This window comes from Procambarus clarkii, chromosome 5 (assembly GCF_040958095.1).
Source record: "Procambarus clarkii isolate CNS0578487 chromosome 5, FALCON_Pclarkii_2.0, whole genome shotgun sequence".
Lineage (NCBI taxonomy): Eukaryota > Metazoa > Arthropoda > Malacostraca > Decapoda > Cambaridae > Procambarus > Procambarus clarkii.
The window spans coordinates 37,814,705-37,867,204 of NC_091154.1; the positions used below are offsets into that span (position 1 = coordinate 37,814,705).

A 52,500-nucleotide genomic window follows, 5' to 3' on the forward strand; every position below is an offset into this window, starting at 1 on the left:
ACTACCATCTCTTTCCCCTGTTATCTCTAATTTCCCCTGTTATCTCTAATTCCCTCCCCTGCTATCTCTTCCTCCCCCCCCCCTGCTATCTCTTCCCCCCCCTGCTATCTCTTCCCCCCCCCCCCCATGCTATTTCTAATTCCCTCCCTACTATCTCTTCGCACTGTTATCTCTTCACACTGCTATCTCGCCCCCTGCTATCTCTTCCCCCTGCTATCTCGCCCCCTGCTATCTCGCCCATGGCACAAGCCACAACTACGTGAGCCTCATAAATTTCCACTCTGAACTGTGTATATATTACCGTACCATTTATCTTGGTGCGTTTCGTCGCGGTTTGTCACCACACTTCACCATTCCTTCCCTCACAATCACGTCATAATGATTGTGATCATTATGATCTCCGCCATCTGATCTCTCGGCCCACAATCACCTGCTGTGGGATTTGATCCCCCATCCTGTCGCTGTGGGAGAGGCCTCAGTCAGCTGCTGTGGGAGAGATTTCAGTCAGCTGCTGTGGGAGGGATTTCAGTCAGCTGCTGTGGGAGAGACCTTAGTCAGCTGCTGTGGGAGAGACCTTAGTCAGCTGCTGTGGGAGAGGCCTCAGTCAGCTGCTGTGGGAGAGACCTCAGTCAGCTGCTGTGGGAGAGACCTCAATCAGCTGCTGTGAGAGAGACCTCAGTCAGCTGCTGTGAGAGAGACCTCAGTCAGCTGCTGTGAGAGAGACCTCAGTCAGCTGCTGTGAGAGAGACCTCAGTCAGCTGCTGTGGGAGAGACCTCAATCAGCTGCTGTGAGAGAGACCTCAGTCAGCTGCTGTGAGAGAGACCTCAGTCAGCTGCTGTGAGAGAGACCTCAGTCAGCTGCTGTGAGAGAGACCTCAGTCAGCTGCTGTAGGAGAGACCCCAGCCAGCTGCTGTGGGAGAGACCTCAATCAGCTGCTGTGGGAGAGACCTTAGTCAGCTGCTGTGGGAGAGACCTTAGTCAGCTGCTGTGGGAGAGGCCTCAGTCAGCTGCTGTGGGAGAGACCTCAGTCAGCTGCTGTGGGAGAGACCTCAATCAGCTGCTGTGAGAGAGACCTCAGTCAGCTGCTGTGAGAGAGACCTCAGTCAGCTGCTGTGAGAGAGACCTCAGTCAGCTGCTGTGAGAGAGACCTCAGTCAGCTGCTGTAGGAGAGACCCCAGCCAGCTGCTGTGGGAGAGACCCCAGTGAGCTGCTGTGGGATAATAACAACTTAAGTATTCATCCTAAATATTTCATAGTAACTTGTGTGTCCATCCTAAGTATTCGGTAGTAACTTGAGTGTAAAATATGAATGTATGTATGTTAAATGTATATGTATACTTGATTATAGAGTCATCGAATTACAATTTAGTAAACGACCAATAGTTCGTTAACTATCACTATTTAATGTTATTTAACACTTAACATTATCACCATCACGAGAGATTTAACTCTCTATACTTGTTCTTGCTCATCGTTAATCTTTCGTTTAAACATTTAGCTCTGACACATAGCTTTGCAACACTGCCTAAACATCCCACGAGTTATAACTCACATGGTTCGCGTCACGGGGGAGGACAAAGCAATGTTGTCGTGTCGTGAGCTCTCACTACTGATGCGGCTTTAAAAATAATAACCAATCCATGTGCCATCAAGACTGACCACGGGAAAGCCTCTATACCAACCTTTCCGGGAACTGCAAAGGTCAAATATCCTCCAGAGTCTCAGACTGCCGTCAGGAGCCGCAAGTATCCGTCTGACTCGCTGCTTCGAAGCACCGATACAGTTGATTGCAGTTCCTTGCTTCGGTATGAGAACTGTCTAACATGATGCTTAAAATGAAGAAGCAAAAAGATGGGAGAAATCCAACTATTATTGTTGGATTGAAAGATGTTTTAAACACAATAATAAATTTCGTGGGTTATAAAGGACATCTGGTACTCCATTATCTGTCTATGAGGTCAAGTTTCAATTTTTTTTAGGGCATTGGGATTTAAATGGACATCCATAAAGTAGTGTGTTACATCAAGGTTTGGTTTGGTGCTGTGCTTAAGGCTTATCATCGTTTAGAAGGGTTATTACTACACTGATACTCGCTAACAGACCAACCAGCATGTATACTTCAGGCCACAACCATGTTCACGACAAAATTAAACTCTCAGTGTACATACACCCACAGTGTGGAGTGTATGTCCATCTCTCTGTATGTATACTCCCTTCTTGATCTCTACAGTAACCCTGCTGGACGATCTGATGTTGGAGGACGACAATAATATAATCTCCTCAACAAGAATACAAATGATATGCTCAAGTACAGGAAACTATCAAGAGATACCACGGTAATTACGATAAGTTACAAGGCACTTGCAGTCTCTTGACTGAAATGCTGTAACATATATTATAGACCCATTTTGAGGCTGGTGTAATTTGCCCACATTTATTCTGACAAGTGCTTAAACTACTGGGAACGCTTAAAGCTTCTCTAATTGCATTATTTGGAGCGAGAGCATGACTGATGTATCACGATCTGCGCTTAGAATGTCCTTGATAGACTGGCTTCAAATCTGTACCTTGAAATATCTCCCCATGAGAGTTACAGTTGCAGTGGAATATGCCTATAATATTTGAACTAAGAGAAACTCTATGGGAATAGAATGTCCAAAGCTAGCTGATCGGTCTATCACCATGGAGCCATATAGATAGATTTGGAAGTTTATAGCCATGGAGATAGATCTGGCAGTCTAATGTCAGACAATAAAAAGGCATTTAGAAACAAAAAATAAGGGCACTTTCAAAACAATTTCAACAATCTATGTGAAACCGGTGCTCGAATATGCAGCATCAGCATGGAATCCACAATCCTTGAAAGACAAAATGTAACCTAAAAAGTTCAACAGCTTAAGTGGATTCCCAACAAGACTTCAGTAGACGAAGCTGCGATGACCTCATCGGAACTCAATCTTACAACTATCACTAAGAGAAGAAACAGTCGGTACATGATCACTACATACAAAATACTGAGGGGGTATATACTAATTACCAAGGATAGTGTTTAAACTGGGAGGAAAATAGGTCAAAAAGACATAATTTGAAGTCGGAAACGCAAGAGAGTTACGAAACATAGGGAAATATTTGGATTTTCTATGGGTGGTCATCAAGTTAATTGAACTGAAAGAAGAAGTTGTAGAAACCATCTCTATCCATAAATTCAAGGTTAAATGCGACAAAGAAAACATAATGCGCCAGTTACTACAGAAGAAGTAGATGGACTTCAAGTCTCCTAAGTCCACTAATTGTACCACTACCAACAAAACCACAACCAATACCACCATTACTAATTTCACCACCACTACCATACACCACTACTACTACTACCTACCACCCCCACCTACCACCACCACTACCACTATCAATACTAAGTACCATTAACACTATTACCGTATACTGAGAGGTATATACTAATTAACAAAGACAGTGTCTAAGCTGAGACACCGCTTCTTCCACCGTCACTACCACTGTACACAAACACTACCATCTACCAGCACCACCACTACCCACTTCCATTTACCACCCCCCCTCCAACTATCAAGTATCATCATAACTACCACTACCACTATCACCACAACTGCAGCCACCACCACAACCTCCTCTATTACTACCAGCACCACCTTCCACCACCACTACCACCTACCACCACCACCACCACCACCAATCCCGCCTTCCACCATCTTATTAAGACACATAACTCCCCTGCAACCACGCGTTCCAAAGCTGTATACAAGAGGAAACTCCCTAACCAGATACCCACGATGCACTTAAGCTGGCTCAAGAAGCCTAAATTTCTCATAATTGTCCAGGCTTTTGTCTTGAAATGCTTCAAGCCCAACATTAACAACCAAAGCACAAGATGAGAAGGTCATTTTCTGCCAAACCGGTTTATCAAGCAGAGCCTAACTTTCACTTCGAAAAATTAACGTCTCGTTTAATATTATACAACAATTTATTTAAGACACAAAAATACTTTTATAAGATTCACATAAATAATTAGTTAAGATCAGTAATTCCAGATTCATCCTCAGGAGCACTTGGGTGTATATATGAAGGCCAGATGTGACATATGGGTGTATGGGGAGGTCAGATGTGACACACAGGTGTACATGGGGAAGTCAGATGTGACACATAGGTGTACATGGGAAGGGCAGATGTGACACATAGGTGTACATGGGAAGGTCAGATATGACACACAAATGTACATGGGGAGGTCAGATGTGACACATAGGTGTACATGGGGAGGTCAGATATGACACACAGGTGTACATGGGGAGGTCAGATGTGACACATAGGTGTACATGGGAAGGTCAGATGTGACGCATAGATGTACATGGGGAGGTCAGATATGACACACAGGTGAACATGGGGAGGTCAGATGTGACACATAGGTGTACATGGGGAGGTCAGATGTGACGCATAGATGTACATGGGGAGGTCAGATGTGACACAGGTGTACATGTAAAGGTCAGATGTGACACATAGGTGTACATGGAGAGGTCAGATGTGACACATAGGTGTACGTGGGAGTACCAGAAGAGTGACACATGACTGTACATGTAAGACTAGAGGTGGCACATATGTGTACACGCGAAGACCATAAGATACACATAAATGTACGTGGGGTTACCAATGATGATACACAAATGTACATGGGCTAACCAAAGAAGACACGACAACAGTAATGTACAAAACTACACCAAAAGGGTGAACTAGTGCAGGAAAATACACCGCAGATGTGCAGACGGACAGAGAAAGTAAAGATCAAGGTCACAGTGAACTACGAGAGGTCTGGGACAAGGAGCTGACCAAGCAGAACAAGGCTTCCCCTCCGGCGTGGAGGGAATTCCAAGCCTCTGTGGTACACTACACCCACCGATACCTCCTGGTGGGTAGGGGGTACGATACCCTCTCCGTACATCTATAGTGATGCCCCCACTCCTGGCGCCCTCCTTGGGGTACCTCAGAAAAAAATCTTGCCCTACTCCTCCTCCTACTCCTCCTTGTTCCACACACAATTGCACCTGAACAAGTGCTGTGTCAATCGTCTTTACACAGTTCCAAAATACCTCGAAAGATCTGCAAACATAAACTAAATGTATAGAAAAGAAGTTGTCTATAGTTTGCTCAATGCTCAACCTGTATTCTTATCACAATGTATAATAATATTATTGGCTTAGTCTAAGTTGGTGAGACGAAAGTGGTCATTATTGCCAGCTAAATGGTGGAGACTTAGGAGCTTAAGACTGTATCAAAACCTCCAACAAACACGACGGAAGATTCATCTCCCGGAGAGACTGTCCAGACGTCCAATATTGCTGCAATACAAAAATTTGTCATGTAAAGAAAGAAGTGAAGAGAAGAAGGATGATATAGAAGAGAAGAAAACGGATGATATTGAAGAGAAGAAAACGGATGATAAAGACAGGGAGAAGGAAAATGGAAGAGGATAAAGAGAGGAAGAAACAAATAGAAGAGGGATAAAAATAGTGGGAAAATGATAGAAACTGGTCGCTGACAAAGGGTAAGGGAGTAAGTATTAGAGACTAAAAAAAAATGAACTGTATATCTGACGAGGCAAATATACTTCGAAATGGAACCTGATATAAGCACATACTTTTCTTGGGTGAATGAAATTCATTATATTTGTTACGAGAAGATTTTAAAACATAATTTTTTATTTTAAAACATAAATTTTAACACATTTTAAAACATAAATCCGATATATTTTATGGTTTTCATTACACAATTCCTGGGAAATGTTTGGCCAAAACTGCTGATGGAATGTGTACATTCTATGTGATCTGAGTCGCTGAGGGCAGAGGACATGTACATTAGATAGACGCCCAACCCACACATCTAACAATAAATGAAAATACAGTCTCCGTGGTGTAGTGGTAAGACACTCGCCTGGCGTTCCGCGAGCGCTATGTCATGGGTTCGTATCCTGGCCGGGGAGGATTTACTGGGCGCAATTCCTTAACTGTAGCCTCTGTTTAACGCAACAGTAAAATGTGTACTTGGATGAAAAAACGATTCTTCGCGGCGGGGATCGTATTCCAGGGACCTGCCCGAAACGCTACGCGTACTAGTGGCTGTACAAGAATGTAACAACTCTTGTATATATCTCAAATGACGACGTTTCAGTCCCCTCCTGGACCGCAACGTCATGTGTCTAATTTTTCAGCCACATTATTGTGAGTTACTCTCTACATCTTCGTGCTGTGTGAACTGGGGAAGTTATCTTGCGTTAACAGTCTTAAGACTGTGCACAGGGGGTAACGGAGGTCGATCGTTAGTTCTGACAACGTCAAAGTGCGTGCATTTTTTTGTTTATAAATGTCCATGTACTTCAATATAGAAAACACCATGAAGAAATTAGTCAAGGTGACAAAATAAATTACAGAGAGATCGTAGATACCCCGGCTTCTACGGTCCATATTCTACCTTCTACATGAGCGTCTCTACGCACAGTCTTCCACCTAAACAACCTCATCTATGCCACAATACCTTTAAATGAGTATTTCTCACCAACTCTCATACTCGCTTCCCACCTGTCTGCTCCTACTCGCATTCCCCTCCACTCAGCAGCATCAGCGGCATCACCAACGACAGCAGAAGCAGCAGAAACACAAGTAGGAACAACTCCATTAGCAGCAGTAACAGCAGGATCAACCCCACTAGCAGAAGCCTTTTATTTTTTTTTTACCTCACTCTATAATATAATTATCAACTACTAATCCTCTATCACTTTCCCTCCGCCACTTATCGCACTCTGCTCCCACTCCCCTCTTTTTTGTGTGTGTGGGTCTTTTCAGCCAAAGACCTCAAAGGTCATACCATAGAAGAAGACACCACAGTAAATCCCTCTCATCTCTCCTACCTCCTCCTCCTCCTCCTCTTCCCTCTAGCCTATTTCACCTCCCCCCCCTCTCCATACCCTCCACCTCCCCCTCATCAAACTGGTTGCCGGGGTAACAAGGTATGCCATCTGTCTGTTGCACGGGTACTGACATTGGTCAAGGTTATGAAGGGTTTAAGTGGGGGTTGAAGGGGGGAGACACGAAGGGGGGGAAGAGAATAAAGGGTTATATAGTGAGAATGCGGTACTGGTTTGGGTGAGAAGAGGGGAAAAGCAATAGGGAATAGAGTCAGGAAGCGAAGGGTGGGGGGGGGGAAAGATAGAGATAGAGGGAATAAGGGTAGACTAGAAGGAATATGGGAGGCGAGAACAGACAGACCAGATCACTGGTATAATCACTGTGGTCTTCAAGGCTATAGACATCACAGCATTCAGCACCATCTCCATTATCTTCACTGTCATATTCATCACCATCATTACTACGATTATCATTATCCATCCATCCATCTCCGTCATCGTCACTATCATCACCATCATCCCCACCATCGTTGAAGTATGAGTCACCAACGCCTCTCTGCATTGATGTGTGACATAAGGAACCCGCTCAAGACTTACATTTCAGGCTTCCTCCGCTATCCTTTGAGGGGCAGCGGAGTGGGTGATGGGGAGGAAGGGGTATTAGTAATGGAGAGCACAAGGAAGGGGGAATGAGGTGGGAGATGGGGGGTTGATAAGATCTATATACAGACCGAGAAGTGTACCCATTTTCTTTTCACTGTACATACACTGAGAGGTATAGTCATCTCCTCGGTGCATATACACTGAGACTTTATTTGAGTCCTGGACAATTTTCAGGACAAATGTATACTTGCAAGGTTGACCAGCAAGTTCTTGTGGCGGCATTAATAAACGTACAACAACAGATTTAAGAGAGAGCTTGATAGACCTTAAACCGAACACCGAATCAAACCTTTTCACAGGTTCTTCACAACGTTTCGAGAGCTGAAATATCATTATTCTGATTAGCCAGGAAGTTCAGTCAGAAGAAAAACCTTGTACAAAACAGTATATATATATATATATATATATATATATATATATATATATATATATATATATATATATATATATATATATATATATATATATATATATATATATATATATATATATATATACATATATATATGTCAGGTGAAACATAGGGGTAACTGCAGAAGGCTTATTGGCCCATACGAGGCAGCTCCTATCTAAACACAAAGATTAATCCAGTGTAATTGGCCTATTATGTTGGACATTGTCTTCTGTGTTGGCATCGATATGTTCTTGTCTTGTCCTTACATATATATATATATATATATATATATATATATATATATATATATATATATACATATATATATATATATATATATATATATATATATATATATATATATATATATATATATATTTATATATATATAGATATATCAATGAGACAGTGAGGGATGTTTCGCATGAGATCGCGACAGAAACGCGAGAGATCCCTCACTGTCTCATTGCCTGGAGAGGATGGGTTGTTGTTATAGATTCAGCTACTCAGAACAAGTTCCAAGTAGCACGGGCTATGGTGAGCCCATAACTTACCTGGCAAAGGAGCGGGGCAAGTAGCACAGACTATGGTGAGCCCGTAGTGGACTTACCTGGCACAGGAGCGGTACTGATTGGAGAGGATGGAATATCTGGTTGGTTAAATACCCCGGAATTCCCACCTCTTTAGGGCTCTGAAGTATGGTGTAGTGGATACAAGTGCGTACCTGCCATCTTGATGGCCAGTGTTCGAGTCCCCTGGTGGGTGTGTCTAAAGTTATATACACACACACACACACACACACACACACACACACACACACACACACACACACACACACACACAGTGTAGGGGCCTCGTAGCCTGGTGGATAGCGCGCAGGACTCGTAATTCTGTGGCGCGGGTTCGATTCCCGCACGAGGCAGAAACAAATGGGCAAAGTTTCTTTCACCCTAAGTGCCCCTGTTACCTAGCAGTAAATAGGTACCTTGGAGTTAGTCAGCTGTCACGGGCTGCTTCCTGGGGTGTGTGTGTGTGATGTGCAAAAAAAAAAATTAGTTAGTAAACAGTTGATTGAAAGTTGAGAGGCGGGCCGACAGAGCAAAGCTCAACCCCTGCAAAACACAACTAGTAAACACACACACACACACACACACACACACACACACACACACACACACACACACACACACACACACACACACACACACACACACAGATATATATATATATATATATATATATATATATATATATATATATATATATATATGTATATATATATATATATATATATACATATATATATATATATATATATATATATATATATATATATATATATATATATATATATATATATATATATATATATATATATATATATATATATATATATATATATATATATATATACAATTTCAAATAATTTCCGTACGCAATTTATCATGATCTAAATCCATCATTTTCTTCTGCACTAAAATAATGAAATAGAGCACAAAACAACGGGTCAAAATTAGATATTTTGATTCCGAACAGTAGGTATACTAGTTTGGAACTAGGTTTGTAGATTTATGAGGCTGATTACCGGGGTAACATAAGGGATTTGGAGTCACTGCCTTGTTTCAAGTGGTGATATAAATAGGAGCTGCCTTGCATGGGTCAATAAGCATTCTGCAATTAATTATATTGTTATAATCATACATTATTATAAGAAAATAGCATAAGATTAAGGTGAATAGCACAAGAATAACCTTACATAACCTCTTCACAAGTTTTTCACAAGACAAAAATGCAAAATGTATATTCATACATGAAGAATATTAACGAAAGTATTAGAAATGAGATACACAACTTGGTATTATTGTGAGGAATCCAGTAAAATTGATGTATTTCTTGACGTAATTCCAGTTCGTTATACTAATAGTTATCCCTTTTAATCCAACTTTCTTATATGTCGACAAAACAATCACTGAATATTTAAAAATAACTCAGTAAACTTAATGTCAACAAATTCTTAAACCCAATCAAGATAACAAAAAGCTGACCTACAATTTTGTCCACATCTCATGGAATTCGTTTATCATAATATTATAAACGATTTCACCCCAAATGATAATTTCCCAATGTCTTGCAACTCATGTTGTGCTATCCAGCGCTTGGCATCAAATTTGCTAGGTAGATAATAACCCAATTTGCATCTACGGCCGCCTATTACACCTCCTCTGCTACACAGGCATTTCCTCCCAATATTAGAAATTGCTGGTTTCAGAAATCTGACTTGGGCGTCATCGCGTCGAGTCAGAGAGTGCAAGGAAAAAGAAAGACAGATCTGTGGTTGAGAGAAAGAGAGAGAGAGAGAGAGAGAGAGAGAGAGAGAGAGAGAGAGAGAGAGAGAGAGAGAGAGAGAGAGAGAGAGAGAGAGAGAGAGAGAGAGAGAGAGACAGACAGAGAGAGAGAGAGAGAGAGACAGAGAGAGAGAGAGAGAGAGAGAGACAGAGAGAGAGAGAGACAGAGAGAGAGAGAGAGAGAGAGAGAGAGAGAGAGAGAGAGAGAGAGAGAGAGAGAGAGAGAGAGAGAGAGAGAGAGAGAGAGAGACAGACAGACAGAGAGAGAGAGAGAGAGAGACAGAGAGAGAGAGAGAGAGAGAGAGACAGAGAGAGAGAGAGAGAGAGAGAGACAGAGAGAGAGAGAGACAGAGAGAGAGAGAGAGAGAGAGAGAGAGAGAGAGAGAGAGAGAGAGAGAGAGAGAGAGAGAGAGAGAGAGAGAGAGAGAGAGAGAGAGAGAGAGAGAGAGGAGAGAATGATAGCGACCACAGTCTAAAAAGACAACGCAACACAAAATAGAGAAAGGGAAATAGAACTTGAAAGATTGAGAGACACACCTCATCCAATTCTGTTTACTCTAATGGCAACAAGAAAGATCAGGCCACAGTGTGATGGCAGAATAATAGTGATCCACACTTACCGGTGATCAATGACGAGATCAACTCGTCAATACTCCCAAACTCTCACCCTTACGGCCGAAGCTGTAATTTGCCACAGATAATCATTTTCTCGTTAATAACACATTTTTATGAAACGACACAGATAGTTACCCTGTCAACAAATATCTGAAACAAAATACAATAGGTATGTATGATTTTTATATTATTTTAGGCATAACAATCTTTTTATGAATTAAATGAAAACGCTTAAGACCAGTATAAATGTACAGTATTGAATGTACATGTATATGTACATACAAATACATATAAATTGTATGTACATTCATATTGTATGTACATATAAATGTACTACGGCCTAACACATGTATGGGTTCGAGACCCATACAGTCGAGGTGAATGAAAAATTGATACAATATTTGTATAGTTTTCTGTATATAAATTTAATGACCTACAAAGACGACGCAAGCTCAAAAATTATTTGTAGAATGAACAATTGCACTCGGAGATTTCAACGATGACCAAGTAGTAATCTTAACCGGATTATTTATTAAGGGGGAAAAGTTGTGAATGGTATTTATAGAAGAAGAACAATACAGGTTGTCAGTTTACATCATGGTAAATATTTACTTCATCTTCTACATTTTTGCACATCAGTTTAGTGACCATCATTAAAAGGTAACTACTTAAGTCGCACCTTTTCTCCACAGTTAACTGTAGCGGTCTTAACTTGACTATAGTTAACAGTTAACTTGACCTCACGTCATGTGGTTATTCAAGAATTCACCTATCGAAGCATATCGCTCGGCAAAGATGTCGGCTGTAGTTGAGGTAATGTGATATATTAAGAGGCATTGATTGATTGAAATAAATTTGTTCTGCCACTTAAACCACGAGAATGAGAGTACAGAAATAAATAAACGAGATAATTACATATATTATAAGACAAAGAGAGAGAGAGAGAGAGAGAGAGAGAGAGAGAGAGAGAGAGAGAGAGAGAGAGAGAGAGAGAGAGAGAGAGAGAGAGAGAGAGAGAGAGAGAGAGAGAGAGAGAGGGAGGGAGGGAGGGAGAGAAACCTTGAGTGTGTGTGTGTGGCAGCTTCCTCTCACCAAGAAGAGCCAAGGCTTACCGGATCATCCTGCAGAAAAACAGGTGATTTACAACTCAAGAGCATAACTCGCCCTCGTAAATGTCCTCCTGACCTGACCTCTTCTCCTGAAGTTAATGATAGTTTGCTTGTGTTGCTTAATGTTTTTAAATGCCGGTTTGCGTTGCCTTGTGAATTCTGTTGCCTGTGTTGCTTTATGCTTAGCGTTGACGGGTGTTTCTAAGCGGTATCTTATGACGATTGTATGCTGACTATAGTGAAAACGCAAATTAATCTATGCGTAAACATTTATTTAAAATATTACAGGGTTCATAAAGAATGTGAAAACAAATGATACCTAAAAATTAAAGTTTTACATAGCGAGTCTTCTAGGGAATTGTAACAAATTTAAATGTATGAAAATCTATATATATGTAATAAATTCATCTAAATATAATAGACAAAATTCATCGAAAAAATTATAAGTAACAGAACACACAAGACTGCCATCAACTATGGTTTCTCACACGAACACATCATAAACGCAAGTGTACCTCGCTGTAGTGTACCACAAGGTACCTTATCTCAGGGTACTGTATCTCAGGGTAGTGTTCCTCAAGGTACTGTACCCCAGGGTAGTGTTCCTCAAGGTACTGTACCTCAGGGCAGTGTTCCTCAAGGTACTGTATCCCAGGGTACTGTACCCCAGGGTAGTGTTCCTCAAGGTACTGTATCCCAGGGTACTGTATCTCAGGGCAGTGTTCCTCAAGGTACTGTATCCCAGGGTACTGTACCTCAGAGCAGTGTTCCTCAAGGTACTGTATCTCAGGGTAGTTTTCCCAAAGGTACTGTACCCCAGGGTAGTTTACCTCAGGGTACTGCACCTCAAGGTATTGTATCTCAGGGTAATGTACTCCAAGGTACTGTACCTCAGAGTACTGTACCCAAGGATAGTTTACCTCAGGATAAAGTATCTAAAGGTACTGTACCTCAGGGTAGTGTACCCCAGGGTAGTACTATTCCCTAGGGTAGAGTACCCTATGTATACTTTACGAAGGCATCAAATATAAATCCTATTCCCCCCTTCCCCATCCAAGTCAAGGCACGAATACCATAGCGTTTAAGTCATACGCTATGTACACGTGGAGGTAAGATTCTTAGCATTATAAGTTATTACCGTATGTCATTATATGACATACTGTATTATTATATGCCATACGACAGATGTTACGAGTACTTCCTGCTAGATAATTAGCTTCTCTCGTCTAAGTCTCTCATTACCAGATCCTAAGGGTGTTTAACATCTCAAAACTCACAAATGAGATCTTTCATGGAAAACTGAACTTAGCCTTATTTTCCACTGAGAAAGAAAGGGTAGATGGTTTGGTTTGAGTTTTGATTATTGCTTCCTGAGGTTTGCATCTATGCTCCAGAACTAGCTCTCTGGAGCAAGCATACAACGCGCGAGAGCATTAAAAATTACATTTTTACTGTATTAAATTTGTTTTTAATTATTGTTAACCCATTACAATTTTATTTTTTAACATACTAAATCAAAGCAAGCCAAGTAAACAGTTTTTCTTAATGTATAAGAAGCCAATTTAGTTATTTTCACAAATATTTGAAAGGAAGGAGACAGGGAAATAGAGAATAAACAACACAATAAAATAAAACAGGAAGGATGAGAAGGAGAGATAAGAACACACTCTTCTCACCCTCTCCTCTTTAAGTATTAGCAAGACAAATGTCCTCACTTCTTTCTGGCATGAGAGCATCAAATTACGTATCCGGACGTCCAGATAACAGGATCATTTCAGTCGTAGATATTTACTGCTCAGATAAGGCGGATACCTCAGCTGTTATCCAATGCCTCCTGTATGAGATATTCGTCGCTTCTAGTTGTCGGTGTATTAACGAGGTGGAGTATGTGTGTGTGTGTGTGTATTTTACTATTTACTATTTGTGTCTGCAGAATTGAGCTATTGCCTATACGATCCGATTACGATACGATACGATTGCCTCAAAGAAGGCAACACAAGACATTCAGAGAAAAACTTGCCATTTAATTCTGAATACGTATGAGTGTTCACTTCTCCTATCACCCACTTTTTTTTTACACTTTATTATGCAAGGTTATACAGTTACATATATGACTGTTTACCAAAAACTTAACATTAAGAGAACATAAGAGGAAGCTTGTTTCCTAGAGGCTGTAGATTTCTTCGAACTCCTCCGACGCTGGGCAGGAACCGAGGACGCAGCGGGCATTACCCCTTTGGACCGCGACACTGAGGCGCTGAAAGAAAAAACTTGCTGCTCTAGGCTCTTGGATTCCGCCTTTCTAACCAATCTATTTCTTTCTCTTGTATATCTACTACATATATTTCTCTCTAACACACATCCCCATTAAGCAGCCCGTAGCAGCTATCTACCTCCCAGGTACCTATTTACTGCTAGGTGAATAGAGGCATCAGGGTGAACAGAACTCTGCCCATTTGATTCCACCTCGACCGGGAATCGAACCTGGATCCTTAGGACTACGAACGATCTTTGTATGAGAGGACGGGCTGCACCAGACAGCCCGTACTCGCAAGAAAAGATCCAAGCTCGTTAATCCAGCCGCCAAACCCCCTGTGTTTTTAATGAAAAGTGGTTTACACACGACTCGACACTGACGACTCCCGAACACTTCCGAAACAAGTGCTTCGTTCACGTTCCCTGTTCGAACCACAATTCTATAAATGCTTCACCCGCGTACTTCAAATACAAATAATCACCAACTGAACCTAAACACCTAACCTAACCTAACTCACGCCTAATAGAATTTTTATGTATAATAATATTAATTTATATATGAGAACAAACCCAATTTTAATACACAGTATGTTAAAATTGATGAATGCGTCTGGGGAGGATGGCCGCTGCTTGAAACAGCCTAGTGTGAGGACGGGTTTGCAGCATAGCCCGTGCTGCTTGGAACTTTTTGTTCCGAGTAGCTGAATCTAAAACAGCAAAGGGTAGGACGACGGATTTGCTTCATGCAGGTCGGCGTAGAATCCCCGACTGTCCAAGGCGTTGGGCACCATTCCATTCCCTCCCGTCTTAGCCGAAATCCTTATCCTGACCACTTCCAAGTGCTATATAGTCGTAATAGCTTGGTTCTTCCCCCAGATAATTTCCTCCCGATAGCCAACAAATCTCTCCATAACCACTTCCTAAAGTCACGGATTGCGTTATGACGTCAAAGGTCATGGCTCAACTGCAGGCCAGGTGTTTAATTGGCTGAGATAAACGCTCGTAAAGGGATTCTCTTTGTCCAGGGTAGGTCATCACGGGTCAACGCTCGAAAGATATACTGGCTCTGTTAGGGCGCCTGCTTGCTCCTGAGTCCGTGGGTGGTAGGCTAGAGTTGATATTCTCTTAACATACGTATTTACAATTGGTATTAAAACCAATCAAATTTACAAAATATATGTTTTCATTTCCTAAATATCGTATAGGCATTCTGTTCTGTTCTTTGAGGATTTTTGGGAAGTCCGTTACAGAACGGGGACATTAGTTTCATGTTCGTATGTAAATTACTCTTTTTTTTCATCTGAATTTATTTGTAACTAGCTGTACCCGGCCATGCGTTGCTGTGGCTCAGCAATGCATGCTTGTTGCTGAGCCACAGCGACGTGCAACTCCCCTGTCCCCTTGTCCTCCCCACTATTCTACACTGCCCCCGTCCCCACGTCCTCCCAACCAGCCCCCACTCCCCCGTCTCCCTTGTCCTCCCCCACCATTTCCCTCTCCCCCGTCCCCTCGTCCTCCCCACCATTTCCCACTCCCGTCTCCTCGTTATCCCCCACCATTCCCCCCCTTCCTCGTTCTCCCCCACCATTTCCCCCCCCCCCCCCACCCTCCCTCGTCCGATGTGTTCCCAAATGATCTGATGTTCCCATCACTGAAAAATAAGAACAGTTAAAAAAAACGAAATGAAAAACAACGATAAAATAAAAAATAAACTATACTCAAGAGATGAACGGTATGGTAAACAACACAGCTCAATTCCAACACAATGTCACATAAAATAATTCAATCAAAATGAAAATAAATCGAAATCTATGAAAATTTATTTTATCAATGCAATCGGAAACATTGAAATGGAATCATAACATATTTAGTATAGCATGTGTTGCTTTTACGTGCAACAAATGGTGCTGTTTTTCCAAAAAAGAATGTTTTTACCTGTCACAAGTGTGGCATCTATATAGTAGGTATATAAAAACACGTTACTAATGAGGACAAATATCACAAGATAATAGATGTAATCTTTATTTTTCTATACGTGCAAACGTTTAAAGTTGTTAAACAATATTTATATATTCTAATAAGTCCAAGACTTATTCGCCATATCTCCAAGACTTATCTTTGTCAAAAGATATAAAAGACCTGACAACCACCTTCCCGAAGACGAAAATAATATGTAAACAAAAGAGTTGAGGACTCAGAGTTGCCTGACTCGCGGCTCATATTAGCAATATGAATCGATTCCACGATGCTAATGCAGCCCGTCCTCCAAACAAAGACCCAAAAGTGAACAAATCCACAAGGGCCGTGACGAGGATTCGAACCTGCGTCCGGGAGCATCCCAGACACTGCCTTAATCGACTGAGCTACGACAGGATAAAAGGGTTGAAACCGATTTCAGTTTCGGTTTCAACCCAAAAGTGATTCCATGCACCCACCAAACCCCCTGTTTATGAATGAAAAACGGTTTACACACGACTCACAACTGTTGACGTTCGAACACTTCCGCAGTCACATCTCAGGCTGCTCATCATGAAGATAACGCTCAGAAGGGTGCACCATAATATCCGGAAGCTCTGACACGAAGGTACGCACACGAGGAACCCAAATAGTATTTGGGCAAAGGGGAAGCGGCGCCACCCGTTCCCACATGACGGGCGGCCGGGGAGTAGTAAAAAAAAAAGCAGTCAGATCCTCAATCGGGACGACACCCTTCGGACGGGCAATCATACCCCCTGGAACGGGTCAGCTGCACGGGGGCCGGCAACACAGCTGGGGGTAACCCAGTGGGTGGCACCACAGGAGGTGACAGGTCAGGAGGCTACACCACAGGGGCCCCCTCTGGAACATCCACAGGGCCGGGCACCGGCCCTGTGACACCATTACTAGCCAGTGTGGCACCGCTACTAGCCAGTGTGGCACCACTACTAGCCAGTGTGGCACCACTACTAGCCAGTGTGGCACCACTACTAGCCAGTGTGGCACCACTACTAGCCGGTGTGGCACCGTTACTAGCCAGTGTGGCACCGTTACTAGCCAGTGTTGCACCGTTACTAGCCAGTGTGGCACCGTTACTAGCCGGTGTGGCACCGTTACTAGCCAGTGTGGCACCACTACTAGCCAGTGTGGCACCACTACTAGCCAGTGTGGCACCACTACTAGCCAGTGTGGCACCACTACTAGCCAGTGTGGCACCACTACTAGCCAGTGTGGCACCACTACTAGCCAGTGTGGCACCGTTACTAGCCAGTGTGACACCACTACTATCCAGTGTGGCACCATTACTAGCCAGTGTGGCACCACTACTAGCCAGTGTGGCACCACTACTAGCCAGTGTGGCACCACTACTAGCCAGTGTGGCACCACTACTAGCCAGTGTGGCACCACTACTAGCCAGTGTGGCACCGCTAATAGCCAGTGTTTTTTATCAACTTCAATAACCATTTGTCAGACCAAAACGAACTGTATCATTCAAGAGGTAAAGGAATAAATTAGATTATTACGCGTGTGTGTGTGTGTGTGTGTGTGTGTGTGTGTGTGTGTGTGTGTGTGTGTGTGTGTGTGTGTGTGTGTGTGTGTGTGTGTGTGTGTGTGTGTGTGTGTGTGTGTGTGTGTGCAGAAACCCCCATCTCTGTATTTTTTATTAGCCGGGCGCTCTTCTCTATTAACTTAGACAACAGAAATATCTCTCACTCTATCTTAAGTGTTACAACTTGTGAATCTTAAGTCGAGTTAATCGTCCATGGCGCGGGCGGATCATGTTTTATGCAAACATTTTCAGTTCCGGCTGGTGAGAAGAATCTCGAAAGATAGAGATGGAAAGAGAGACGACCTCCTTGGAGTATTCTTCATATAATAGCAAAGATGCGTTGTTTCTTCAGGAGGATAACTCTTGCCATACCTCCCATTCGCAGTAGCCAGGTGGTCTTTCCATTTTATTGCAAGAAAATGACCCACAGGTATCGTCTTGAATAAGATCGTTGCAATAGCACACCAGCAAAGTTCATGTTCTTAAGTCTGCCGAAGAAAAAAATAACTAAAGTTTTCGAATTTTGGTCCTTGGAAAATCTTCAGCAAATAAAACTTGCCTTATCGCCTCTTAAGACCCAGTCGCAAGTCATGCAATAAGTCACACGCTATATATTTTCTGAGCAGCCCAAGATACCAGCGGAAGAGTTCACGACCGATGCTTTCACAGAGAGTGAAGAGTTCAGCATGACCTGCCATCAGCATGACCTGCCATCACAGACAAGACATCAACATGGACAGCATCGTGAGTACCAGTGTTAGAATCCACGTTAACACAACATCGAGTGCCAGTGTGTATTCTCTTATTTCAATATTATTTCCTAAACTCACAACTGTAATCAACACAATTAGTGAAGAGTTAAACGCAGGAGACTGAGCAGAGAGGACATGATCACAACATACAAGGCACAGAGAGGAAGGGACAAGACAGACAAGGAGTGAGCGTTCTAAATTGTAGGAAAAGTAGGACAAGAGGACATAGGAGGAAGCTGGAAATGCAAATCAGTCGAAGAAATGTATGAAAAAACCAGTTCCCTTTACAAGTGGTCAACAAGGGGAATGCACTGAAAGAAAAAGTCGCAAAAGCCACCTTCACCTAGAACTTTAAAGTCAGGTTCAGCAAGGAATTTTAAAATCAGGAAAGTTTAATGATATCAAAACAGGTACATGGAAGCTAGTAGGCGGGGTATGAAGAGCTGGATCTTGCGTCCCTGTGACCATTGTCAGGGTAAGCACACACACACACACACACACACACACACACACACACACACACACACACACACACACACACACACACACACACAGGTGGAAGATGAGTACCCAAATGAGCCACAGAGACATTAGAAAGAACTTTTTCAGTGTCAGAGTAATTAGTAAATGGAATGCATTAGGAAGTGATGTGGTGGAGGCTGACTCCATACACAGTTTCAAATGTAGATATGATAGAGTCCAGTAGGCTGAGGAATCTGTACTCCAGTCGGTTGACAGTTGAGAGGCGGGACCAAAGAGCCAAAGCTCAACGCCCCCAAGCAAAAATAGGTGAAATAGGTGAGTACACACACACACCTGAGGAACTGCCTACCAGTGACGATTCGAGAAAGAGACCTGGGCGTGGACGTAACACCTAATCTAACTCCTGAGGCACATATAAATAGGATATCGACAGCAGCGTACTTTACAGCGGGAAAAGTTAGAACATTTTTCAGAAACTTAAGTAAGGAGGCATTTAGGGCGCTTTACACTGCCTACATGAGGCCAGTCTTAGAGTATGCCGCGCCATCATGGAGTCCCCACCTGAAGAAACACGTAAGGAAACTGGAAAAGGTTCAGACGTTAGCAACAAGACTCGTCCCAACGTTACGAGGGATGGGGTATGAAGAGCGCCTGAAGGAACTGAGCCTTACGACACTAGAAAAAAGAAGGGAGAGGGGAGAATATGATAAGAACGCATAAAATACTCAGGGGAATTGACAGAGTGGAAATTGACGAAATGTTCACACGGAATAACAGCAGATCGAGGGGACATGGGTGGAAGCTGGAAACTCAGATGAGTCACAGAGATATTTGGAAGTTTTCTTTTAGCGTGAGAGTAGTGGAAAAATGGACTGCACTTAAGAAGCAGGTTGTGGAAGCAAACTCTACTCATAATTTTAAAAGTAGATATGATAGAGAAATAGGACCGGAGTCATTTTGGCAGCTTTCGATGGCTCGAAAGGCGGGATCCAAGAGTCAATGCTCGATCCAGCAGGCACAAATAGGTTAGTACAAACAGGTGAGTACACACTATCTCACACACACACACACACACACACACACACACACACACACACACACACACACACACACAAACACAAGGGGCACACACATTAGGGGACACAGGTGGAAACTGAGCGCCCAAATGAGCCACAGAGATATTAGAAAGAACTTTTTTAGTGTCAGAGTAGCTGACAAATGGAATGCATTAGGAAGTGATGTGGTGGAGGCTGACTCCATACACAGTTTCAAGTGTAGATATGATAGAGCCCAGTAGGCTCAAGAACCTGTACACCTGCTGATTGACGGATGAGAGGCGGGACCAACGAGCCAGAGCTCAACCCCCGCAAGCACAATTAGGTGAATACACACGCCCCGGCCTCCCCAGAGGGCGCAGGTTCACTGGGCCATACGCCAGTGTCAATATAACTTTCACACAAGGCGAGGATGACCCGTCCGATCTAGACCACGAAAACTGGGAGACCTCGTAACTCAGGACGAGGCGGATACGAGGCTCTTTGCGCAACTTGGTCGCCCTGTTTGCTGGTATCCTTGAGCTGTAGGTGAGCACCGGGCGGTCCTCGCTCTGAAGCGAATTTAAATATATTCCTGACGAGCACCCCCTGGCTTTACTCCCGTTTTCTCTGACAAGGCAGTCTCCCGTTTTCGAATGACCCACCCCATTCATCCAACTTTTTCATTAATTGCTCTCTATATTTCTCTTTCTCATTCCCCTACATATTCCATCCCCTCTCCTCCGCCTTTCCGCGCCCGTCCCATCTTTCCTGCGACGCCCAACAGAGGGGTGGAAGGGATGGCAGCCAACACCTGCCCTTGACCTACTTCACCTCTGACCTGTATACGCACCACGCAACTATAACACTCTCATATGTTTCTCCTGCTGCCAAACTATGTTATTTTACTCCTACACGACTTGACTAGGTGAATGAAAAGGCTTGACGCAGTCTCTCACGACCTTGGTGGAGACGTCGGCGAGCGACCGTAGAGGATTAATGTGTGGAAGCAACCAGGAGGCCTGGTCGACGACTGGGCCGTGGGGACGCTAAGCCCCGGAAGCACCTCAAGGTAAGCAAATTCAGTGACTAATTTGCTTTATATTGAACTATCCTGAACACCTGGCGATGCTCAGGATAATCTGTCTTTCACTCTGTCCTCCATACCTACTAAGTCAATACATTAGGTTGTTGATATGGCGGAGTCCAAGAGCTTAATCCTCGATCCTGCAAAGCACACACATCTAAATCAACCTGTCCAATAATTAAGAACGTTGCATATCGCTTGTATGCGTTACATAAGGCCAAAAATTGTGGTACTAGAAAATAATAGAAGCGGCTCGCGAAAGTGTTGTACTATCCCGTTTCCTGTTTTGGGTCCTGTGGTAGGTTAGGAGAGGACACTTTACACTGACTGTTTTCTGGACGTTGGGAAACCTTGGGAGGACGGACTGACTATATAAGTAACGCATTTACCACCAAGGTTGCCTGTGTGTGTGTGTGTGTGTACTACCATAACCCAGCCTGGCCCTACGGGTGTTCCTGACTCCCTCATGTACCAGACCTCACTTAACGAATGCAAACTGCCATTCTTGGCACCTGAATGAGGTAGTTAGCATATAAGTTTTTAGTTGGATAGATGGTTGTGAGGGAAGGGGGTGAAGGGAGGGGAGGGTGTTTTAAAAGGGAGGTAAGGGACTAATGGAGTATTAGTGGGTGTTGCATTAAGAGAGGATAGTGTTGGGAGAGAGACGGGGCTCGCGTTGGAGTAAGGAGACAAGTGTTCCAACGCTAGAAACTTCACACTAATATTTACCCTCTTATTCTATAACTGCATTGTATTATTATCTGATGTTATATCGCACGTTGTATTTCACAAGCCTCGTAGGGGGCCTCGTAGGGGGCCTCGTAGCCTGGTGAATAGCGCACTGGACTCGTAATTCTGTGGCGCGGGTTCGATTCCCGCACGAGGCAGAAACAAATGGGCAAAGTTTCTTTCACCCTGAATGCCCCTGTTACCTAGCAGTAAATAGGTACCTGGGAGTTAGTCAGCTGTCACGGGCTGCTTCCTGCGGGTGGAGGCCTGGTCGAGGACCGGGCCGCAGGGACACTAAAAAGCCCCGAAATCATCTCAAGATAACTTCAAGATATAACCACCCCTGGTTAGTCTCAGCTGGAGACATGCCGTTCCTGAAGGCAAGAGCCGGTGATGGACGGAGTGGCCAGACTCTTATGCCATAGTAGGAGCCTCTCACACGACTATCACACTCTCTCTCTCACACACACACACACACACACACACACACACACACACACACACACACACACACACACACACACACACACACACACACACACACATACACACACACACACACACACACACACACACACACACACACACACACACACACACACACACATACCAACACTGAATTGTTCAACTCCACAACAGTTAAAGAGGCTGGGGAGCTCCTCGAGCCACATATGTCTCCTTGAGAGAACCAGTCCTCCAGGTTCCGGTTCCTCACACTCAATGACTTAGCATTCTAGACCGACGTCAGTTCGTCGTGCCTGGCAGTTGATGTACCGGCACTTCGATGCATGCGAGATCCTCCTGGCGTATGGCACACTATACGCCATCACTCGGGGCTACCGTGGCACCCGTCACCTGGGCCCACCGTGGCACCTGCGTTGCTCAAAGCTACGCTTTCGCATGAAGAAAGGGATTATTACTTCAGTGTCTTGGTTGACCTTGCTTGGCCAACTTCCCAATCTGGCAATGTAACTGTGATTCCACACTCGGGCGCCTGAGTGACACGGACCCTGACCTCACTGCTCTGCTTGGAGCTTACTCCATTCAGCATTCTCTAGTTTTAACACTGCCATCTATTGGATGAGATTAATTGGTTCTGAGGGGGGGAAACTATATACCCCGCTGTTTTGGCTATCACATTGTGTTGGGTTAATGGGGTTGTGTTGGCGTGAGGGGTGTGTGCTGGGAAGAAGGGAGAGTGCTGGAGTGAGGGGGAGAGTGGGAGAGGCAAGTACTAGACACAACAGTAAGTGTATAAGGGAGTGAAGAGTGTAAGGTAAAAATAATTAAGGGTATTTTCTGTTTTTTGTTCTCTTTTATGCTTTATTAATTATCTTTGTTCTTTTCCTCTCTTTACTAAAACTTGTTATCTTCTTACCTTATCCTTCGGCTTTTGTTCATATTAACTTCTCCTTTGTTTCGTCTAATTTTGTGACAAGGTCACAAAATTCATTTATATTGTTTTTTTTTTGGCAATTCTGCGTTCCCAATCAACTAAAACGAGTCGAAAAAAAAAGTGTGTTTAAAGGCTGTTGTTGAAAGAATGAAAGCTGCTTGGTTCAGTTTTTTGTTAATGAGGCAACAAAACTTGCATGTTTGAGCTGAAACTACCCATAAAACAGGCGCCATTACGGACCAAGACATATGCGACAAAAAAAAATTGATGTTTATGCCTTGAAGCACAAAAACATATTTGTGGCCACATACTGGAAAGTGCCGTAGAGGGAGAGTGACTTCCTTACACGACAACTTTCAAGGAAGACTCGACAATCTGACTTGAAAGTTAAGAAACCTTTGAAAGTATCGACCTTAAACAAAAAAAAAAACTGAAGAATTATTAATAATTTTTTCGAGAGTTTTAGAAAAGGAATCGAAGCGTTGTTCATGAATTTTAAAAATGTGTCATATTGAAAATTTTGAAAAATGTTTAAAAGTATATAATGGGTGGAAATCTTTGAGTTCTTTAAGTATCAGAGGTATGAAAATCTTGGAGGTTAAAATAATTTTTCTTTTTTTACTTTGTTAAATCTTTATACTTTTCTATGAAAACTCGTCACCGGTAATTCTTACTTAACACTACTAAACGAATCCCAACCCCATTTTGTTTCTCTGGAAGTATAAGTACACAGCAATTGGAAGGGATCTGGGAGGAGGACGGGCCATATTCGACATAAAAGTCGATGCTCAAATCAACTCTTAAAATTTAATACCTTTTCAAGGTTGTCCACCTCAAGTGACGGTCGAACAGCGTAGAGCCTTATGGTTAGGGTCGGACTTGTCCACTGGCTGAGCCACACCTCCACTCCCACGTGGAGGACGGCATCCATCTTCACTCCAACGCGGAGCGTGGCATCCATCTCCACTTCGTACGGAGGCTGACGGGGAAGATAACTCCAGCGTACTAGCCAATGGCCTCGGCGCCCCTAGTCAGGAGCCTCGGCGCCCTAGTCGGGGGCCTCGATGTCAGTTTGTTGGGTTGTCCGTCTTCCAGTTCGAGGGTGGAAGACTCGGAGCTCTAGCCTCACCAAAACTTTGTAGGGTGACAGATAGTCGTTCAAGGAGGATCATAGGTAACCATAGGTGGGTCGGGATCTACCCACATACCCCTCAATCCCCCCTCTCCCCAACCATTAATAGCTAATGCTTTAAATTTCTAATCTAACTAAATTCCAACTAAATTCATCCTCACTAAGATTCGTCAAGCCTATTTTTTTATACATAATTAAATGTTGATTTCTCTTACGTAGTCTGTTTACTGATGAAGACTGTGTGTGTATTGGAGATACTGAAGGAAAGGCAACGAGGCAGGGATCTGGAACACGACGCTGCCCTGGATTAAGGAAGGAGAAATCAGGATCATAGGTGAAGGTCTCTGGCATAATAGAATCTTGCAGTCGACATCAACAAGTACAAGGAGGAGCCACCACTGTAGACGTAGCTTGTGTCAAGAGGGAGAACAGCACCGTTGAATCCGCAACCCCCTACAACAGGGAGTTAACGTCGAAGTCGGGACATTGCTTTGTCATAAGTGGCTCCCTTCGCCCGGTATATACCGCACCGGAAGACGTCCTTGAAGTCTCAAGAATATAATCCGGGTTCCCTGTCAAGAAAAGGGTCTCTGCATACATTTCACGCACCAGTAAGGCTCCCTCATGACCTCACCCGGGGATTAAGGGGTTGCCCCCCCCCCCCCCCCTCCGGTCACGTTGGCAGGTTGGAGCCACTGAGAGACACCTCTATCTCCCATCACAACCCAACACCTCACTTTCACTTCTCCCGACGGTGACGCAGAAGGAAATTGTAAACTACCATAGAAATACACTAAAAAAATCCTTGGAAATTCATTATAAACAACCATGGAAATACACTATAAACGACGTGAAGAGATATATCTTGAGATGATTTCGGGGCTTTAGTGTCCCCGCGACCCGGTCCTCGACCAGGCCTCCACCCCCAGGAAGCAGCCCGTGACAGCTGACTAACTCCCAGGTACCTATTTACTGCTAGGTAACAGTGGCATCAGGGTGAAAGAAACTCTGCCCATCGTTTCTTGCCGGCGCCCGGGATCGAATCCTGGACCACCAGATCACGCGTCCAGTGTTCTGTCCGCTCAGCCACCGGCTCCCATATAGGCGAGATAAGCAACAAGCTCTTTACATCCTGTTAACAAACACCAATTTAAGGCCTACCTGCCACATTCCTCTCAATATGTTTCATCACTCTTTCTCATACCGAAAGGATAAGTCGAAAAATGACACCGAGATGTCGTAGTCGACTGGAGAGAGTATTGATGGTGTAAATGAGGTGAGGAGGACGGGATGTGGAACACGGCGCTGCCCAGGACTAAGGCAGGAGAAATCGGGATCAGGGATGGAGGTCCCTGGCGTAATGGACTCCTCCACTTGACATCAACGTATATAGTAAGAAGTTACCAGTTTAGCTTTGGCCTGTGTGAGGGCGGAAAACAGCAGCGAACCCTTTTTACCCGCACTCACAAGGAGTTAACATCGAAGTCGTGGGGCATTACGTCGACTTAAGTGGCTCCTTCGCGCAGTATACCACACCGGGAGACTTCCCTGATATCTCTCGAAAACATACCGGTTCTCATGGAAAGAAAACAAAAAGAGGCTTCGCAAATATTTTGCGTACCAGTAACGCTCCCTCATGACCTGTCCGTTGGTGGAGGAAGATTGACCTACGTCTCAATGGCAGGTTGGAGGTACTGAGAGACATCTCTGGCCTCTCCACTCCCTATCTCCCCACTTTCATTTTTCTCGACGGTGACGTTGAACAGAAAATCTACGAATGATATCTGTACTGGCTCCTGTTGGTCTTGCTTCTGATAGTACAGTCACAGGCTTCTGTTGGTGATGCTTCTGATGGTTGTGCTGAGGCCTCTTGATGGTCCTCCGTTCGGCAGTAGTATTGCAAGCTCTTATTGGTTGCTGTAAGCTCTTGTTGCTGCTGGTGCTGTGGTCTATGATATGCACTCGACCGCAAACAGTTAAATTATTATGGAATTGATATATTTAGCAATGAATATATTTTTAACAAAATAAGGGGTCAAGAACACACAATTCCAAATTAACCTTTAACCGAGAGGAAACTTTTGGGGAAATGTCACTGTTAAACATTTCTGCCACATCACAACAGTGGCAGAATTTTGGATGGTCACCAGAGGGTGATAGCTGAGGTCTCAGTCACTCCTAACTGGCTCGAGGAGGAGGTAGTGAGGACAACAACAACTGGAACTAGCACAAGTATATAGCAGTTGAGGTCAAAATAGTTCGATCTGGCCCATTAGACGGGATTGGGGGATTACATCCACTGGATCTGACTCATTAGACGGCATTGGGGGATTACAAACCATTGGATCTGGCTCATTAGGCGGCATTGCGGGCCAAAATCACTAGAGTTGGAACCAGCAGGAGAGAGAGTTTGGGGGCTATAACCACTGAACTTGAGTCTAGGAGGAGTCAGTAAAGACCAGAACCAGAACCTTATTTCCGATCTTTTTGTTTAGTCGACAAGTTTTATATATAAATTCAATACAGTCGGTTCTGACATTTTACCCGGATATTACACCCAGATATTATACAATATCTTACTTAATAAAGTATAGAAAATAAGGAAAAAATACAAAATATCTATTCACTTTCTCCTTACCTAGAAGACACATATTAGTTCCACTTCATGGCTTGAAGCTCGCGCCATATGCAGCTAAATTACAGACAGTGATCAATGGCGTAATTTGCGTTTTTGCGTATTAATTACAGGTGTCGGTTTGCGATAATTCAAAGATACAAATTTGCAATATAATTATAGTCGCTTGATAATTAGAATCCTTGGAGAGGAGTTTACCGATCATTAGCGGAAGGTATGAAGAGTTCCTGATAATTAGCCCCAATTAGCACATGATGAACTGTAGGGGAGGTCCGAGTCTTGAACGCCTCGCTAACACAAGTTATTGGGAATTACTGGAATTATTCACGAGGTTGTAATGATCTCCTATTTAGTTTACGACAGTGAGATAATTCCAGGAACAGGGATTCAATCACAATGTCGAGCAGCAACAAAACTCAACCCACACGTAATGAAAGAGATGGCATCCCGGTACTTCTTGGACCCGTATCAATTCATGATTCCAGGTCTCATGTGCAGGTGCATTCCTGATCTCTCCTGAACAGTAACACGAATCATTCTCAGTCTCCGCTAACCATTTGAACAGTTCCCGTTGGCTATAGAAAGACGCTTCAATAGAACACATCTCCTGTGCCAGTAAGTCCTCTACCGGCTCACCGTAACCCGTGCTGTTTGGAACTTTTTTTGTTCCGAATAGCTGAATCTAAAACAACAACAAATAGCTTCAATGGATATCTATACTGGTGAACAGGGAAGGAAAGGGGAGGGGGGTTGTCTACTAGATAAGGATGACTTTATAGACAATTCAAAACATATTCGCTCAAAGTCTTCGTAAAATTTGATTATTTAAAGGATATCATCTTGGAACATTTCTACAGAATTGGTTGTGTTAGTTAAATATATATTCAGATCTAAATGGTTGAACTTGTGCCTAGTTTTAAATGGATGAACTTATATACAGTTCTTAATAGTAGAACTTATGTCCAGTTTCAGAGGGTTGAACTTATGCCCAGTTCTATTTATTTGAACTTTTGCTCTGTCATCACCATCTGGTGATGACAGATCTGACCTCTCAATTCATCTCACAGTCAATTTGGAGGCTATCAGTTGCAACGTCCAAACAGAATGGCTTCACTGGAATTTAAGAATTAACATCAGGTTCTATAGCTCAGGTGAGGTCGTATAGGTTCGTACGCTAATGGTTGGTGGAACTATTTTAATTCATAAATTTGTCAGCTCGTGGGAACAGGTTGGGTGTTTGAGAAGTGAGCTGAAGAAGGCGGATCGGAGCAGCACCAAGGTGGAGGTCAGGTCACCACCTTACAAGGAGGAAAGTGAGGGAGAGATGGAGTGCTGGGGAGGAATAGGGGGGTATATAAGCAAGGAAGACACCATGACAGGAGTGCAGTTGGCCCCACATCGTCTCTCTAGCATCAACATGGCATCTTGTAAGGTAGGTCGTCCCTTGCTTGTCTGGCCCGTCGTTCCATGGCGTGTACTCACCTAGTTTTGTGTGTGATGGGAGTGAGTGGGACTCGAGAGGGAGGGAAGGAGAGAGGATAGTGTTAAGGAGAGCTATTGCTCACCTGAGTGAGGCATAGACAGAGGGAAGAACGGTACTGTAGATGGGGTAGTATATACACTAAGACTCATGGTTAAAGATATAGCAAAGATGGGGCAGCAGTGCACAGAACCATTACAAAAGAATACTCTAAGAAGTACTAAAATAAGGGAAGGATGGCAAAAAGAAGGTTAGATTAAGGGTACTAACACAATGAAATGAACACAATTGCTATGAAAAATATATAAATAGGAATAAAGAAAATAATCATATTAACAGTTAAAATATAATTTATTAAATAGTTATATCGCATCAGTTATCCCGGTAAGAATAACAAAATGATTAGACTGAAATGTTTAGTTTAAACTCCATTTCTATCGATCAGGAGGCTCAGAGATGCTTGATAACAGCCTCGGGGGAATTTCTATGTCTCTAGAAGTCAGATAAAGCTGGTTTCTAAGAGTCGTACAATTGGAAGGCAGGGAAGCTGGGGACCTCTAGCAGAGAAAGAATTCACCAACTGTATATTCGAGTTAACAGTACTTGAGACTGTCTGACAGTTTAATGAAAAACATAGCTACGTTACTCTGTAATTCTATGTAAATCATTTACGAACAGAAGAAAGAAAAATGAATTACCTTAATTTAATATTTCTATTTTATTTACGCCTAAAAATGTATTCCATTTGTTCTTTGATCAAACTATATATTGTTTAAAAAAGCTAAATTTTTAGTTTAACGAGATCAACGGCTGTTTTGCTTTTGTGGCGTTGAACGCGTTGATCACTCTCGAGAACCACGTAGACAGAATCCGGAACCACGTAGACAGGATCGAGAACCACCTAGACAAGATCGAGAACCACGTAGACTGGATCGAGAACCACCTAGACAGGATCGAGAACCACCTAGGCAAGATCGAGAATCACATAGACAGGATCGAGTACCACATAGACAGGATCCAGAATCACGTAGACAAAATCGAGAACCCAGTAGACAGGATCGAGAACCACATAGAGAGGATCGAGAATCACGTAGATAGAATCCGGAACCACCTAGACAAAATCGAGAACCACGTATGCAGGATAAAGAAACACATAGACAGGATCGAGCACCACGTAGACAGGATCGAGGGCTGTTACACAAAGCCCACATTACACAAAGTGAGCCCAAGGCTCACTTTGCAGCCCATTATCACGATTCGCCACTCCGTAAACAATGCAACTGTTTTGCCTAGCCAGAAACGTACAATCTATCGAGGCCAATGTAGAGAAAACGTCAAAATTACAGTGTTTTGATTTTGACTAATACGTCGCTTTTTTAACGGATTGCTACAACCTGTAGCAACCTGTCCTCACACTTAATGGACCGAAATTTTAGCACGTAATCGACCACAGCGTCTAATTAAATGCAGCTCAATATTGACGTATTTTAGTACTTAAATGGGTTTACAGGTTCGAATGGTTTTGGCTAAGCAAAAGCCACTTCTGATCTGCCTCTTGGTAAACCATGAGGATTGACTGGATGCGGATGAAATGCAGTTCTTAACAGTCATGTGTTTGCCGCATCTTGAGATGAGAGCACCAGTCTCATCTGGGGTGACGCAAGTTCAAGGCTCTCGGGAAGTCTGCTCTGATGCAAGATCAAAATACTCACGGAGTTTGCTGTGTCGCAAGATCAGGACACTCGAAGTGTACTGTGTCGCAAGATCAGGGGCCAGATTCACGAAGCAGTTACGCAAGTACTTACGAACGTATACATCTTTCCTCAATCTTTGACGGCTTTGGTTACATTTCTTAAACAGTTTACAAGCATGAAAACTTCCCAATCAACTGTTGATATTGATATAAACAGCCTCCTGGTGTTTCCGAGCTCATTAGCTGTTTAATAATTGTAAACAAAGCCGCCAAAGATTGAGAAAAAATGTGCAGGTTCGTAAGTATTTGCGTAACTTCTTCGTGAATCTAGCCCCAGGACTCTCATAGAAATTGTCGGCTCGCAAACTCTCAACATTTGCAATCTTTTCCGCCGCCATTTGTGTGTTCATGTAACAAACTCAAAACTGTCTGGAAATATTCTATGATCTCCAGAAAAATTACATTCGTATAGTCTACTGTGTCGATGGCTAACGACGCTGTTAGTCTGTGTTCCAGGGTAGATATACGACACGGCAGCCTTCATCTTGTTGGGCCATAGCAGTATACAAAGAGTATTTAATTTATTTTATAAGAGTATTTAAGTATTTAATTTGGTATTTAATCGCGTTATTTACGATTAAGCAAACTTTCCAATATCGGATCAAATTTCGTAGTCTTGCGGGTTCCGGAAGCTGTTAGGTCCGACATTTTTTTTTCTGGGTAGTTCTTGCTCCTAATGCATGGTATTAAATTAGGCTAGGCTGGGCTAGGCTTGGCTAGGCTGGGCTGGGCTAGGCTGGGCTAGGCTTGGTTAGGCTAAGTTAGGCTAGGTTAGGGTGGGTTAGGCTGCTTAGAAAAATTATGTGTAACATAAGAATTAATATCTGACAACGAACAAAAATCAGGCATAAAATTCATTAAGTACTTTCGAATTAATCAATACATCTTCAGAAGAATCCTTCCGAAGATGTATTGATTACGTATGGATAATAACATTTAATTCACTTGAACCATCGGAGCCTCGAACCGCTAACAACAAAAACAGCAATCCGCAGACCTACCAACTTGTGGTCTGCGGTTCCAGCCTCCGATGATCCTAGTGAATGAAATGTTTTATCCGCGATGTTGTGGTTACCAATTTATTTAACAAGAACGTGGTGGTTAACTAATCCCTTTATGCTTGCGTGTCACCCCAGGGAAGTGATCTCACGTCTATTGTGTTACCTTTTAATTGGTTCCATAGATCAATCACCCTGTTTCATTAGGATAATTTCTGTACTACAAATGATGAGTCACGGTAACGTGGCTGAAGAGTTGATGACCAAATCACACTCAAGAAAATGCAGAAACGTCGTCGTTTCATCATTTTCTGATGAGTGGTTTGGTCTCCCATTACAGTAATGCTCCAGCCTGACCTTACTGAAGGATGACATGCTCCGCTAATATTCCAGACTGACCATACTGAAAGGCGAGATGGCTCGCTAATGCTTCAGACAATGAGCAATAACTTACAAGATATGAATCACATAATGCTCCAACCGAGTTATTATTACAAAATAATAAAATCAGTGTTTTTTGTAAGGTTCCTTTCGTGATTTTAGAGAAACACCAAAATTCTGAAAACTTTAGAGGACAAAATCTATCGTATCACACCAGATACTGCTCATTAAATAACAGGTTTCGAATGCTTTCTCAACAAAAAAGTTGTAATAATAGCGAATTGCATCCCAAGTAACGAACGTATTAAAATGTGTTTTTTATTGTGGGCGACGATATTAAAACGGCAGAGAAGAACACAAACAAGACCTCTGTCTTCACCTTCCAAGAAGAACCACGGCCTTGGTGTCCGGAAAAACCTACCCCCCTTCTCCAGCCTTTCATTGTCTAATCACAGAGAAGGCATACAAGACCCCCATTTCATGACCCGTCCGAGAAAGGGAAGGATGAATGGGTTGGAGGAGTGGTAGAATAATTAGCGAGAACAGCATATAAATGGCACCACACGAGTCATAAACATCAGCAACCTGAAAAACAGACACGACTTGTAAGGTCAGTTGACCCAGTCACATGACCTAGGCGCAATACGACCACCGTTTTCTCTCGTCACATGGTGCGTCCGTGAAAGGGAAAATGGGAAACATTATATATACATCCATTAACAACTGGTAATAACAGTATTACGATTGTCATTTTTTTCCGATTTTAATAATGATAATTATAATGAGTATTATTATCCTCCCACAGCTGGTTCTCCTCACCCTGGTGGCTGGAGTAGCTCTCGCTGACCCACAGTACAATTACCAACGCCCACCGCCGCCCTCGGGCCTGTACGAGACGCCCGTCGCTCCACCTCCACGCCCACCACCCAGGCCCGCACCTCCACCTCGTTCACGCCCACCACCACCTCAGACCTACAGCCCACCCCCAAAGACCTACAACCCACCCCCACAGGCCTCAAATATCCGCCCACAGACCTATAAGGTAAAACTCACAATAATATCTTGCTCTGAAGAACTTATTACATGAATTACTAACTTATGAGGGGTTCGGAGTGATGGTTGAGAATGATGGGAAACGAAGCTGGGGTCAGTTTCCTATACGGGATAGGACTTGCATGTGGGAGATAGATAAGAATCTGTATGCAGAGTATGCATGAATCCGTAGGGCTACATGGCATAGATAAGGCCCTGTAGGCCTATATATATATATATATATATATATATATATATATATATATATATATATATATATATATATATATATATATATATATATATATATATATATATATATACTAGTTGATTTTATACCCGCATTAGGTCAGGTGATAATATAATGAAGGTGAAAAACATGGGGGGATACATAAGGGATAAATGTGAGGTGAAACATAGAGGCTGCAGAAGGCTTATTGGCCCATACGAGACATCTCCTATCTAAATAGGAGATGTAAATATAGATGTAATATATATATATATATATATATATATATATATATATATATATATATATATATATATATATATATATATATATATATATATATATATCGGTGTGTGTGTGTGTAAATCACGAAAAACTGCCAAGTGATCAATAAAGAGAAAACAGTCAATTTCCAGAATTATTTTTATGCTGCGTTGATAATATTGAAGGACAATGAGAACCTTAGAAGTTTAACACATAGGTAGCTTGGTAGCCTTATTTGAGAGTATTGAAGAACTAAATGGCAGATATAAAAATCAGGTGAGAACCTAAGAAGCTGAGGCGTATTGAATATAACACGTCAAATGTTTAAAGCGTAACTAAGGTGGTCATGAAAACACGGAACCAAACGTAGCACCACAAGACTTAGAGCAACCTGTCTTCCTCAGTCCCCAGCTACCCCAGGGATGGAGGGGATGCCGTACGACTTCCAGTGGGGCGTTGAGGACCGGGACAGTGGCAACGCCTTCAGCCATGTGGAGAACAGCGACGGTCGTACTACCCAGGGGGAGTACCGCGTCCTCATGCCCGACGGTCGCACTCAGGTGAGTACTTGCGTCCTCATGCCCGACTGTTGCACTCAGGTGAGTACTTGCGTCTTCATGCCCGACGGTTGCACTCAGGTGAGTACTTGCGTCCTCATGCCCGACTGTTGCACTCAGGTGAGTACTTGCGTCCTCATGCCCGACTGTTGCACTCAGGTGAGTACCTGCGTCCTCATGCCCGACGGTCGCACTCAGGTGAGTATCTGCGTCCTCATGCCCGACTGTTGCACTCAGGTGAGTACCTGCGTCTGGATGACAGACATTCGCACTCAGGTGAATACCGCATCCTGATATCCGACGATCGTATTCAAGCGTGTACTTCTGAGTGTTTATATTTTCTTGAGAGTCAAATATCCCACATATTATTTCTTTGATAAAAAAAAAAAGTTTGGCAATGTCGTGAGAAATCAGCCGGATGAAGTTATTGATACGTAAGATTCAGGACCATCATTAAGGCTCATTCGTCAACTGTGCCATTCTCAATCTTGTTCCTAATTGTCTCTTTTTTTCCCCAGGTGGTGAAGTTCTTCGACAACGGCGGTGGATTCAACGCCGAGGTGACCTACGTGTAACAGCTATCTGATTGATCAGCTCTCTGATTGATCAGCTATCTGATTGATCAGTTATCTGATTTCGAACTTCGAAGTGCCTCGGATCCCATAATTCCGATCATTAGAGACCCTCCTTCTGAACACTTGCTGCCGAACATGTATCCTGTTTGCGATAAATTTGTAAACTCCGAAGCACTTCCAAATCGAACGTTCAGAACGCAAGGGCGACCATGATACATGGACAACCGGAGCCAACGAGCTTTCTTTCCTCACTCCAACGACCCTGGAACGACCATTCCTACGAACCAATCATTAAAGTTCCTTTCTCACTTTCTCTGCTCTCTCGTGTACTCTCTCCTCGACCATTCTTATCTCCTCAAATTGTGAAATTTGTAAATATATGCATAGTTGAAACCGTAACAGAATAATTTCTTACAAAAAATATATATTATATTTTCATTATATTTTCTACAGCTCGAATTAGACACTTTTGATGCTTCTTTTAAAAAAAAAAAAAACTTGTATAGATTTTCTCATTCAAAGTTTATTAGTGTTAAATCACACACTTACAATGTAAAAATCATAAGAGGTATTCAGGGCTACCGGACCTAAAATCTTCATCTGTTTCAGAACTTGTCTCTTGTTCGACCGTTCTTTCATATTTATATATTAGGTGGCTTATGATGTACTAATACCTGACAAAATATATATTTACAAAACTCTTCAGCGGCAAGAGTTCTACAATAGCAAGTGTTCACGTGTTCTCCACTGGCAAGTGTTCTTCAGCGGCAGGTATTCTTCAGTGGCATCTTTTCTTCAGTAACAAGTGTTTTCTGTCATAAGATTTCAGATAGAAACAAGTATTTTTCAGTGGAAAGTTTTCTACAGCGAAAAAAGTGTTCTTCAACAGCAAGTAGTAATCTTCAGTGGCAAGCGTTCCTCATTCTTATACTTTTTTTTGGTAATCAATAATATTTTTTTTGTAAACCCTAAGAAAAACTTTTATTTCATCTAAGTTGTAAACTTCACCTCTGAATTTTTCTGTCTCTACACTACATCTTATTATACCTTAGCATTTCGAGATTGTACAATACAATACATTGTATGTAATAAAAAAGTCGTATTTGTCAATACCCAAGTCTCTTTGTCCTCCATGTTTAAATGAATTGGTCGGAAGGTGAATATTATAGCAAGTATCATACAGAGTGGAAAACTCTCTCTTGGCCGCTTTGCTGTCCGCTGCAGTGTTGCAGACGCTGGGATTGAATTCATCACTGAAATATATTGTCGAGTGAATTGCCAACACGGCAGCACCGAGCTCCATTTGCCCGATGTTGGAGGAAAGGCGAATGTGGAGAGATATAATAACAGAGCATAAACATTATAACTCATTATGAACTGTAATATTTTAACTTCCAACACAAATTTTTTGTTTAAATCTATTTTGGGTCAAGGTGCAAAAGTCGCTGGAAAAAAATTATGGAGTTTGTCAACCTCCTTCGTGAATTAGAAAAAGGAGACTTGAGTAAAATGTGCATAGTGGTTTCTGTCGAAAATCTGTTGATCTCCCGTTTCTAAACCAGATATTTTTTTCTCATGACATATTCGTTGATCTGTGGTTCTGCCCTTACTATCCATAGGACTAGAATGAACTGAGATTATCCAGGAACTTTTTATTTTTGTCCAGGCTGGTCAATATTCTTATTCCACGAGATGTACAAAATCTTCTTCGTGCTCTTCAAAATTGTTACATTTTGTTATAGGTAAAGCTGCTATTAGGTTCGATAAGACCTGACTTTGATGACGACGATTCAACAATTAATTAGTCAATTGGTTAAAAAAAAGTGTGTGTGTGTGTGTGTGTGTGTGTGTGTGTGTGTGTGTGTGTGTGTGTGTGTGTGTGTGTGTGTGTGTGTGTGTGTGTGTGTGTGAATATTTTAGTAGTGTTTACCTACCTACTCTCGTTTATAAGTTACATGACAACACAACACTGAGTTAGTTGGAATTCCTACCAACTAACGTTATGGCACACAACACACACACACACAAGACATTTTGTGTGTGTGTGTGTGTGTGTGTGTGTGTGTGTGTGTGTGTGTGTGTGTGTGTGTGTGTGTGTGTGTGTGTGTGTGTGTGTATGTGTGTGTTTACATACGCAAACCCGCTAAAGTCACCATTTCACCTCACCACCTTGACGAGCCTGACTCCCCACTTTGCGGCTAGGACAAGATCAGTGCTCAGGCTACGTTGCCACGAATATACGTAACAAATACAACGTAACCTCTAAAATAACAGTACTCGTACAGACTGTAGAGTTTACGTAAAAAAGGTAAACTGTATCGCTTATAAAAATCAAAATTGGATTTATATTGACATGGAAGAAGGACCAGCTGAGAAAATAATCCTAATCACTTCTAGATCATAAAAGTATTATATCAGACCTTATTTTTTTAACATTTGACCTAGCGTTGAATTTCAATCTCAACTGTATATGTCAATTATCTATTTTAGGGGGGGTGGGGGTATCTTCACAGTGTATATTGTGTACATAGTACATATAGCGACTGTGGAAGTATACCATATTGTAGAATTAGTTGAATAAACAATGCAGATCCCTCAGAAAAAAAAATTAGGGCATATTATACACACATGCAATAAATAGCACACATGCACATGCAAGAATTAGGACATATGATGTACCTTTTCAACGTTTCGCAGACGGAACGCATCAGTTCGCATGTGAATATAGCATCGGTATGGGGGCGCGTCTCACAACAGTTAGGCGAATCCAGGTGAGCAAAGCAGATCACTCTCCCACTTTCCCTGTCACAGACAGAGAGGCACGGAAACCCTTCCCATTGTCGACGAACTTCACCACCTGCGTGAGGCAGAGTGCATCAGTGAGTTGAACTTTTAACTGCTATATGTTTATAATTATTATATAAGCCTATATGTTTATAATTATTATATAAGCCTATATGTTTATATTATTATTAGGATGAGACCATCTATGGAAATTCGTGACTAGACTCGACCACTCAGATGAACATTAAAACTGAAACTCCTGCATTTTTTGACATATTAGACTGTTTAGGATATGGTAGTCTCAGACTGGTTCACACTATTATGGATAAAAATATTTTTTTGGAATTTTCATTGATGGCATTTTAACGTGAATGTGTCCGTCGGGCATCAGGACGCAAGTACTCACCTGAGTGCGACTGTCAGACGTCAGGACGTTGTACTCACCTGTGTGCGACCGTCGGGTATCAAGACGCAGGTACTCACCTGAGTGCGACCGTCGGGCATGAGGACGCGGTACTCCCCTTGGGTAGTACGACCGTCGCTGTTCTCCGCATGGCTGAAGTCGTTAGCACTCTCCCCGTCCTGGACGACCCACTGGAAGTCGTACGGCATTCCGACCATCTGTAACGCAGACGACTTTAAAACGTCGTTGTTGCACAATTGTACACAAGAATCGTGTGTACACCTCCTCTCTCCTGAGGGTTTTCAGAATACTGGAAAAGATGTTGACCAAACCACACACTAGAAAGTGAAGGGACGACGACGAAGGGACGACTCAATCGACTAGAGAATGGTCCAGGACGGACCGAAACGTCGTCGTCCCTTCACTTTCTAATACGTGGTGACGACGTTTGGTTTGGTCAACATATTTCAGCCACGTTTTTGTGACTCCTCGTCTGCATTGAAAAGATATCATTAATAGAGGCAAATAGAGCAAGTATTACAAACAAAAATTACATATTTCCTTATCTAACGATAATTTCTTATTGTGTTCTAAACCTGTAATTCTTCACAGTTTTTTCTTCTTTGTTAGGGGTCCTAATAAGTCTTAATAAGGCTTTTCCCTACCTTAACTCCACTTTAAAATGGAGTCAATAGTTATGGCGAAGAAAAATGTTTTATAACAAGAAAATGCTGAGAACCAGACGTAAGGCTTATAGTGAGGTTTCAAATAAGGGAAATGTTACGCTTAAACAACGCAAGTGTTCATATGAACGTTTCCAACATGGCAACTGGCTACCTACGACCATTACTAATCCTCCCTAGCCGTCAACCATGTTTTCTCTGCCCCAGGGAAAACATGGTTGACGGCTAGGGAAGAATAGTAATGGTTTCACCTCCTGCTAGAATTCCTTCCCTCAACCCACGGAGGAAATGTTTAGATGTTTATCTCTCAGAATGTTTGGTAATATGTTTATGGTTTGTGATGTGTGTCTATGTATGTATTAACACGATGTACTGAACGGGGTGAGAATAGCTTGAGCTACCTCATCCCTTTGTGTCTATTTTACCTCAATAAACTGGTAAAATAGACACAAAGGGATGAGGTAGCTCAAGCTATTCTCTTTTCAATTCTCAATATTTTCAATTTCAACCCACGGGAAACTCCCCACCAATACTGTGCTTACTTACAGGCGCTGACGGTGCTTGGTACAGGCCAGACGGCTCAGATGGCTCTACAGGTGGTGCACTGTATAAAGCAGCTGGAGCTTGGTACAGAGCAGCTGGTTCAGTGGTAGATGGCGGAGGTGGTGCTTCGTATAGAGCAGCTGGTTCAGTGGTAGATGGCGGAGGTGGTGCTTCGTATAGAGCAGCTGGTTCAGTGGTAGATGGCGGAGGTGGTGCTTCGTATAGAGCAGCTGGTTCAGTGGTAGATGGCGGAGGTGGTGCTTCGTATAGAGCAGCTGGTTCAGTGGTAGATGGCGCAGCTGGTGCTTCGTATAGAGCAGCTGGTTCAGTGGTAGATGACGCAGCTGGTGCTTCGTACAGAGCAGCTGGTTCAGTGGTAGATGGCGCAGGTGGAGCTTCGTACAGAGCAGCTGGTTCAGTGGTAGATGGTGCAGCTGGTGCTTCGTACAGAGCAGCTGGTTCAGTGGTAGATGGCGCAGCTGGTGCTTCGTACAGAGCAGCTGGTTCAGTGGTAGATGGCGCAGCTGGTGCTTCGTACAGAGCAGCTGGTTCAGTGGTAGATGGTGCAGCTGGTGCTTCGTACAGAGCAGCTGGTTCAGTGGTAGATGGCGCAGCTGGTGCTTCGTACAGAGCAGCTGGTTCAGTGGTAGATGGCGCAGGTGGAGCTTCGTACAGAGCAGCTGGTTCAGTGGTAGATGGCGCAGCTGGTGCTTCGTACAGAGCAGCTGGTTCAGTGACAGCTGGTTCAGTGGCAGCTGGTTCAGTGGTGGTTGGCGCAGGTGGAGCTTCGTACAGAGCAGCTGGTTCAGTGGTGGATGGCGCAGGTGGAGCTTCGTACAGAGCAGCTGGTTCAGTGGCAGCTGGTTCAGTGGCAGCTGGTTCAGTGGCAGCTGGTTCAGTGGCAGCTGGTTCAGTGGCAGCTGGTTCAGTGACAGCTGGTTCAGTGGCAGCTGGTTCAGTGGCAGCTGGCACAAACGGAATTTCATACAATCTCGAAGGTACCAGTGGTTCGACCGGCGCTTCATACAAGTTCGAAGACAGAGAGCCGAGACCGGGGGCAAGTTCCTCCGGGGCTTGGGAGAGGTTCGAGTGAGGGCCAGAGTCCTGAGGAAGGGGCAGCTTCGCGGCAGACGCGACGCTGGTCGTGGCCACAGCCCCCAACAACATCAACAAACACACCTGGAAGAACAATACTGGGTCAAGGTGGGTGGAGAGGGAGGATGGAAGGTCTCACTCTACTATCATGGGTCAAGGTGGGTGCAGAGGGAGGATGGAAGGTCTCACTCTACTATCATGGGTCAAGGTGGGTGGAGAGGGAGGATGGAAGGTCTCACTCTACTATCATGGGTCAAGGTGGGTGCAGAGGGAGGATGGAAGGTCTCACTCTACTATCATGGGTCAAGGTGGGTGGAGAGGGAGGATGGAAGGTCTCACTCTACTATCATGGGTCAAGGTGGGTGCAGAGGGAGGATGGAAGGTCTCACTCTACTATCATGGGTCAAGGTGGGTGGAGAGGGAGGATGGAAGGTCTCACTCTACTATCATGGGTCAAGGTGGGTGCAGAGGGAGGATGGAAGGTCTCACTCTACTATCATGGGTCAAGGTGGGTGCAGAGGGAGGATGGAAGGTCTCACTCTACTATCATGGGTCAAGGTGGGTGCAGAGGGAGGATGGAAGGTCTCACTCTACTATCATGGGTCAAGGTGGGTGGAGAGGGAGGATGGAAGGTCTTCACTCTACTATCATGGGTCAAGGTGGGTGCAGAGGGAGGATGGAAGGTCTCACTCTACTATCATGGGTCAAGGTGGGTGCAGAGGGAGGATGGAAGGTCTCATTCTACTATCATGGGTCAAGGTGGGTGCAGAGGGAGGATGGAAGGTCTCATTCTACTATCATGGGTCAAGGTGGGTGCAGAGGGAGGATGGAAGGTCTCACTCTACTATCATGGGTCAAGGTGGGTGCAGAGGGAGGATGGAAGGTCTCACTCTACTATCATGGACACACCGTAAACATCAGGGGTCAACAAGAACAAATCATGAACATTAATAAGGAGGAGATGTGGCGATGTTCTCTGCTCTACGATGTGGTGTAGTCTTCAGGGGCACGTCCGGCGAACAGTAGTCTGTCTCTCCCCCATACCCTAGGGGTACGTCTGGCGTACTATAGCACACTCCGCCAGGGGAAACGTCTGGCGAACCAGAGCTCAACGTATTACATACACTAAAGCAGGGCAGGTTTGTTATTCACTGTGGGAAGTATACTTATTGCAATAGATAGCAGAGTATAGTAAGGACAGACAGCTTCTAACCCTTGAGAGGTCATCAGTTTACATTAATAAAGAAGTAAAGAAAGATTTATATATATATATATATATATATATATATATATATATATATATATATATATATATATATATATATATATATATATATATATATATATATATATTGAGAGACAAACCTCAGGAGACATAATGATGGAATGGTGGCTGCTGCCTAACTGCTGTTCGAGGCTCTATCCTCTCGCATATATATACATATATCCCCTGGAAACTTGACCTTGCAACACTTTCTCAACCTCACATATTTAATAGTGCCCGCTATCACGTCTCTTTTTTTTGTAAATTGCGTTCAGCGTGAAGCAAATTTTGTAAATATTGTTCAACTGTGAGGCTTCTTATCATGCTCGCTTGCTTTTGTTCAATAGGGACTTGTTATAGTGATATGTGTGACGTGGTTAGATAGTCCTAAGGTCGTTCAGTGGCTCTGTTGCAAAAGATCTGCATGTTTTTTTTTCCCCCCTCGGGTGGAGGCGATGGGGGGGATAAACTTGATTTTGATGATTCAATGTTGTTTTCCAGCTTGAGGACCTTGAAGTTACTCTCACTGTCACTGTAGTTATCTGTGGTATTTTCTTTCACTATCTACATGATTAAAACTGCATCCATCTCCGCTATTTATTGTTCGTACGACTATTTTACTATTACTGTTTTATGGCTGCTGCTGCTCATGTCACGGGAACACTCACTGTCTATATGACAGCTACTGTTAGTATCGCCGTCATTTACTGTCAGTATGACGGTTTCTGACCACATTGACAGTTTCTGACCACAACATTTATACACCTGCACGCCTCAGCAGGTGTGGCTGTGAGCAGTGCTGATGATCCGTAATTATTATTTCCTCCCCTCTGACTTCTATAGTATATGTCAGTATACTGCATTCTGACCTTCCCTGGAACAGACTCCTGGGGCACGTTAAAGGTCAGTTGGAACATTGTCTTGACCCAACTTGTGGGTCATACGCCTATAAAACATGGTATATGTCAGTTGTTATAAGCATGACCTTTCTTGAGCCGACTCATGTGTTGTTTCAAGTTAACCAAGTGGTATATGATAATATATGATGATCACACACACACACTTACACACACATGGGGTTTGGGGCCTCGTGGCTGAGTGGACAGCGCTCGGGGGTCGTAGTTCTAAGGGCCCGGGTTCGATTTCCAGCCGAGGCGGAAATAATGGGCCGAGTTTCTTTCACGCTGATGCTCTGATCACGTAGCAGTAAATACGTACCTGGGAGTTATACAGCTGCTACGGGCTGCTTCCTGAGGATGTGTGTGTGTGTGTGTGTGTGTGTGTGTGTGTGTGCGTGTGTGTGCGTGTGTGTGCGTGTGTGTGCGTGTGTGTGTGTGTGTGTGTGTGTGTGTGTGTGTGTGTGTGTGTGTGTGTGTGTGTGTGTGTGTGTGTGTGTGTGTGTGTGTTAGAAATATATGTATTAGATATAATAGAGGAAATTACACTGGATAGAAAGGCAGGGTCCAAAAGCTAATTGCTTGATTCTGCAAGCACAAATAGTAAATACACACACACACACACACAGTGCAAACACCAGGAAAACTACTGCCTCGTTACTAGGCCTACCTAACGGGGAAGATAGGCAAGTGTGGGAAGGAAAGAGTTGAATACAACAATTATTCCTTTCGGAAGTATTTGGAATATTTCCTTTCCGGAAGTATTCCCTTCGACCTGTTTCTTTCCTTTCCAGGAAAGTGTTTCCAGGACGTGTTCCGCCTGGCATTACATGGCGGCGGCACACTTTTCAGTTGTTTTTAATCACTCACTTTTAGGGCATGGCCCGAGGCACAGAAAGGGAGTGGGAACCTATCAGAACATTTGAAATCCTTAGGTAAAAATGCTTTAATGCAGGATCAATTTATGTCGTAAGACGAAGATTATCAAGTTATTTTGACGGGACATTAATGTAAAGATCATGAACCGATTTTAGTGCTAATTAAATGACATTTCCCCTGCCATCAGCTTCTGTTGTATTTGGAATATTTGGAGGGCAATGTACCACCCCCTCTCTATTATCTATCTCACTGGACCTGTGAAGCAAATGTACCCTCGTTTGTGAGGGCAGTGTACCACCCCCTGTGAGGCAAATGTACCCTCACTTGTGAGGGCAGTGTACCACCCCCTGTGAGGCAAATGTACCCTCACTTGTGAGGACAGTGTACCACCCCCTGTGAGGCAAATGTACCCTCGCTTGTGAGGACAGTGTACCACCCCTTGTGAGGCAAATGTACCCTCACTTGTGAGGGCAGTGTACCACCCCCTGTGAGGCAAATGTACCCTCGCTTGTGAGGACAGTGTACCACCCCCTGTGAGGCAAATGTACCCTCGCTTGTGAGGACAGTGTACCACCCCCTGTGAGGCAAATGTACCCCCGTTTGTGAGGGCAGTGTACCACCCCCTGTGAGGCAAATGTACCCTCACTTGTGAGGGCAGTGTACCCCCCCCTGTGAGGCAAATGTACCCTCGCTTGTGAGGACAGTGTACCACCCCCTGTGAGGCAAATGTACCCTCGTTTGTGAGGGCAGTGTACCACCCCCTGTGAGGCAAATGTACCCTCACTTGTGAGGACAGTGTACCACCCCCTGTGAGGCAAATGTACCCTCGCTTGTGCGGACAGTGTACCACCCCCTGTGAGGCAAATGTACCCTCGTTTGTGAGGGCAGTGTACCCCCGCTAAACACACACCGAAACTACGACGTTGGTACAACGTTTGAACAAGGTTTAACACTTCCTAACCAGTTATAACAACCAATATAGCAAGTTGTAACAACGTTCTAATACGTCATAAACACGTTAAGCCAAGATATAACAACTTTATTACAAGTTGTAACAAGCGGAAAATAGAGACAGTTTCGGTTTGTGTTTCCAGGGCCACCCCCTGTGAGGCAAATGTACCCTCACTTGTGAGGGCAGTGTACCACCCCCTGTGAGGCAAATGTACCCTCGCTTGTGAGGGCAGTGTACCCCCCCCTGTGAGGCAAATGTACCCTCGCTTGTGAGGGCAGTGTACCACCCCCTGTGAGGCAAATGTACCCTCACTTGTGAGGGCAGTGTACCACCCCCCTGTGAGGCAAATGTACCCTCACTTGTGAGGGCAGTGTACCACCCCCTGTGAGGCAAATGTATCCTCACTTGTGAGGACAGTGTACCACCCCCCTGTGAGGCAAATGTACCCTCGCTTGTGAGGACAGTGTACCACCCCCTGTGAGGCAAATGTACCCTCGTTTGTGAGGGCAGTGTACCACCCCCTGTGAGGCAAATGTACCCTCACTTGTGAGGGCAGTGTACCACCCCCTGTGAGGCAAATGTACCCTCGCTTGTGAGGGCAGTGTACCACCCCCTGTGAGGCAAATGTACCCTCGCTTGTGAGGGCAGTGTACCACCCCCTGTGAGGCAAATGTACCCTCACTTGTGAGGGCAGTGTACCACCCCCCTGTGAGGCAAATGTACCCTCACTTGTGAGGGCAGTGTACCACCCCCTGTGAGGCAAATGTATCCTCACTTGTGAGGACAGTGTACCACCCCCCTGTGAGGCAAATGTACCCTCACTTGTGAGGGCAGTGTACCACCCCCTGTGAGGCAAATGTATCCTCACTTGTGAGGACAGTGTACCACCCCCCTGTGAGGCAAATGTACCCTCGCTTGTGAGGGCAGTGTACCACCCCCTGTGAGGCAAATGTACCCTCACTTGTGAGGACAGTGTACCACCCCCTGTGAGGCAAATGTACCCTCACTTGTGAGGACAGTGTACCACCCCCTGTGAGGCAAATGTACCCTCACTTGTGAGGGCAGTGTACCACCCCCTGTGAGGCAAGCGTATTTCCCCCGTCTGAAAAGGGAATGTACCACCACAAGTGAAGGGGAGACACCCCTCACCTGTGAGGGGAAGAGACACCCCCTCACCTGTGAGGGGAAGAGACACCCCCTCACCTGTGACGGGAAGAGACACCCCGTCACCTGTGAGGGGAAGAGACACCCCCTCACCTGTGAGGGGAAGAGACACCCCCTCACCTGTGAGGGGAAGAGACACCCCCTCACCTGTGAGGGGAAGAGACACCCCCTCACCTGTGAGGGGAAGAGACACCCCCTCACCTGTGAGGGGAAGAGACACCCCCTCACCTGTGAGGGGAAGAGACACCCCCTCACCTGTGAGGGGAAGAGACACCCCCTCACCTGTGAGGGGAAGAGACACCCCCTCACCTGTGAGGGGAAGAGACACCCCCTCACCTGTGAGGAGAAGAGACACCCCCTCACCTGTGACGGGAAAGACACCCCCTCACCTGTGAGGGGAAAGACACCCCCTCACCTGTGAGGGGAAGAGACACCCCCTCACCTGTGAGGGGAAGAGACACCCCCTCACCTGTGAGGTGAAGAGACACCCCCTCACCTGTGAGGGGAAGAGACACCCCCTCACCTGTGAGGGGAAGAGACACCCCCTCACCTGTGAGGGGAAGAGACACCCCCTCACCTGTGAGGGGAAGAGACACCCCCTCACCTGTGAGGGGAAGAGACACCCCCTCACCTGTGAGGGGAAGTGCCAACCCAAAAAAAGAACAAAAACAACAAACTCTGACAGTATCCACCACCTCCGCGCCTCACACATCAAGGGCAGGGCACTTGTGGGTGCTCCACAAACGTCGTCCACTAAGCTCATATGAAGTGAAAACCAGATTAGCTCGTAAAGGTTAAATGTTTGTTTATTACTTGAACGAGTCCGTTTTCTTTAGTTAAGTCTATTCTTGTCCTCTTGAATGTTGGACTTATTTGCTGTCTTCTGATTATTATATGTAGGAATATGATATCAAAAATTTAAATATACAAAAATAAAAACAAAATTCAAACGCTTAAAATTTTTTAACGTCAATAAAAATAGCTGTGAAGTATAAGGACAACGAAAATATCCGTCAACATACGTAAGACTCACTACTTACCTGAATCTAAAAAACACAGTCATTGAGTAGAAGGCTTGAGGTTATCTTGAGATAATTTCGGGGCTTTTTAGTGTCCCGCGGCCCGATCCTCGACCAGGCCTCCACCCCCAGGAAGCAGTCCGTGACAGCTGGCTAACACCCAGGTACCTATTTAACTGCTAGGTAACAGGGGCATAGGGTGAAAGAAACTCTGCCCATTGTTTCTCGCCGGCGCCCGGGATCGAACCCGGGACCACAGGATCACAAGTCCAGTGTGCTGTCCGCTCAGCCGACCGGCTCCCTCACCGAGTCCATATAATCCACGCCAAGGTGTAGCTACGATTCGTTTTGTGTCGTTATTATATATATATATATATATATATATATATATATATATATATATATATATATATATATATTTTTATATATATATATATATATATATATATATATATATATATATATATATATATATTTATATATATATATATATATATATATATATATATATATATATATATATATATATATATATATATATATATATATATATATATATATATATATATATATGCGAACAAGCCTGAATGGTCCCCAGGACATATGCAACTGAAAACTCACACCCCAGAAGTGACTCGAACCCATACTCCCAGAAGCAACGCAACTGGTATGTACAAGACGCCTTAATGATTAAGGCGTCTTGTACATACCAGTTGCGTTGCTTCTGGGAGTATGGGTTCGAGTCACTTCTAAGGTGTGAGTTTTCAGTTATATATATATATATATATATATATATATATATATATATATATATATATATATATGTGTGTGTATATCACGAAAATAAACACGTGATTAAGAATGTGACAATGTCAGACCACGGAGGAAAAATGAAACAGGAAATTTCCTTAAGTACTTTCGTATATTAAATACATCTTCAGAAAGTCACCGACCTTCCGACCTTCTGAAGATGTATTTAATATACGAAAGTACTTAAGGAAATTTCCTGTTTCATTTTTCCTCCATGGTCTGACATTGTCATATATATATATATATATATATATATATATATATATATATATATATATATATATATATATATATATATATATATATATATATATATATATACTCGAACTATATATACTTCGAGTGGGACTCGAACCCAGAAAGCACAACCACCTTCCAGTATAGGCTTATAAGCTGGACACGAATTCTCTCACATTGACAGTGGCTTGACGAAAAATGCAGACTGACCCCTCACTCATCTGGTGCCTTCGGGAAGTGGAGATGTTTGAGATATATATATCTCGAACTATCTACTTCTTTTGTAAGGTCTGATGGCGTAGTGGGTTAAAGCATACTAGTTATGCCAGCTACTGGAAGGTAGTTGTGCTTTCTGGGTTCGAGTCCCACTGGTGGGTGTTGTCCAAAGATTATTTATCTTCACTTGTGGTTTATGCAAGTATAGGCTTATAAGCTGGACACGAGTTCTCTCACATTGACAGTGGCTTGACGAAAAATGCAGACTGACCCCTCACTCATCTGGTGCCTTCGGGAAGTGGAGATGTTTGAGATATATATCTCGAACTATCTACTTTTTTGTAAGGTCTGATGGTGTAGTGGGTTAAAGCATACTAGTTATGCCAGCTACTGGAAGGTGGTTGTGCTTTCTGGATTCGAGTCCCACTGGTGGGTGTTGTCCAAAGATTGTTAATCTTCACTTGTGGTTTATGCAAGTATAGGCTTATATATATATATATATATATATATATATATATATATATATGTATATATATATATATATATATATATATATATATATATATATGTTGTACCTAGTAGCCAGAACGCACTTCTCGGCCTACTATGCAAGGCCTGATTTGCCTAATAAGCCAAGTTTTCCTGAATTATTATATTTTCTCAATTTTTTTTCTTATGAGATGATAAAGCTACCCATTTCATTATGTATGAGGTCAATATTTTTTTATTGGAGTTAAAATTAACGTAGATATATGACCAAACCTAACCAACCCTACCTAACCTAACCTAACCTATCTTTTTAGGTTAGGTTAGGTTAGGTAGCTGAAAAAGTTAGGTTACGTTTGGTTAGGTAGGTTAGGTAGTCGAAAAACAATTAATTCATGAAAACTTGGCTTATTAGGCAAATCGGGCCTTGCATAGTAGGCAGAGAAGTGCGTTCTGGCTATTAGGTACGACATATATATATATATATATATATATATATATATATATATATATATATATATATATATATATATATATATATATATATATATATATATATATATGTTGCAACCTGGCAAAAAATACAGTTTGCAATTGTGGATTACATCCTCTGGAGGGTTATTAAGGACATAACACAGAGGTTTACAGACCAACGAGCAAGAATACCTTAACCCTGCGTATAATCCACAACAGAGGTAAACTCATAAGGTATACACTCACCGAGAAGCACGGGAAGGGGGAGAAGAGGGGTGTGGGGTGTGTATATCCCCTCTCTCTCTGATCGTTGTTGTTGTTGTTATAGATTCAGCTACTCGGAACAAGTTCCAAGTAGCACGGGCTATGGTGAGCCCGTAACTTACCTGGCACAGGAGCGGGGCAAGAAGCACGGGCTATGGTGAGCCCGTGTCTCTCTCTCTCTGATCGCTGGACCAGCTATATATGATCTCCAGTAGCTGAAAGCTAGATTACGGGCTATTCATGCCCGTGCCACCTCTTGGGTGGCTTAATCTTCATCAATCACTTAATCAATCTGAGAGCGAGAGCTTCGCCAATGGCTACTGCCCTGATGGGAATGACCGCGTCTGCTGTTCCGTAATTACTACCCTCAACTGGCGTTTAGTTCCGCCAGCAAACACCACAGAGTTGCGGCAGCACCTCTGATACGCTCTCCCCCCCACCCCCCTCCCCTCTAGCGGGGCATAATATCCAATACTACTAATGTTGAATCATCGTTCATTTGGCGTTGATAACGTTATCTCAATGTGGAATTAACGTTGCTCTTAAATCATTAGCAATAACGTAGACCAAAAATATAGATTTGATCAAGTCTGCTAGTTTGATCCTATTTGAACGAGTGGGATCAGGGTAGAAAATGAGAAGGTTAGACTAAGAGTCCCCATTAACTCCGGGTTACATACACTACTTCTACTATATTTAGTCTACCAGAGCTGCTGTAGAAGCGAGTGTTATTGACCCCGTTATGAATACAAATACTACGGATTTTGTAAACCACTCGCCGGTAGGTCTGGCCGCGTCACACCCTGACCCCTCTCCACGACCACACCCTCACCACACTCCACGACCACACCCTGATGTTAATGTCACCCTTACCAGCATGACCATCACCTACTTACGTTTAAATTAATTACCAATCCTGTACCTGTAAAAAGCTTTTGAAGATCAAGTAAACAACACGAAACCTTGATTTGGTTTACTGACGGGCTTGAGGCCTATTAACCGGGGGATGGGGGGGGGGGATGAGGGGGGGGGGATGGGGGGGATGGGGTGGGGGATGGGGGGGGGTGGGGGGGGATGGGGAAGGTGAATTAAGTGGTACAGTACTCCCAACTGTGAGTGGTAGGTCCCCCCCCCCTTCCCTCATATCTGTGAGGGGTGTACCCCTACTTGGGAGGCGGGTATACCCCCTACCTGGGAGGGTGCAGGGTGCCTCACCCTTCCCCCTGCAAGTATACTTTAATTCATAGTTTTGAACTATGCTCAAGAAAGTAAACTCTGAATATTCAGAGACAAGCGGGGTATACCTGTCGGAGTTCAGGTATACCTGGACTACGAACTGTAGATCAAAACCGTTCAAAATTGCCTCTGTAACCCTTTCCACTACCGCCCACAAGATGGGTATGGGGTGCATAATAAATGAACTAAATTGACTAGGAAAAAAACTTAAATTGAATTGAGATTGAAATATTTCATTTAGGAAATAATGAAAAATGAAATATGGATTGAGAAGGGCATTTTGAATGTATTAAAAAATGTGTGTTTTGTACATATATGGGTAGGTTAGTTTTCACCAATTTTCAGTAAATTATTTACCTAAGATAAAGTCGTAATAGAAACATAAATACAATAATATCAGGCAATTTCGAAATATGACCTACACCTTGAGACTGGTGTTGGATTTAATTAATTCCCATCAACCTCTTCAGGGATATCAAGATAAGATCATCACACGCTGAACCTTTATTTTATGTGGTGAGAGATACGAACGCTCTCAGGCATCAGTGCCTCTGTGGTTCTTTGCATATGAATTTTGTATACATGAATGGCATTTTGAATGTATGGGAATTTGTAACCGGTTGATGTGATATTGTTACTTGGTTGGCGAGTACAGTTACACAGAGTGCCCAAGAGTGTACACAGAGAGTACAGTTACACAGAGTGCCCAAGAGTGTACACAGAGTGCCCAAGAGTGTACACAGAGAGTACAGTTACACAGAGTGCCCAAGAGTGTACACAGAGAGTATAGTTACAAAGAGTGTTAAGCTGTGAGAAAAGATCAAGTGAACTAAGTCCTATTCTCCCAGGGGAGAGAAAAAACCAGAGAGGATATGATCAAAACATGCGAGATACTAGAAGGGAATAGACAAGGTGGGCAAGGACAGTCGCTTTAAATGTAAAAGTAAGTAGAGCAAGAATGCACTGAAAATAAGAGGTTATTGAAATCCTCTTCCATCAAAAATTAAAAGTCAGATTCGATAAAGTCTCCGTGGTGTAGTGGTAAGACACTCGCCTGGCTTTCCACGAGTGCTTTGTCATGGGTTCGTATCCTGGCCGGGGAGGATTTACTGGGCGTAAATCCTTAACTGTAGCCTCTGTTTAACTCAACAGAAAAATGTGTACTTAGTTGTAAAAACGATTCTTCGCGGCGGGGATCGTATTCCAGGGACTTGCCCGAAACGCTACGCGTACTAGTGGCTGTACAAGAATGTAACAACTCTTGTATATATCTGAAAAAAAAATAAAGAATTCGTATCACAAGAAAGTTAAATTATAACGCAACAGGTACAGGAGTACAACAGGTAAAACATGTAAAGAGGAAGACCTCACTTCCTTGTAGTCACTGTTAGGTAAATACTATTAAGAAAGTACATATAATTCCTTATAAATGACTTTTTATCAAATTTTTTACTTATAATTATTTTTGTCAATGTAGGTAATGAATATGATTTGCACAATTTAAAATGCGAACTAAAAGAATATAGCAGCCTTACACCTATTGATTTTGTGAGGAAAGTAAATGTTTTTCATCTAGATGAAGCAAGTTAGCAATCGTTTTTAAAAATGCGTCTAAATGAGCAATACAAATACCCTTGAGTCACCCATTAATAAGCGGAAACGGATTTTCGTTTTCTTAGATGTTTTCAGTTTTCTCTTAATTCATTTTGTCAGGGACAGGCTGCCTGTGTGTATATATATGCATATATCACTAAGAACTCTATTTACCAGTGCACACACACACACACACATATATATATATATATATATATATATATATATATATATATATATATATATATATATATATATATATATATATATATATATATATAATTATATATTGCAAAAGGTCAACTACTGACCTTACCCAGGATAAAACCCACACAGCAGTTAACTAACTCGCTGTTCACCTATTTAATAAATAGGTAAACAGAGGCATCAGGTGAGAGAAAGAGTTGCCCAAACACTTCTGTCCAGCCGAGGGGGTTTACCCTGGGACCTTTCTCCCGTTTCGATCCGTCCTGGATCGATAAGGCCCGAAACGTCAATCGTCACTTTTCTTTATTTTCAGTTGTGAGGGGTTGGAGGGGGCTACCTTGAGGCTACCTTGAGGTGCTTCCGGGGCTTAGTGTCCCCGCGGCCCGGTCGTCGACCAGGCCTCCTGGTTGCTGGACTGATCAACCAGGCTGTTAGACGCGGCTGCTCGCAGCCTGACGTATGAGTCACAGCCTGGTTGATCAGGTATCCTTTGGAGGTGCTTATCCAGTTCTCTCTTGAACACTGGATAAGACACTGGGGTGTCTAAGTTACAGCCATGTTAGTGTCACTTACTGTTCGTCATACGTTAGGTTTCCATCATAACCGGGGGGGGGGGGGGAACCTCCCTATCTTGAGATGATTTCGGGGCTTTAGTGTCCCCGCGGCCCGGTCCTCGACCAGGCCTCCACCCCCAGGAAGCAGCCCGTGATAGCTGACTAACACCCAGGTACCTATTTTACTGCTAGGTAACAGGGGCATAGAGTGAAAGAAACTCTGCCCATTGTTTCTCGCCGGCGCTTGGGATCAAACCCAGGACCACAGGATCACAAGTCCCGCGTGCTGTCCGCTCGGCCGACCGGCACGACCGGGGTGTCTTAGTTACAGCCATGTTAGTGTCACTTACTGTTCGTCATACATTAGGAGGTTTCCATCATAACCCCGGG

General features: G+C 43.4%; 3 protein-coding genes across 3 annotated transcripts; 2 read left to right on the forward strand and 1 right to left on the reverse strand.

Moving 5' to 3' along the window:
• Positions 1-13,147: 13,147 nt before the first annotated feature.
• On the forward strand, positions 13,148-17,795 carry LOC138351759 (uncharacterized protein C11orf24 homolog). Its single transcript, XM_069303781.1, has 2 exons — positions 13,148-13,161; positions 17,162-17,795. The coding sequence occupies exons 1-2, from the start codon at positions 13,148-13,150 to the stop codon at positions 17,793-17,795; spliced, it is 648 nt and encodes a 215-aa protein (XP_069159882.1).
• A 10,649-nt stretch (positions 17,796-28,444) lies between these two features.
• Positions 28,445-35,461, forward strand: LOC123753206 (cuticle protein 19). The gene is made up of 4 exons (XM_045735196.2): positions 28,445-28,514; positions 32,500-32,736; positions 33,624-33,779; positions 34,295-35,461. The coding sequence occupies exons 1-4, from the start codon at positions 28,455-28,457 to the stop codon at positions 34,349-34,351; spliced, it is 510 nt and encodes a 169-aa protein (XP_045591152.2). The 5' UTR covers positions 28,445-28,454; the 3' UTR covers positions 34,352-35,461.
• A 527-nt stretch (positions 35,462-35,988) lies between these two features.
• Positions 35,989-41,266, reverse strand: LOC138350455 (uncharacterized). The gene is made up of 4 exons (XM_069301343.1): positions 41,225-41,266; positions 38,768-39,943; positions 37,619-37,756; positions 35,989-37,208 (listed from the first exon to the last, which is right to left on the reverse strand). The coding sequence occupies exons 1-4, from the start codon at positions 41,234-41,236 to the stop codon at positions 37,137-37,139; spliced, it is 1,398 nt and encodes a 465-aa protein (XP_069157444.1). The 5' UTR covers positions 41,237-41,266; the 3' UTR covers positions 35,989-37,136.
• Between the last annotated feature and the right edge of the window lie 11,234 nt (positions 41,267-52,500).

Coding starts and splice junctions, on each gene's coding strand:
- LOC123753206 (XM_045735196.2), top strand. CDS start 28,455: ATGACAGGAGTGCAGTTGGCCCCACATCGTCTCTCTAGCATCAACATG. Junction 28,515..32,499: donor TCAACATGGCATCTTGTAAG/GTAGGTCGTCCC, acceptor ATCCTCCCACAG/CTGGTTCTCCTCACCCTGGT. Junction 32,737..33,623: donor TCCGCCCACAGACCTATAAG/GTAAAACTCACA, acceptor TGTCTTCCTCAG/TCCCCAGCTACCCCAGGGAT.
- LOC138350455 (XM_069301343.1), bottom strand. Junction 37,757..38,767: donor ACCAAGCACCGTCAGCGCCT/GTAAGTAAGCAC, acceptor TCTGCGTTACAG/ATGGTCGGAATGCCGTACGA. Junction 37,209..37,618: donor TGCCCGACGGTCGCACTCAG/GTGAGTACCTGC, acceptor TGCCTCACGCAG/GTGGTGAAGTTCGTCGACAA.